At 41.9% G+C, this 70,339-nt stretch overlaps 2 protein-coding genes and 1 pseudogene across 5 annotated transcripts; 1 reads left to right on the forward strand and 2 right to left on the reverse strand.

The window, feature by feature from the left end:
* Positions 1-15,507: 15,507 nt before the first annotated feature.
* Positions 15,508-20,989, reverse strand: LOC118373744 (RNA-binding protein with serine-rich domain 1-like; annotated as a pseudogene).
* Positions 20,939-27,361, forward strand: LOC118373745 (uncharacterized). 4 transcript variants are annotated; one of them, XM_052519580.1, is made up of 5 exons: positions 20,939-21,014; positions 21,743-22,463; positions 23,303-23,323; positions 23,540-23,689; positions 25,414-27,361. In XM_052519580.1, the coding sequence occupies exons 2-5, from the start codon at positions 21,813-21,815 to the stop codon at positions 26,431-26,433; spliced, it is 1,842 nt and encodes a 613-aa protein (XP_052375540.1). In that variant the 5' UTR covers positions 20,939-21,014; positions 21,743-21,812; the 3' UTR covers positions 26,434-27,361. The 4 variants fall into 4 exon arrangements, with proteins under 4 accessions (XP_052375540.1, XP_052375542.1, XP_052375539.1 ...); XM_052519582.1 differs by lacking the exon at positions 20,939-21,014 and adding an exon at positions 21,051-21,132 and having other exon boundaries at positions 21,747-22,463; XM_052519579.1 differs by lacking the exon at positions 20,939-21,014 and adding an exon at positions 21,058-21,132.
* An 11,119-nt stretch (positions 27,362-38,480) lies between these two features.
* LOC127930148 (cytochrome P450 2K4-like) lies at positions 38,481-51,894 on the reverse strand. The gene is given in 11 exon segments (XM_052519592.1): positions 38,481-38,919; positions 38,922-39,012; positions 39,014-39,048; positions 39,161-39,306; positions 40,341-40,521; positions 41,900-42,041; positions 44,237-44,416; positions 45,592-45,752; positions 45,951-46,100; positions 49,823-49,985; positions 51,569-51,894. Coding segments are annotated over 11 exon segments (1,512 nt in total). The 5' UTR covers positions 51,773-51,894; the 3' UTR covers positions 38,481-38,860.
* Positions 51,895-70,339: the final 18,445 nt, after the last annotated feature.

Below are 70,339 nucleotides of genomic sequence, written 5' to 3' on the forward strand. Positions count from 1 at the left end.
GACGCCATGTTGAAAAATGCTACTCAAATGTCCGGAGAAATGATGATAGCTCCACCAGATAATGTCAGATAACAAGCAATACACATCATAAACTTTGACTAAATATACATGTTCTACATATAGATAGAAAGATACACTTCTTCTTAATGCAACCGCTGTGTTACATTTATTTTTAACGTTACAGAATTCGTTCACTAGGCTATAATATGAGACGGCGCTCACACATTAGCATTATGTCTCCTCTATGTTGGAGTCCACCTTTGATGTTCTTCGATCAGAAGCCGTGGAAGGAGTCATACTTACCAAAAACTGCGTTTTGTTTTCAAGTCTGTGTCTTTGGGCTATCAAACGCGACAAAATCCGTCTGAAATGCAGCCAAAATTCTAGTGGATGCGCATTAAAACTTCAAAATTACATATTATATGTCGACTAAACTGGTCAAACTAAGTGCAGAATCAAGCTTTAGCATGTTCTAAACGTGCTAAACAATTCTTAGCTCGAACAGACAAACCGACATCGTTTGGTCAATCCTGAAAGAAAGAGAGCTCCGGACCCGACGCGCGCATGAAAGTACATGTATTTTTCGCGTAACCCAAAGGTTTCAGCCCGCCAAAAGTCGAGGGAGCGCGCGATTCTCACAATGAAACGCCCCATTGAAAGGAGACATCGCGCTGAAGAGATAGAGTTTGGGAGAATGGCTGCCCTGAGAGTTCTGCTTTACATACAGACATAATTTGAACGGTTTTAGAAGCTTTAGAGTGTTTTCTATTCAATAATAATTATTATATGCATGTATATATCTGTTTACTATGGGCACGCAATTCCTCCAAAGGGGCAGTAGTCTGCCCTATCTCTTAACCTCTTGCTCCTACCTGACACGCAGGCGTCCCATCTAGACATCTGGAAATGCAAATGCGCTACGCTAAATGCTAATAGCACTCGTTAAAACTCAAACGCTCATTAAAATACACATGCAGGGTATTGAATTAAAGCTACACTCGTTGTGAATCCAGGCAACAAGTCAGATTTTTAAATGCTTTTCGGGCGAAAGCATGAGAAGTTATTATCTGATAGCATGTAACACCCCAAAAGACCCGCAGGGGACGTAAACAAAATAATTAGCATAGTCGGCACTACACAAAACGCACAAATAAAATATAAAACATTCATTACCTTTGACCATCTTCTTTGTTGGAACTCCTAGATGTCCCATAAACATCAATATTGGGTCTTTTTTTTGATTAAATCGGTCCATATATAGCCTAGATATCGATCTATGAAGACTGTGTGATCAACGAAAAAAATAGCGTTTTATAACGTAACGTAATTTTTAAAAATTAAAAAGACTACGATAAACTTCCACAAAACACTTTGAAATACTTTTGTAATGCAACTTTAGGTATTAGTAAACGTTAATAAGCGATCAAATTGATCACGAGGCGATGTATATTCTATAGCTGTACGTCTGGAAATAATGTCCGGGTAAATCTCAACCAAAATATCTGGTCGGAGACCTGAAGAAATGGGCTGTCTCTTCTTCGTTTGACCAAGAAACAAAGCCTAGGCAAATGACAAGACTGTTGACATCGTGTGGAAGCTGTAGGTATTGCAACCTCAGCCCCATTTAATCTGGTTCACCTTTATCAATCGGTTGAAGTGGCGCATGGATATATTTTTCCATTTTCAGTGATCAGATTTTCCTGCACTTTTCGATGAAACGCATGTTCTGTTATAGTCACAGCCGTGATTTAACCAGTTTTATAAACGTCTTGAGTATCCACACATACATCATATGCATATACTATATTCCTGGCATGGTATAGGGCGCTGAAATGTTGCACGATTTTTACAGAACGTTCGAAGCAGAGGGTCGACTTAACCTGTTTAAGTCGACCCTCTACTTTTTCGAACATTCTGTTAAAAATCGCCCAACATTTCAGCGCCCTGCTACTCATGCCAGGAATATAGTATATGCATATGATTAGTGTGTGTGGATAGAAAACACTCTGACGTTTCTAAAACTGGTTAAATCACGGCTGTGACTTTAACAGAGCGTGAGTTACATCGAATAGCGCAGGAAAACCTGATCACTGAAAATGGAAATAAATATCCTTGCGCTTACTTCCAGGAATTGTTCAAAGTGAACCGAATTACATGAGACCGAGGTTTCAGCGCCTACAGCTACCACACGTTGTCTAGAATCTTGTCATTTGATTCGCAATTGATTCTTGGTCTAACCGGTTCAAGGGAATCCTTCCTCCGTTCTCCGACCGGATGTTTTGGTCGAGCTCTCTCGGCCATGTTTTTTTCCAGACGACACCTATAGAAGTTAAATAGCCTCCTGATGAATTTTATCGCTATTAACGTGTACTAATACCTATAGTTGCATTACAAAAGTATTTTGAAGTGTTTTGTGAAAGTTTATTGTCGACTTTTTGAATTTAAAAAAATGACGTTACGTTATGAAACGCTCTTTTTTCCGTTTATCATACAGTCTACATAGAACGATATCTAGGCTATATATGGACCGATTTAATAAAAAAAAAAGACCCAATAGTGATTATGGGACATCTAGGAGTGCCAACAAAGAAGATGGTCAAAGGTAATGAATGTTTTATATTTTATTGTGCGGTTTGTGTAGCGCCGAATATGCTAATTATTTTGTTTACGTCCCTGCGGGTCTTTTGTGGTGTTACATGCTATCAGATAATAGCTTCTCATGCTTTCGCCGAAAAGCATTTTAAAATCTGACTTGTTGCCTGGATTCACAACGAGTGTAGCTTTAATTCAATACCCTGCATGTGTATTTTAATGAACGTTTGAGTTTTAACTAATACTATTAGCATTTAGCGTAGCGCATTTGCATTTCCAGAGCTCTAGATGGGACGCCTGCGTGCCAGGTAGGAGCAAGTTTAAGAGGTTAACAGGTTTTAATGAAGAAAAATACAATTCCCTTTTGATTTGAACTAAATCAGAGGACCACCCTGAGCCCAGTTAGGGTCAGACATCCTGGGACAGCCCTTGTCTGCCATTCTGAATAAAACCCCACTTTGAGAAATTATCAGTAGACCATGTTTTACTCCATTAGGAGGGGGACTAAAGGTTGTAGACCATTTCTGAATCGCTTAACCATACCACGTGGTTAAAACTCTTGGACTATCGATACCGACAGAATAAGAACAAGTCTTTGATACTAATTACTAGTCTGCAGCTAGGAATTCGGCATCAGTGAACGTGAAGAACGACACACCGAAAACCACTATTCTATAACGAATGTCACTTTGAACTATCCCCTAACCAAGACAGAGAGAGGGAGAGAGAGACGGACAATCCTACAAAGTAAATGAACTTTTCACCAGTGATCAAGACGACACACTGAGCGTAAATATATATATTGATTGCAATTGTTCCCGAATGAGTGAGCGTTCATGTGTAAGGGATTTGATTTGAAACCATCAAGAAATCTCACATGTCAAATGCCAATGGTGGGTCTCGACCATCTCTTGTGATGAACACAGATCACAAACTGCACTTTTGTTTTGTTGTTTGACCACCTGTACAGTATTATCTCTGCACAGGTTTATGGATTTCATGGCAAAATTAGTCTGGACTTCAGTATAAACATGTTTTATGTTTTTGTAGTTTGAGTATAATGCCCAGAAAGAGGCAAAGTTTGAGGTTACTTAGTGCAATTGTGATCAATTATGATACAGACAAATTGTTATATACCATGCATTGAGAAAGTATTCAAACCCCTTCACTTTCTCCACAATGTGTTACGTTACAGCCTGATTCTAAAATGAATTACATTAAACATTTTCTCATCATTCTACACACAATACCCCATAATGACAAAGTAAAAATGTTTTGGAAATTCTTGCAAATTTATTCAAAATAAAAAGCAGACACCTTATTTACATAAGTATTCAGACCCTTGCTATGAGACACAAGGCATCCTGTTTCCATTGATCATCCTTTATGTTTCTACAACTTGATTGGAGTCCATCTGTGATATTCAATTGATTTGAGATGATTTGGAAAGGCACACACCTTTCTATATAAGGTTCCACAGTTGACAGTGCATGTCAGAGTAAAATTGTGTCGGATTGTATCGAGGCAAAGATCTGGGGAAGGGTATCTAACAATTTCTGCAGCAATGATGGTCCCCAATAACTTCCATCATTCTTAAATGGTAGAAGTTTGGAACCACCAAGACTCTTCCTAGAGCTGGCTACCCAGCCAAACTGAGCAATCGGGGGAGAAGGGCCTTGGTCAGGGAGGTGACCAAGAACCCGATGGTCACTCTGACAGAGCTCCAGAGTTCCTCTGTTGAGATGGGAGTACCTTCCAGAAGGACAATCATCTCTGCAGCACTGTACCAATCAGGCCTTTATATGGTAGAGTGGCTAGACGCAAGCCACTCCCCAGTAAACAGTACATGACAGTCCACTTGGAATTTGCCAAAAGGCACATAAAGGACTCTCCGACCATGAGAAACAAGATTCTCTGGTCTGATGAAACCAAGATTGGACTCTTTGGCCTGACTGCCAAGCGTCACTTCTGGAGGAAACCTGGCACCATCCCTACGGTGAAGCATGGTGGTGGTAGCATCATGCTGTGGGGATGTCTTTCAGTGGCAGGAACTCTGAGACTAGTCCAGATCGAGGGAAAGATTAATGGAGCAATGTATAGAGTGATCCTTGATGAAAACCTTCTCCAGAGCGCTCAGGACCTCAGACTGGGGCGATGGGTTCACCTTCCAACAGAACAACGACCCTAAGAACACAGCCAAGACAACGTAGGAGTGGCTTCTGGACAAGTCTCTGAATGTCCTTGAGTGGCCCAGCCAGAGCCAGGACTTGAACCCAATCAAACATCTTTGGAGAGATATGAAAATAGCTGTGCAGTGACGGTCCCCATCCAATCTGACAGAGCTTAAAAGGATCTGCAGAGAAGAATGGGAGAAACTCCCCAAATACAGGTGTGCCAAGCTTGTAGCACCATACACAAGAAGACTTGAGGCTGTAATCACTGCCAAAGTTGCTTCAACAAAGTACTGAGTAAAGGGTCTGAATACTTATGTAAATGTGATATTGTAAATGTAAATGTGATATTGTAAATACTTATGTAAATGTGATATTTCATTTTTTTTGCAAACCTTTCTAAAAACCTGTTTTTGGTTTGTCATTATGGGGTATTGTATGTTGATTGATTAGGGGGGGAAATTATTTCATCCATTTTAGAATAAAGCTGTAACGTAACAAAATATGGAAAAAGTCAAGGGGTCTGAATACTTTCCAATTGCACTGTATATTTGCTAAGGTTTTCAAAATGAGTGCATTTTGAGATATTTGTAGATATTATTAAAATAGTTACTTCAGCAAATTACATATTTAGATATTTGTTTCCTCATTTTAAAAGAAATCTATGGACAAGGGGTGACTGCAATCCACACTCATTGTGATTAAAACTAGCCAATTCCAATAAATGCTTATAAGCATTTTGGGACCAAAAACCAATAAAAGTCCATTTAGAATTCAGTTTAAAATTCCATGTCCAAATAATCTCCTAAATTGATTTTAACTCAATGACTTGTTTTTAAATTATTTTGCAGCGATTTTGGCATGACATTTTGTAAACATGAGAGGCTGACTTGAAAGTAGTGCTAACTGCTATTTGTTTGCATTGGTTAGTTGAATGAAACCAAATTGTGGATTGCAGTCAGACTTCAAACCCAAATATTGCTTTCAGGGCAAGGAAACAAATATCAAAAAATGTATTTCACTAAACTATCCCTTTAGGCTTCTGGAACTTGTTGATGGAATTTATAGGTTTAAATGAATGACTATAATATTCCACCCTGAAGCCATATCATTGTATAAAATTGTTAGTCAGTAAAATTATAAGACAAGAGATTTGGGAAAGGACAGGGAGTACGTCTCAAGGTCCCAAGGTCTCCCTAATCTTTGTCGGCTGGGTAGTGGGACAGTATGTGCGTAGGATACCTACTGTTGTGTGTGTATGTATGTGCGTAGGAGACCTAATGTTTGTGTGTGAAAGTATGTGCGTAAGAAGCCAGTATAAAATGAATGTTTTTTTCCAACTAACCAGCGCTCTCGTAAATAAACATTGTTTACTATTTTATCTGGGCCTCCGTCTGTTTCTTTCGACCAGTATCTTACAAATTCTAGGTCGTAGACTGAGTAGTATAATTTAATTGGGTTATGAACCTTGAAAACATAATTCTCATAACAGAACTGTAGTAGTTGACATGCAGATTTATTTCCAGAGTTAAAATCACACTTTGCTGTACAAACTTAATAAGACAATAACTTGTCAAATGGCCAAATGTGATTGTGCAGTAGAATTTACACTGTGTCCTCCCGACTGATGAAGTGGTGTAAGGCACTGTATTACAGTGCTTGAGGCGTCACTGCAGTCTGATCACTACAGTTTGATCCCAGGCTGTGTTGCAGCCGGCCGCAACTGGCAGACCCATGAGGAGGCTCACACTTGGTCCAGCGTTATCTGGGTTAGGGAGGGTTTGGCTGGCCGGATGTCCTTCGCACTCTAGCTACTTCTTGTGGCGGGCCGGGCGCATGCACGCTGACTTCGGTCGCCAGTTGTACAGTGATTCCTCCAACACATTGGTGCAGCTGGCTTCCGGGTTAAGCAAGCAGTGTGTCAAGAAGCAGTGTGTCTTGGCAGGGTCGAGTTTCGGAGGACGCATGGCTGTTGACTCGCGTCTCCCGTGACCGTATGGGAGTTGCAACGATGGGACAAGACTGTAACTACCAATTGATATCACGAAAAAGGGGTAAAATGTAATAAAATAAATATATAAATATATATATATATATATATATATATATATATATATATATATATATATATATATACAGTGCCTTAAAGTATTCAGCCCCTTGAACTTTGCGACCTTTTGCCACATTTCAGGCTTCAAACATAAAGATATAAAACTGTATTTTTGTGAAGAATCAACAACAAGTGGGACACAATCATGAAGTGGAACGACATTTATTGGATATTTCAAACTGAAAAATTGGGCGTGCAAAATTATTCAGCCCCTTTACTTTCAGTGCAGCAAACTCTCTCCAGAAGTTCAGTGAGGATCTCTGAATGATCCAATGTTGACCTAAATGACTAATGATGATAAATACAATCCACCTGTGTGTAATCAAGTCTCTGTATAAATGCACCTGCACTGTGATAGTCTCAGAGTTCCGTTAAAAGCGCAGAGAGCATCATGAAGAACAAGGAACACACCAGGCAGGTCCGAAATACTGTTGTGAAGAAGTTTAAAGCCGGGTTTGGATACAAAAGATTTCCCAAGCTTTCAACATCCCAAAGGAGCACTGTGCAAGCGATAATATTGAAATGGAAGGAGTATCAGACCACTGCAAATCTACCAAGACCTGGCCGTCCCTCTAAACTTTCAGCTCATACAAGGAGAAGACTGATCAGAGATGCAGCCAAGAGGCCCATGATTACTCTGGATGAACTGCAGAGATCTACAGCTGAGGTGGGGAGACTCTGTCCATAGGACAACAATCAGTCGTATATTGCACACATCTGGCCTTTATGGAAGAGTGGCAAGAAGAAAGCCATTTCTTAAAGATATCCATAAAAAGTGTTGTTTAAAGTTTGCCACAAGCCACCTGGGAGACACACCAAACATGTGGAAGAAGGTGCTCTGGTCAGATGAAACCAAAATGTAACTTTTTGGCAACAATGCAAAACGTTATGTTTGGCGTAAAGCAACACAGCTCATCACCCTGAACACACCATACCCACTGTCAAACATGGTAGTGGCAGCATCATGGTTTGGGCCTACTTTTCTTCAGCAGGGACAGGGAAGATGGTTCAAATTGATGGGAAGATGGATGGAGCCAAATACAGGACCATTCTGGAAGAAAACCTGATGGAGTCTGCAAAAGACATGAGACTGGGACGGAGATTTGTCTTCCAACAAGACAATGATCCAAAACATAAAGTAAAATCTACAATGGAATGGTTCAAAAATAAACATATCCAGGTGTTAGAATGGCCAAGTCAAAGTCCAGACCTGAATCCAATCGAGAATCTGTGGAAAGAACTGAAAACTGCTGTTCACAAATGCTCTCCATCCAACCTCACTGAGCTCGAGCTGTTTTGCAAGGAGGAATGGGAAAAAATGCCAGTCTCTCGATGTGCAAACTGATAGAGACATACCCCAAGTGACTTACAGCTGTAATCGCAGCAAAAGTTGGCGCTACAAAGTATTAACTTAAGGGGGCTGAATAATTTTGCACGCCCAATTTTTCAGTTTTTGATTTGTTAAAAAAAGTTTGAAATATCCAATAAATGTCGTTCCACTTCATGATTGTGTCCCACACTTGTTGTTGATTCTTCACAAAAATACAGTTTTATATCTTTATGTTTGAAGCCTGAAATGTGGCAAAAGGACGCAAAGTTCAAGGGGCCGAATACTTTCGCAAGACACTGTATATATATATATATATATATATATACTGTGGGGAGAACAAGTATTTGATACACTGCCGTCCTGTTCCCTTTGCAGAAAAGCATTCCCAACTAATGCTTCACAGTTGGGATGGTATTCTTGGGGTTGTACTCATCCTTCTTCTTCCTCCAAACACAGCGAGTGGAGTTTAGACCAAAAGCTATATTTTTGTCTCATCAGACCACATGACCTTCTCCCATTCCTCCTCTGGATCATTCAGATGGTCATTGGCAAACTTCAGACGGGCCTGGACATACGCTGGCTTGAGCAGGGGGACCTTGCGTGCGCTGCAGATTAGTTAATCCATGACGGCATAGTGTGTTACTAATGGTTTTCTTTGAGACTGTGGTCCCAGCTCGTCAGGTCATTGACCAGGTCCTGCCGTAGTTTTGGGCTGATCCCTCACCTTCTCATGATCATTGATGCCCCACGAGGTGAGATCTTGCATGGAGCCCCAGACCGAGGGTGATTGACCGTCATCTTGAACTTCTTCCATTTTCTAATAATTGCGCCAACAGTTGTTGCCTTCTCACCAAGCTGCTTGCCTATTGTCCTGTAGCCCATCCCAGCCTTGTGCAGGTCTACAATTTTATCCCAGATGTCCTTACATAGCTATCTGGTCTTGGCTATTGTGGAGAGGTTGAGTCTGGACAGGACACCTGATTGAGTGTGTGGACAGGTGTCTTTTATACAGGTAACGAGTTCAAACAGGTGCAGTTAATACAGGTAATGAGTAGAGAACAGGAGGGCTTCTTAAAACCTTTAAGTCTACCCCCTACTTTTTCGAACATTCTGTTAAAAATTGCGCAACATTTCAGCGTCCTGCTACTCATGCCAGGAATATAGTATATGCATATGATTAGTATGTGTGGATAGAAAACACTCTGGCGTTTCTAAACTGGTTAAATCACGGCTGTGACTATAACAGAGCCTGCGTTTCATCGAAAAGCGCAAGAAAAACTGATCACTGAAAACTGGAAAAAGTATCAATGCGCCACTTGCATGTATTGTTTATGGGAAACCAAATGACATGGGGCTGAGATTGCAAGTCCTACAGCTTCCACACGATGCCGCCAGTCTTGTCAATTGCCTGGCCTTTGTTTCTTGGTCAAACGAGTGAGAGAGCCCATTCCTTCCGTCTCCGACAGGATGTTTTGGATGAGAAATTTCCGAACATGATTTCAAGACGTGGAGCTATTGAATACACATCGCCCGTGATCAATTTGATAGATTATTAACGTTTACTAATACCTAAAGTTGGATTACAAAAGCATTTCGAAGTGTTTTTGAAAGTTTATCGTCAACTTTTTCATTTAAAAAAATGACGCTATGCGTTTTAAAACGGTCTTTTTTCCTGTATCACACACTTTATTTTTATTTGATTTATTTCACCTTTATTTAACCAGGTAGGCTAGTTGAGAACAAGTTCTCATTTGCAACTGCGACCTGGCCAAGATAAAGCACAGCAGTGTGAACAGACAACACAGAGTTACACATGGAGTAAACAATTAACAAGTCAATAACACAGGGGAGTCTTGCACTTTTCATAGATCGATATTTAGGGTATATATGGACCGATTTAATCGAAAAAAGACCCAATAGTGATGTTTATGGGACATCTAGGAGTGCCAACAAAGAAGATCACAAAGGTAATGGTAATGAATGTTTTATATTTTATTTCTGCGTTTTGTGTAGCGCCGGCTATGCTAATTATTTTGTTTACGTCCCCTTCAGGTATTTCGGGGTGTTGCATGCTATCAGATAATAGCTTCTCATGCTTTCACCGAAAAGCATTTTAAGAATCTGGCTGGATTCACAACGAGTGTAGCTTTAATTCAGTACCCTCCATGTGTGTTTTAATGAACGTTTGAGTTTTAACGAGTGCTATTAGCATTTAGCGTAGCGCATTTGCATTTCCAAATGGCTAGATGGGACGCATGCGTGTCGGGTCGACTTAAGAGGTTAAAGAAAAACGAACAGGTCTGTGAGAGCCGGAATTCTTACTGGTGAGTAGGTGATCAAATACTTATGTCATGCAATAAAATGCAAATTAATTACTTAAAAATCATACAATGTGATTTTCTGGATTTTTGTTTTAGATTCCGCCTCTCACAGTTGAAGTGTACTTATGATAAAAATTACAGACCTCTACATGCTTTGTAAGTAGGAAAACCTGCAAAACCTGTATTCTGTATACTTCTGGCCCTTCTTTGGACACTGTGTTAACCACCCTCCAGGCAAGCTTCAATGCCATACAACTCTCCTTCCGTGGCCTCCAATTGCTCTTAAATACAAGTAAAACTAAATGCATGCTCTTCAACCGATCGCTACCCGCACCTGCCCGCCTGTCCAACATCACTACTCTGGACGGCTCTGATTTAGAATACGTGGACAACTACAAATACTTAGGTGTCTGGTTAGACTGTAAACTCTCCTTCCAGACCCATATCAAATATCTCCAATCCAAAGTTAAATCTAGAATTGGCTTCCTATTTCGCAACAAAGCATCCTTCACTCATGCTGCCAAACATACCCTTGTAAAACTGACCATCCTACCAATCCTCGACTTTGGCGATGTCATTTACAAAATAGCCTCCAATACCCTACTCAACAAATTGGATGCAGTCTATCACAGTGCAATCCGTTTGTCACCAAAGCCCCATATACTACCCACCATTGCGACCTGTACGCTCTCGTTGGCTGGCCCTCGCTTCATACTCGTCACCAAACCCACTGGCTCCATGTCATCTACAAGACCCTGCTAGGTAAAGTCTCCCCTTATCTCAGCTCGCTGGTCACCATAGCATCTCCCACTTGTAGCACACGCTCCAGCAGGTATATCTCTCTAGTCACCCCCAAAACCAATTCTTTCTTTGGCCGCCTCTCCTTCCAGTTCTCTGCTGCCAATGACTGGAATGAACTACAAAAAGCACTGAAACTGGAAACACTTATCTCCCTCACTAGCTTTAAGCACCAACTGTCAGAGCAGCACCTGTACATAGCCCACCTATATTTTAGCCCAAACAACTACCTCTTTCCCTACTGTATTTAATTAATGTAGTTATTTTGCTCCTTTGCACCCCATTATTTTTATTTCTACGTTGCACATTCTTCCATTGCAAATCTACCATTCCAGTGTTTTACTCGCTATATTGTATTTACTTTGCCACCATGGCCTTTTTTGCCTTATCTCACCTCATTTGCTCACATCGTATATAGACTTGTTTATACTGTATTATTGACTGTATGTTTGTTTTACTCCATGTGTAACTCTGTGTCGTTGTATCTGTCGAACTGCTTTGCTTTATCTTGGCCAGGTCGCAATTGTAAATGAGAACTTGTTCTCAACTTGCCTACCTGGTTAAATAAAGGTGAAATAAATAAAAGTATCAAATACTTGTTCTCCCACTGTGTGTGTGTATATATATATATAAAGACTTTAATTTGTGTTAAACTGTTTTTCAAAATATTGTATTAAAGTTTAGTTGTTAACTTAACTTGCTTAATTTTTAACTTAGCTTAAATTTTCCCGGCATGCAGGGAAATGGGTAGGGCTGCTTGAAAACATATCATTATTTACTGTACATGAACTTTATTCCACTTTATAATACCACTTTTGACATGGGAACAGGTTGACACGGGAACAGCATTCATTAGACACGTTGTGAGGCTATGGAGTAGAGGTTGACACGGGAACAGCATTCATTAGACACGTTGTGAGGCTATGGAGTAGAGGTTGACACGGGAACAGCATTCATTAGACACGTTGTGAGGCTATGGAGTAGAGGTTGACACGGGAACAGCATTCATTAGACACGTTGTGAGGCTATGGAGTAGAGGTTGACACGGGAACAGCATTCATTAGACACGTTGTGAGGCTATGGAGTAGAGGTTGACACGGGAACAGCATTCATTAGACAGGTTGTGAGGCTATGGAGTAGAGGTTGACACGGGAACAGCATTCATTAGACAGGTTGTGAGGCTATGGAGTAGAGGTTGACACGGGAACAGCATTCATTAGACACGTTGTGAGGCTATGAGTAGAGGTTGACACGGGAACAGCATTCATTAGACACGTTGTGAGGCTATGGAGTAGGAGGTTGACACGGGGAACAGCATTCATTACGGGAACAGGTTGTGAGGCTATGGAGTAGAGGTTGACACGGGAACAGCATTCATTAGACAGGTTGTGAGGCTATGGAGTAGAGGTTGACACGGGATCAGGACTCCCGCGGATCTTGTGGGTACCGTGGGATTCTGGCAGGAATGGAGTGAGTTTCTAGAGTCAAGTTTTGGACGGGACAGGAACAACAGTCCACAGGAAAAAGTTGAAATAAAATAAAATAAGAATTTGTTCTTAACTGACTTGCCTAGTAAAATAAAGGTTAAAAAATACCTAATAGTTATTGAGCAATGTGGAACAAAAAAGAGACATTATTAACATCAGGTTGATATGGTTATAAGAGGATATATTATATTAACACAAACAAGTGAGAAGATTGAAACAGTTAAGCCACAACATTGATGTTGTAAATGTTATATTGTTGCATCCAATATGCCATCAGTTAATGTAATATAGTTAGTCTTGACAGGATAATTGTTGGTGTTATACCTTGATTTTCTGAGATGCCTCAACCATAAGGTGGTTACAAATCCTTGGTGTTTCATGTCTTCTGTGGTCAGCACTCTGCAGCACAACAATAATGATTGGCAACACCATCATGTTCTGTCCAGTCTGTTGCAGAAAGGAAACCTCAGAGCAGCTTCACATCCTGTTGCTAAACCCTGTAATAGCAGCCTTGTCCGTAACAGAAACTGTCAGCACAATAAACAACATGACAAAATCTAAGTTTTTTAAAAATAAAGTCAAAATCAAACATAACAAAAATATGTTTGAATGACACTGAGGGGCAGTGGTTACAGATAATACAGGCATGCCTGAGGCTGATGCTATGCAGGTGTTTGTACACATGCAGTATACACACTCTCATTCAAATGCACACATACACGGACACACACACATGTAAATATTGCCATACAAAACTCAAACATATTCAGTTTGCCTTGCTGTTATGATGTTTGTTGTCCTTTGATGTTTTCTGTTTTCCTTCGTCTTTGTCTTTTTTCTCTTTTGTCCATATTGTTGGTTGTTGGTGCATTGAGGAAAGGTCTTGAGGGTGGGGAATGGAATTATTATTATTATTTTTTAAATTCTCGGTGGTGGGATTGTCGGGGGGGCGGGGTATTGGATGGTTACGGGGTAGTTCTTGGAGAATTGTGGGGGTGGGGGTCTTGGAAGGCTGGTGGGAGATCTGTCGACGTGTCATAGGCTACCTGTGCACCACCAAGTCAGAACAGTAGGCTAAGTTCTGAGGGTGAAAGGTTTCGCTGATGGCCAGGTGTAGTGGTGGTAAGGATTCACTCCATGGTGCTGAAAAAGAAAGCTCTGCTGTTGGAACAGCTTTATGTAGGCCCTAACAGTTTGGGACAGCTTAATCTAGGCCCTAACAATTTGGGACAGCTTAATGTAGGCCTTAACAGTTTGGGACAGCTTAATGTAGGCCCTAACAGTTTGGGACAGCTTAATGTCTAACAGTTTGGGACAGCTTAATTAGGCCCTAACAGTTTGGGACAGCTTAATGTAGGCCTAACAGTTTGGGACAGCTTAATGTAGGCTCTAACAGTTTGGGACAGCCCTAACAGTTTGGGACAGCTTAATGTAGGCCCTAACAGTTTGGGACAGCTTAATGTAGGCCCTAACAGTTTGGGGATAAACGTTTGTCACCTTGTAGTGATATGCATCTAAAAAAAAGTTGAGTTTGCCCAACTAAGATTTATCTGCTAAAATCGCCATTGAACACAGCGATAATGATTGGCAACACCCTCATGTTCTCTAGTCTCTTGCAGAAACTAAACCTCAGAGCAACAAGCCTCACGTCCTACAGTTAAACACTAGCAGTAAAACAGTGGTAAAATAATAAAAATCACAGAGATGAGTGATAAAAGGCTGTGTTTGTGATGTAAGTCTGGCCTAGAGGTCCATCTTTATCATATCAATGTATCAATAGCCTGAAATGTACTGTGCCATGTGCACCATACATTTAGATGTGTTCATGTCAGAATAAATACATGTTTTCAAAATAACCTGTTTTATGTTGTTGCAGAGCATAAGAAGGCTTTTCCCAAATAACAATAACGGACGGTTCTGAACGATCAGTTGAAGAACGATGTGATTATATAGCCCAGAGGGCGATTTAGTATGACATGCTGCATACGTTTTGAGATTCCAATGGTCACACCCATATCGAACAGGTCACATCCGGTCACACCCACTGAACAAGAGCAAACATACCAGTAAGACTGTTGAATGGTACAAACCGTTCTGCGCTCGACTGAATACCCAGCTGGCATAAAATAAACCACTTGTATATTTATTTACATTTTATTTAACTAGGCAAGTCAGTTAAGAACAAATGATTTTCAATGACGGCCTAGGAACTGCCTTGTTCAGGGGGAGAACGACAGATTTCTACCATGTCAGCTCAGGGATTCGATCTTGAAACCTGTTACTCGTCCAACTGCTCTAACCACTAGGCTACCTGCCACCCGTATGTGAAGATAGTGCCCTCTGCTGGAGAAGTTTAAACTTTACTACACTAACGATTCGGAAAATCTCAATGAGATATTCTCCCTTCCTCATGTCCTCTCTAGGATCGGAGGCAAGGAACTGTAGAAACAAGTGCGCTTGTATGAAATGACACTGCTCCTACACTAGTGTCATCCAAAAATGTGTAAAGTGTTCAAAAGAAACACAGCTACTTGTGCTATACTTTTTTATTCATAAAAGGACAAGTAGTGTACTGTTTTTAAATGTGTGTATGTTTTTCTTATATGGCGAAATATAGAAATGTGCCTCTAGCTAGTCAATAAACTTAGGCTGGCATATAGATTTAAAGAAGCCACAGAAATTGACAAACATTTTGAGGTTGAAGTTTCTTCCTTTTTATTTTCAAAGCATGTACAAAATCAGTACACGGTGGTAAAAAGACAGGCTACACATCTTGAGCAAATCATTAGTACTAAAACAAAGCCTGAGCTCTGATTGGATAACAAAGGACATGACGATCAACAAGTAATCTGAACGACTGTTTGGGAACCTTAAAATGAAAACTGGAAAAGCGTAATGAGACAAACAAAACAACTAGACTGTTCACTTCAGAAAAATTATTTTTAGGTACAAGCTCAATTGTATTTCCTTGATTCCTTTCATCCTCTCTTCTCGCCACCTCAAAGCACATTGGATGAGAAGGAACATTCCGATTTTGTCCTCCAATGCATTTTAAGGTAGAGAAAGGATGCAAGAAATCATGGAAAATACATTCACCTGGGTTGTTGGGGTGGGCGGGCAGGGGGATAGCGTTGTTCCTCTACCGTGAGGAGTTGGAACTGGAGCGGAACGATGACGTCTGCGCCCCGGGGACCTGGAGCGTCGGCGCACCGGGGACCGTCTCCTTGGTGACCGAGACCTGCAGGTAAACAAAGCATCACTTCAAATCAAATTTTATTTGTCACATACACATGGTTAGCAGATGTTAATGCGAGTGTAGCGGGTAAAGTACCTATATATTGCGTCATTTTGCGTCATTTGAAGAAACTATCAACAGGTCAACATATTACACCACAAGGAGCTAGAGAGGCACTAGGAGTAGAGAATTAAACACTACAGTAATGTTCTCAGGACAGTAGGTCAGATTGGGGATTCAAATTACTGTTGAAATTGGTGATTGAACCAAGTATTTGTTAGCAGTATTGTACTATAACACCAGACCCAACAGGGCCACCAAGGCTCGGGCCATCAGACCACCAGGGCTCGGGCCATTAGACCCACCAGGGCTCGGGCCATTAGACCCACCAGGGCTCGGGCCATTAGACCCACCAGGGCTCGGGCCATCAGACCCACAAGGGCCATCAGACCCACCAGGGCTCGGGCCATCAGACCCACCAGGGCCACCAGGGCTCGGGCCATCAGACCACCAGGGCTCGGGCCATCAGACCCACCAGGGCCATCAGACCCACCAGGGCCATCAGACCCACCAGGGCCATCAGACCCACCAGGGCTCGGGCCATCAGACCCACCAGGGCCATCAGACCCACCAGGTCTCGGGCCATCAGACCAGGGCCAACACTGACCTTCTCCTCATGCGAGGTGGGGTGCGGCGCCACATGGGGGGAGGTGGGGGCATTCTGCGTGGGGGTGACTGTCTACGAGGGGGAGGGCGTATCCTTGGAGCCAACACGGCAGAGGTGGTGATCTCCTGACCATCAATCTGACCTGGGAACAACAGAAAGATGCACAAACCTCAGTCATACTAGAAACATCTGTTAAAATGTATATAAACTCCAGGACATTGAGATTTCAGACTGACACAAAGCAGTACAAGGGGTTAGCCAGCAGTACAAGGGGTTAGCCAGCAGTACAAGGGGTTAGCCAGCAGTACAAGGGGTTAGCCAGCAGTACAAGGGGTTAGCCAGCAGTACAAGGGGTTAGCCAGCAGTACAAGGGGTTAGCCAGCAGTACAAGGGGTTAGCCAGCAGTACAAGGGGTTAGCCAGCAGTACAAGGGGTTAGGCTCTGCACTGAGATGATACATTGGGGACGTAGCGTTCGCATGAAACAACGCCGTCATTGTAGGTTTTTAGCTGCTCCACCGGAAGATGGCATCACAGACTAGCACAAACAACTTTCAGCGTTTACCCTTCGTGAGTCATGCATCGACTGGGAGAAAATGAAAAAGCCTCTCACAGCTAATCTCCAGTCATGTGCTGTTTGTGCAACAGCCAGGTTTAATTGGCTACAATCGGAATGTATTACTTGTAGCTCAAAAACTATGTACCAGGTCTGTTATTGTTACAGTCTACAAGATTGTGTTCAGTAGGCACAAAACGACCGGAAACCAAGAGGAACCATCTGAACATGTCCAATAAGAATTGCTCATTTTCATTTGCAAAACATTCTACTACGCTGTGGCCTAATGAACATGCCCAAGATGCCCTCGTACCACCATCCATGTGTTTCAGGGCCTTCTGGGCCTCCTCTGGAGTCTCGAACTCCACATAGGCGTAGCCCCGGGACAGGTTTGGGTGGAGCCTCTCCACTGGCATGTCAATCATCTTGATCTTGCCGTAGGTGGCAAAGATCTCCTGGATGTGGTCCTGTTGAACAGAAGATAAAAATGGACTTCCAACATGTATCTCTGATGGCATGGTCTCGACATACAACTCATTCAAAGAGAATAAGTACACTTTTACTTTAAGGCTCAATATGTAGAAATCACTCTGCTATACATAGTTGCTAAAATACTAAAATGATCAACTAATTTCAGTTTGTGACAAAACAAGCAATGTAGGCTATAATGTAGAGAATCAGTGTACCATCTAAACCGCTGTGAAATATATTTTACATATCCCAAAATATCAATATATAAAGTTTTCGAACACCTACTCATTCATGGCTTCTTATTTATTTTTACTATTTGTCATTGTAGAATAATAGTGAAGACATCAAAACTATGAAATAACATATGGAATCATGTAGTAACCAAAAAAAAAAGTAATCAAAAAAAGTACAAAAATAAATATATAGATATATATTTGAGATTCTTCAAATAGCCACCCTCGATGACAGCTTTGCACACCCATGGCATTCTCTCAACCAGCTTCATGAAGTAGTCAACTGGAATGCACTTCAAATAACAGGTGTGCCTTGTTAAAAGTTAATTTGCAGAATTTCTTTCCTTCTTAATGTGTTTGAGCCAATCAGCTGTGTTGTGACAAGGTAGGGGGATATACAGAAGATATATATTTGGTAAAAGACCAAGTCCATATTATGTCAAGAACAGCTCATAAAAGCAAAGAGAAACAACAGTCCATCATTATGTTAAGACATGAGGGTCAGTCAATACAGAACATTTCAAGAACTTTGAACGTTTCTTCAAGCGCAGTCGTAAAAACCATCATGCACTGTGATGAAACTGGCTCTCATGAGAACCGCCACAGGAAAGGAAGACCCAGAGTTACCTCTGCTGCAGAGGATAAGTTCATTAGAGTTAACTGCACTTCAGGTTGCAGCCCAAATAACTGCTTCAGAGTTCAAGTAACAGACATCTCGACATCAACTGTTCAGAGGAGACTGTGTGAATCAGGCATTCATGGTCGAAATTGCTGCAAAGAAACCACTACTAAAGGACACCAATAAGAAGATACTTGCTTGGGCCAAGAAACACAAACAATGGACATTAAACCGATGGAAATTTGTCTTTTGGTCTGGAGTCCAAATTTGAGAATTTTGGTTCCAACCGCCTTGTCTTTGTGAGATGCGGTGTGGGTGAACTGATGATCTCTGCATGTGTATTTCCCACCGTGAAGCATGGAGGAGGTGGTGTGATGGTGCTTTGCTGGTGACACTGTCAGTGATTTATTTATAATTCAAGGCACACTTAACCAGCATGGCTACCTACCACAGCATTCTGCAGCGATATGCCATGCCATCTGGTTTGGACTAAGTGATAGTATCATTCATTTTTCAACAGGATAATGACCCAACACACCTCCAGGTTGTGTAAGGGCTATTTTACCAAGGAGAGTGGAGTGCTGCATCAGATGACCTGGCCTCCACAATCACACGACCTCAAAAAGTTGAAATGGTTTAGGATGAGCCCGGCCGCAGAGTGAAGGAAAAGCAGCCAACAAGTGCTCAGCATATGTGGGAACTCCTTCAAGACTGTTGGAAAAGCATTCCAGGTGAAGCTGGTTGAGAGAACGCCAAGCGTATGCAAAACTGTCATCAAGGTTAAGAACAAATTCTTATTTTCAATGACGGCCTAGGAACAGTGGGTTAACTGCCTGTTCAGGGGTAGAACGACAGGTCAGCTCGGGGACTTGAACTTGCAACCTTTCAGTTACTAGTCCAACGCTCTAACCACTAGGCTACCCTGCCGCCCCCCGCCCCATGTCAACAGCCGTGTCGTGTAGTCCCTCACCTTGGTCACATTTCTGGTCAGTCTTCCTAAGTGAACTTTGGTGGGCTTGGGGCTCGGGCTCCTTCTCCTTCGCTCCTTGTCATCTCCCTTCTTCTGTGTTTTGGACCTGTAGCACAATGGACAGTCATTACAAAACCATGAGAGTTTACAAAGTGAAGAGACACTATTTAAAGCGGGACAAACTTGTAGTTTTTCCCACAACTGAACCATTTTGATCATGATAAACGGCATGCTCAACCAGACCTAGGGTTCAAATAGTATTTGACATATTTCAACTACGTTCAGTGTGTGCCACTGGTTCCATTGTCCTAGATGAAGATAAAACATTTGGACCATTTCAAATACTATGTGAACCCAGGGAATTTCCCAATGAATAGACACTGTTTAGGACCACAATCACAATGTATCAGCTGGTACTTACGCGGAGCGGGAGCGGCGACGGTTGTCGTGGCGGCGGCGGCCGGGTCGGGTGACCCAGAGGAACTAGATGAGCTGGAGGAGCTGGACCGGGAAGACCCAGAGCGGCTGGTGCCAGAGGAACTAGAGCCGCTGGAGGAACCAGAGCTGGAGCCAGAGCTGCTGCTGGAGCTGGGTAGTAAGATATACATACACAAACAGGCCAGCAACAAGGGTTGTGTTCATTAGGCACACAATCGAAGGAAACTGAGTAAAACAGGGAAGTACCATCTGAAATTCATGTCCAATTAACCTCTTGGCCCACTTTGGAACATAGGGCATTCCAGCTTGGTTTAGCGTGAAAAGACCTAGCTAGTGTGTCCTAAAGCACTGTTTGCGGATGTTGTTGAGGTAGTTAAAGACTGTACAGAGTCTGAAAGAGCAATTGGGGGCATCTCACCTGCTGCTGCTCCCAGTGGATGCACTGCGTCGTTTGTGGCCCTTCTCCCTGCCTCTCTCCTTGTCCCCCCCTTCCTTTGTGGCAGTCTTCTCTTTTCCCCTGTCCTTTGACTTTTCCTCCTCCTTACGCTTTGTGGGTGACGGTGCCCTAAGTAAGTGAAAAAAATATGTAAATTAAGAACAGCATTATTATTAAGTTCCTCATCTTCAAACTCTAACTGTTTATATGTTGCGTTTATGCTACCGCCATTGCCTTCCTCCATTCATAGAACAAGCGAGGCCAGAAACGATAGCTAATTAGCAACGTTGTGCCCTGCTCTGTTTATGTAGCTCAAGCATTAAAATGTATCTAATGTAATGCCAAAATTGTCAACATTGAGAAGATCATAACATGGAATAGAAATAGTTATATAAACCCATAATACGTACATTTCGTTCGAGTCGGATGCAGGCTCAACCACTCGTTCCGCTGTGCTAAATCTGACGCGTAATGATGACGTGGTCGCATAAATGACGTTTTACACTGTTTCTCTTTGGTCAACATTCATACGAAAATCTTTAGCTAGCTATCAACCCTCGGCCACTGGTTCTACCAGTAAGGTTAGTTAATAGTTACTTGTTAAAAATGTATGTTTTCCCTAGCGATTTAGCTTGCACACTAAAGGAAACAATATGGGTCATTTTCAAATGAGCTGAAAACGTGCAGAATCGTATTGAGGTGAGTTGGCACCGCGATCAAATATTCTTAGCTAGAACTAGCTCACGTTAGTTATCTATTTAGATCAAATCATTTCCTTTTTTCAACGTTAAGGTAGGACCGTTAGGCTATGTGTTCACATTGTGGGACAGGTTTGATGCTATCTAGCTAAAATATTTACTTGCTAGACAATGGACAGTACACTGTCCCAACGTTGAGGCTAAACTGTTGGTACCGGTGGAGTAATGAAGATAGACTACGCTACGGCATCCAAGCTTAGTTCAGGTGGAAGTCTGTGGCAGAGGTTAGGATACACTGCCAGCCATGTTCTATTGGCTTATGTATTATGTTTATTTAGCTTACTAAATCTAGCTAATAATTTATGTATTTTGCCAAAAATAATCAGTCAATTTTGCCTGGAGTCCTGTCCTTCACAAGTTAAATTGCTTTTAATGTCAGTCTAGCTATCAATGTGAGGTTTCATGTGAATAAAATTATGTGATAGAATTGGTGCCATCTGTGTGATTTCTGATCAATTTAACTACACTAGCTTAATGTATTTATGTTTGAAAGTCTAATTCCAAATGCCCTATTTACTACAGTTAGAAGTGAATTCTCTGTCTCTCAACAGTTAGACTACTTCTAAGACCCGATTGGAGAAGGGCTCTTCCAGTGGAGCAGCCTGGAGTGAGTGACCAACCATGGGCCGTCTGGACGATGCTGCCAAGCGCAAGGTGGTGGAGCTGCGGCAGGCGGGTCTGAGCTTCCGGAAGATCAAGGCGGTGCTGGAGCTGGAGAACATCCGGGTGTCTGCCCAGGCCATTTACCTGTACCTCAAGGAGTTCCAGAGGAAGAAGGTTCAGAGGGGTGGTGAAAGTGCTGCAGCCACAGACCCACAGATCACACCTGGGGTTGGAGCAGGGAGGGGAGATGGTGGAAGCCGGGAGGGCTGGAACGACCAGCAAATACGGAATCTACTGAGGGAGGCGTCACGCCACGCAGGCTATGTTGCAGCGTCAGAGTTCGCCAAGCAGTGTCCTGGCTCCAATCCTCCTGAGGTCAGGGGTCAGGGGCCGTCTGGGACAGGAAGCGAAGGCGCCAGCAGAGGACAGAGCAACAGGACAGAGAAACCGGAGGAAGGGAACAAGAAGGAGGATGAGGATATCCAGATTGTCAGTGTCACATCATTGGCTCAGAACTCTCAACAGAGGGGTCTTCCAACCGCAGGGGCAGCGGCTGTGACTGTGACAGGCGCCTACATGCGTAAGAGAGCCACGCCCTCGCCAGCTACTAACCCCATACTGGCAGCACGCAAAAGGCTTCTGGATAAGGCTTTGTCTCATAGAGCAAAGGTAGGCACATCTCATAGTTGTGTGATCACTAAGACAAAAAGGGTGCAGAGACATCAAGTTTGAGTAGATATATACAGAAAGGGTTGGTAACAGGTGATTGGTGGGCCAAATTGAGGCCGCAAGCAATTGTATTTGGCCTACAGTTTTTCTATATTAAAAAATATATACATTTCAGAAAAATTTAAGAAAATTTGCTCCCAAATATTCAGACCAATAAATAGAGATGTGATAGTGTCTCAATGTAATGGAGGTATGTCATTATTCTGATATTGTCAAATACAATATCGGTTTGGGATTACTTCAGGTCATTTTGCAGTGTACAAATGGATATTATTAGGCCTATGTTCCTGTACTAAGTACAGCACATTGAGTTCATCAACGAGCCTCGGCATTTATGCGCTCTGCACAATTAGCCCGGGGATAGCTTCGGAAGCCCTAATACTCCAAAGTGTGATCAATGAGTTAGCCAGCTAGCTTTGATAAACCAGAACTGACTTTCTGGTTCATTAAGAAATCTAAATGTAGATGTTTTTGTCTGTCAATTAGATCATGCCCATTTCAAGCGTATCTGTCTAAAAAAATACAACGTTATTTCAAGTTGCTGACTAAGTCATTAATCCTGCTTTGTAGTATACCGCTCAGGCTTCTCACGCTCTGTTTGAAAGCCTGGGGATGATCTCGTAGCTAAGACGATAAAGGGCTGTAGTATGGTGGAGTCTACATGCTTGTGTAAATCTTTCAGAACAGTGTCATTTACATAAACATCCAGAACCTGTTTTTCTAACATTCCACTCCTTGTACACTTCTTATTTTGCATGTCAATGATTGGCAAGGAGTAGAAGTGTAGCAGAAACAGACTGGTAACCAGGCTCTAATTTTACAATCCTTTTCAAATGTTTCAGTAAAAGAAATGGCATTTTTGTTGTACATGTTCAGGTAGTAACCCACACGGTACACTCCGTTTCAAAATGTTTCCACTTTCTGAACCCTGGGTTGAAACAAATGATCACATGAGAGGTGTTATTACTGTGGTCATGTAATGTCTAGGCTTTGATTGGATCTTTATTTTTCCCCAGATAAGAGACTCTTCTTATCAGTCCTACCAGCAAGTAGCAGCTCTGCTGAGAAGAGAACAGTCTAATGCTTCTGGTTCTGATGTTCAGAGACCTGTGGCAGCAGATCAACCACAGTCCTATGACCCAGTCACTCAGAGGCTTACTCAAGTGGTGAGTACAAGGCGAAGGAAACTCACCATAATATACACAATTATTATAAATAGTGCCGATTCAATGTCACAAACCGGCTCAGAAGTTCCTAACAAAAGGAGACAACATGGAGATAAGGAATAACAAAATATATTTATTAATTTAACTAAATACAATTAACAATGGTGTGTGTAGTCGGTAGTGTGAGTGGTTGCGTGCATAAATGTGATGAGGTGTGTTGAAAGGTGCCAAAGCAAACAAACCGCCACAACCAAAGTCTAACTGTCTGCATGGAGAGAGTCTCAATGAATGGGGAAGAGGCGTATTTATCCCGGGACACACCCGAGCCCAGGTGTGTCCCATTTCGCTGACGACCCTCCCGGGCTCCCACCGACATCCTATTAAGGAAAACAAGAGCAAAGAATTTGGCAGACAGAGTGGGAGGGTGGTCGTCACCCCCCATAAAACCGGGACCAACAAGGACGGTTAGAATCAGGCCAACTCCTAGCATCAGCAACACGTTCAAACAATGAAAATAACTAAGTTTCCAACAATATCAAATGTGTCCGGGGCACGACCAAAAGAGGAACAACCCCTAGGTAAATCTGGGTCAACTTCCCAGAGCAAACTCTCTCCTGAGATCTTTCCTTCCCTAACCAACTCAAGCCGCTCTTGTTGCAGCTTTATTTTTGCACGCTCCAAATCCTGTTTAAATTGCAACTCCTTTTCATACTTTAGCTGTAACAGAAGCAGTTCTTTCTGCTGTTCAAAAGAATACTAGGGCTAACAGATGGTGCCGCCATCGTAATGAAATGGGGAGATGGCGAGTCCTCGGCAGAAGCTGCCCCAGTGATAACTTCAAGAATACCACTCCAGAGTGGCCTTCAATATCAACCTAAGAATTTGACATTTATCACCAATTTCAACCTTGTAGTGTTAAGCAATCTTCAACAGCTGTTCCTTAGGACATAACTCTAACAGTTCCTCTGATGGAAAGCGAATGAACGTGTCTACGTAAGATGCCATAGTCACAAGTAAATACAACAAAAAAAATCTCGCTCTTCCCCTCTGCTGAGAACACCAGACCACAAGAGAAATTAATCACACTGGGCACCACAGAAGAGAGATGATATATGGAGCTTCCCCAAAACCTACAATAACTCAACCCTAGTCTTAGTGAAACCAGAAACTGAATAGCTGACTATATATAAAACTAAATTTAGCATTAGCGTTCAAATAAAATATATATTGTTTTTTTCATTTTTTTCAAAGGTTTTATCATAGTTGCATTGCCAAAAGTTGTTGTAAAGAAGTGACATTTGATATAAATATGTGAATGTGTTTAAAAGCTATATAATTTTAGGTAAAGGGGTAAGTTGTAACAATGAGTTACAACAACTAACCCCAGTCACGGGAGCCTTGTGAAAAATATGATTATTGTCATCAACTATACCAATCAAAAGGCCTGATCTTACTGATAAAATATGTGTCGATACATAGATATTGTTCCAAAGGTCAATAATGAAAATAGAGAGGCAGCAAAATATATTTTAAAACATGGCCTCAAAACAAATCTGTCAATGAAACCAAAGATTGATGGATACATTTGTTTTTAAATTAAACTTCATAGTTATGTAAAGACTAACCAATCATTGGCACATGGAACATCTTTCTAAGTAGGTTTTAATTTTATATATTTAGCCTGTTACAACTGACCCATGTTACAATGGACTTGTACTCTGCAGAGGAATTTGGATGGCCAGCAAGGAGGCAGTGTTCCCAGACAGATGTTCCAGCAGAGAGTCGGTGGCCAAGCTGTCCGCTCCCCACACCCTACTCCTCCCCGTGTGGGCATCCGGCTCCCCAACCCCCCACCACCACCCACCTCCCAGGGTAGTAGCCCTGTCATCCGCCTCCAAAGCCCTGGGAGCATGAACCAGGGCCTTCTCAGGAGAGACAGGAACCCCAGCCCCCAGCAGGCAGCTCACCAGGAGGCTGGAGGGAGATGCGGGGGAGGGGGTGGTGGAGGTGGGGGTCTCCAGGAGCAGGTCCAGACCCTGGGCTCTGAGATCCACAGCCTGAGCCTGGCGGTGCGCATGCTGGTGGAGCAGCAGTACCGGCTGGAGAGGGAGCAGGTCCAGCAGACCCAGGTCCAGAAGCAGATTCTCAGCACCCTGCAGACCCTGGCCTCCAGACTGGAGGCACCCTGTACCAGCCTCCACCAGCAGCGACAGCATCCCAAAACTCCCCCACCCCCAGTCTTACCTGCCTCAGGCTCTGCCTCCTACTGCCAGGACACATTCCCCTTCAGCCAAGGAGGGTATGCTCAGTGCAGCCAGGCCCAGCCCAGCTACAACGGGATGGACAGCTCCAGTCTGGAGACCATAGAGACCTTCAAACTGTCCGGACAGAGCCCCCATGGCATCAACGGCTTCCAGACGGGCAGCAGCAGTAGTACCACCGATAGCCTCCTGCTCACACACACCCCTACATACACGCTGGCGCACACACAGCCTTACTCGTCAGCCTACACACAGCAGCCACACACTCAAACACACATGCCCTCATGCACACAGTCTTACGCCACCACATACACGCAGTCACACACACAGTCCTATAGAGGTACAGACAGTCCCAGCACCAGCACAGAGGGAGCTCTCCAAGACTGCATGGCCCCCACCCAGGCCTCTGTTGACCTGGACTCAGACATCACAGTCTCCCCACAAGAAACCCAGCTCAACATCATTAAAGTGGAGGCTCTCTAACATGCTGACCAGACCGTGCGTGCGCCATCGTGGGCATGTTGATTTTGTCCACCCACACCAGACGCAATCAGGGCACGCAGGTTGAAATATCAAAACGAACTCTGAACCAACTATATTCATTTGGGGATGGGTCGAAAAGCAAGGTGAATGCACCAATTTGTAAGTCGCTCTGGATAAGAGCGTCTGCTAAATGACTTAAATGTTAAATGTAATTAAACATTTATGTCAATTTAGTTAGCTAGCTTGCTATTGCTAGCTAATTTGTCCTGGGATATAAACGCAAGCGGTGTGGTCAGCATGTAAGGCTTTAGTTCACTCGTATCCAGACTTATAGGGACAGTTTTCTAGACACAGATTAAGCCTAGTCCGAGACTTAAAAGCATGTTCAATGTATAATGGAAATTCTGGAAAAGGTGCTTTAGTCCAGAACTATGCTTAAATTGGTGTCTAGGAAACCAACCCCATATAGAGTTCAGTTCCATAGTTTCAATCCAAAGTTGCTTCTGCTCTGTTCACATTTGTACATTTAATTATCCACTACCTCTCCTTTAGCCAAATGTTTCAGTACATGTTATGTCTTGGGTTTTTAAGGGATTTCTTATGTTTTTGAAGTATGTGTCATTATTTTTAGAACTGTGAATATCCCCATCGAAATGAATACCACTTCATTGTCCATTCTGAAAGGAACATTTGTCCTCGAGACTATCTACACTTATTATCAAATCACAAAGAGCAATACAGAAGAAGCATGTCTTATCGTTTTAATAATGCATTTGGATTATGTTGCCATCAGTCTTTACAGAGCATAAAACTCTTTACCAATGCAAGGTCTCTGCTGCCTTCTGCTAGATCAGCCTTAAAGTGCAGAATGTCCTGTCTGTACATAACTAAATGTACTTGAATAAAGTGCTACATAATATCCAACAAATTAGGAAGTAATTCATATTTATGGCAGTGTTACAGTGGAACTGATAGCCTTTTAACTACTTTGCAAATATGAGACAAACGGACAATCATATCAGTCAAAAATATCAAATTCCCAGTCATGCTTCATAACCAACTTTACAAGACCTTTTAAAAATAGGTTATATTTTACTAAAAAATGCATGACCTCTAAATTGTTTGCATTGTTTGCATAATTAATATAATTCACCAATACAGAATATAAATGAATGCAGTTTCAATGCAGTTCAATGAATAATTAATATAATTCACCAATACATTTTTTGGTAGTCCAAAACATATTGCTATCAGGTTGTAAATGACAGCTGGTCTGGTACATTGTTTGTGAATTTCAATGCATAATTAATATAATTCACCAATACTCCAAAACATTTGGGATGCAGCTGGTCAGGTACATTGTTTCATGAATTTTCAATTACAGGTTGTAAATCAGCTGGTCTGGTACATTGTTTGCAGTATCAGTTCAATGAATAATTAATTTTTTGGTAAAACAGGTTGTAAATGACAGCTGTCATTTGCAAATTATATATTTTAGCTGGTCTGGTACATTGTTTGCAGAATATATGAATGCAGTTCAATGAATAATTAATATAACAAAAATGGACGACTCACTAAGGCTGGGAATGTCAATACAAGAGCAATGATCCCAATTCAGTCATAATGTGGCTAATAGCCTATCGTACATGTGGCAAACACAAGGCCCGCGGGCCGAATAGAACACACAAGCGAGTAAATGAGTCGAGCTGTCATTTACTTTCTGAAATTATAGCCCGATGTGCTCACTTTGGTGTGTCCGGTTTACAGTGCGCAGTGTGGGGGGAAGTGACAGACATGCCACAGTCCAGGCTAGGCTTCTCAAATGTTGCAGTCTGGCTTCGGGTTTTTAAAGCTTGACAATGATTAACTAAAAAACTAAACCTTCAACAAAACACAACACGAAAGAGTTACATGTATGCCTATTACAGCAACATTTGAGCAGTAACCTGGCTACTCAACTACAATATACAGTATTTTGAGTGCTGCAGTGCAAAAAAAGGAATAACATGTTTTAAGTTTAAATGTTACAACAATCCAAAGCTAAGTTGTCATTTGGAGTTAATACTTTTTGATATTGGTTGCAGCATATTGTGCACATCTCTGCAATCATAGTACCACGGCTAGAATAATATTATTTATCTCTGATTTTAATATGCTAAATTGCGACAGCATCCTATGTACATAAGTGGACATTATAAAAGGCCATATTTCAGTTTGGGTTGCAGATGCACGAAGAAAACAAAAAACAAATAGTCAATGTCTGGTCCGTGATTTCATTGGAGGAGTGGGCGAGTGACCGAATCCCCCCTCATGTTGTTTTTCGCTAGAGATGCTGCAGCTGTTATTTGGTTAGCTAGCTATGCTGAACTTCAACGACTGTTATCCACAGTTAGCATATCTCTTAGTTGTCAAATATATTTGGCATCGATCAAAAGGGTGGGCAGGCCAGTTCCCATTCCGTTGTCAAAACGTGGGTAGGGACATGCTTGGATTGACAGGTAAGCTGCAGAAGGACAAGCAGGCTACTATTCCCCAACTTTTATCAGGGCAATTTTGACGGACAACTAGCTGAAAAAGTTTGAGAGCGTTTATCTAATGTTCCCTCATTAGATTTTAGCTCATCTCACTATGTCTAGCATTAGTTGTTGATGTGCATAGGTAATTGAGGGAGAGCGAAAATACAGTTTCATGGCTGTTTGATCAAAATTATTGTTTAGTTCCTTAATGTAAGAGGACTCCTGTGCTATTTAAATTTTTGCAGAAATCCATTCAGTGGCTTTTGGCGAATGTGTTCAAATGATCTAAAGTCGTGCTGTTGCTCCTGCCTGTAAACACATAGTTAAGTTCAAAGTGAATGAATGCAGGCCCTTGCAGTGTTGCCAACTCCTCAGTAAGGAAAGTAGCTATTGGCTGTCCTAAAAGTCGCTAAATTACGTCATCACATAATTTGCATAATTGGCCATGTGCATGTAATTGTGATGGACGCTGTGGGAGAGATAAAAAGTGAGTAAAAAACAACCTTAAATATGTTTAGAACTACAAATGAACTTTCTTCTGTCTATTCATTTTTTTTTTGTTACGTCACAATTCCAACCCTCCTCCTTTATCCCGGCTTGTGACCGGCAAGTGACCAAAAAAAAGACACCGGAAAGTGACCAAAAAAAAGACACTGGCAGAGTTACTTATTTAATTTTTTTAAATCTTAATTTAATTTGGTTTGGTTTTGAACCTTATGGTCCACTTAGGAGCCTACAACAAGTCACAGTAAAACATCAACATTTTTAACCATAATTTTTTTACCATTTTTTTGTATACAATCTGGACCAAAAAGAGACAATAGAATAAAATGTCAATGGCAATGTGAGAAAATGATGGTAACTAGTCTGGCCCTAATTCAGGTTAATTGTCCGCACGTGCGCGATTCATTTGCAGTCTGGATGCAGAGGGGTGAGCATCTCCTGCTCTGACTGCAGCGCGAGGACTGGACTGCCTGTGAGTGCTTTGGGACAGCACCCGCATTCATGTCAGTCTCCAATAACACCATAAAAAGTCACTAGATTTGTCGCTAGAGGGTTATGAATACTCGCTAAATATAGCGACAAAGTCGCTAAGTTGGAAACACGGGCCTTGTGGCAACTGGCTTATTTGCATATAGGCCTACTGTAGCTCTGATTGGCTATGGAGCACCAGTCTGTGTAGAATCCGATCCTGGACAGGACAGACGTTTTTATTCGGTTTTATTTAATGCAGTGTCTGTCTATTCATTGTCCAAACGCACGCCGCTTTCCGACTATTGCTATATTATTTTCACAAATGCCTTACTATACGTCATTCTCAAACATTGTATACATTTATGATAATGTAAAAATGACCATATCTAAGTACTAGCTTGTCAGAATATTTAAAAAAGGTGTTACAAATATTTCATGTTGCTAAATGCTGTCAATTCCACTTTAAGCTTATAACAGTTTTGATGAAATCTTCTAGTTGAATGTTCTACATAGTGATTGCTTCCCACTGAGCGCAGACAGCAATTGAACATCTATTGCACATTTGTTCAATGTAATTTATCAATGGACAAGGAGAAGATTAAATTAGCCACCAGCCAGCTTGAGAACAGTTAGTAAACAACTTTACTTCTAAGCAATACTTTTGCTCAGTTTACACAGGCCGCCCATTCTGATCTTTTGCCAAATTGTTGGCAAAATAGCTGATCTGATTGGTCAAAAGACCAAATAGTGGAAAAAGATCAGAATTGGGCTGCCTGTGTAAATGCAGTCTTTGTTTCAAGTGTCCTTTCATAACTGGTACCGCTCACGGAGAGAAAGTAGCTAGTTCTAGCTAGTTAGTGTTAACCATATTTGCTACCTAGAACTAAGAAGTACGCTTGCTAGTCACACATATATATATATATATATATATATATATATATATATATATATATATATATATACTGCTCAAAAAAATAAAGGGAACACTAAAATAACACATCCTAGATCGGAATGAATGAAATATTGTTATTAAATACTTTTTTCTTTACATAGTTGAATGTGCTGACAACAAAATCACACAACAATTATCAATGGAAATCAAATTTATCAACCCATGGAGGTCTGGATTTGAGTCACACTCAAAAATTAAAGTGGAAAACCACACTACAGGCTGATCCAACTTTGATGTAATGTCCTTAAAACAAGTCAAGATGAGGCTCAGTAGTGTGTGTGGCCTCCACGTGCCTGTATGACCTCCCTACAACGCCTGGGCTTGCTCCTGATGAGGTGGCGGATGGTCTCCTGAGGGATCTCCTCCCAGACCTGGACTAAAGCATCCGCCAACTCCTGGACAGTCTGTGGTGCAACGTGGCGTTGGTGGATGGCGCGAGACATGATGTCCCAGATGTGCTCAAATGGATTCAGGTCTGGGGAACGGGCGGGCCAGTCCATAGCATCAATGCCTTCCTCTTGCAGGAACTGCTGACACACTCCAGCCACATGAGGTCTAGCATTGTCTTTGTAATTTGTAAGTCGCTCTGGATAAGAGCGTCTGCTAAATGACTTAAATGTAAATGTAAATGTCTTGCATTAGGAGGAACCCAGGGCCAACCGCACCAGCATATGGTCTCACAAGGGGTCTGAGGATCTCATCTCGGTACTTAATGGCAGTCAGGCTACCTCTGGCGAGCACATGGAGGGCTGTGCGGCTCCCGGTCATGCTGGAGGATGTTGCAGGCAGCAGAACGTTCTCCACGGCGTCTCCAGACTCTGTCACGTCTGTCACATGTGCTCAGTGTGAACCTGCTTTCATCTGTGAAGAGCACAGGGCGCCAGTGGCGAATTTGCCAATCTTGGTGTTCTCTGGCAAATGCCAAACGTCCTGCACGGTGTTGGGCTGTAAGCACAACCCCGACCTCTGAACGTCGGGCGCTCATACCACCCCCATGGAGTCTCTTTCTGACCGTTTGAGCAGACACATGCACATTTGTGGCCTGCTGGAGGTCATTGTGCAGGGCTCTGGCAGTGCTCCTCCTGCTCCTTCTTGCACAAAGGCGGAGGTAGCGGTCCTGCTGCTGGGTTGTTGCCCTCCTACGGCCTCCACCACGTCTCCTGATGTACTGGCCTGTCTCCTGGTAGCGCCTCCATGCTCTGGACACTATGCTGACAGACACAGCAAACCTTCTTGCCACAGCTCACATTGATATGCCATCCTGGATGAGCTGCACTACCTGAGCCACTTGTGTGGGTTGTAGACTCCGTCTCATGCTACCACTAGAGTGAAAGCACCGCCAGCATTCAAAAGTGACCAAAACATCAGCCAGGAAGCATAGGAACTGAGAAGTTGTCTGTGGTCACCACCTGCAGAACCACTCCTTTATTGGGGGTGTCTTGCTAATTGCCTATAATTTCCACCTGTTATCTATTCCATTTGCACAACAGCATGTGAAATTTATTGTCAATCAGTGTTGCTTCCTAAGTGGACAGTTTGATTTCACAGAAGTGTGATTGACTTAGTTACATTGTGTTGTTTAAGTGTTCCCTTTATTTTTTTGAGCAATATATATATACATACATACATACATTGGGGAGAGCAAGTATTTGATACACTGCCTATTTTGCAGGTTTTTCTACTTACAAAGCATGTAGAGGTCTGTCATTTTTATCATAGGTACACTTCAACCCTGAGAGAACAAAAATCCAGAAAATCACATTGTATGATTTTTAAGTAATTAATTTGCATTTTATTGCATGACATAAGTATTTGATCACCTACCAACCAGTAAGAATTCCATCTCTCACAGACCTGTTATTTTTCTTTAACTTCTTGCGTCGAGCCATCCCGGATCCGGGATCGTGACTACAGCCTCAAGCCCATTACCATAACGCAATGTTAACTATTCATGAAAATCGCAAATGAAATTAAATCAATATGCTAGCTCTCAAGCTTAGCCTTTTGTTAACAACACTGTCATCTCAGATTTTCAAAATATGCTTCTCAACCATAGCAAAACAAGCATTTGTGTAACAGTATTGATAGCCTAGCATAGGATTATGCCTGGCATTCAGCATGCAACATTTTCACAAAAACCAGAAAATCATTCAAATAAAATAATTTACCTTTGAAGAACTTCAGATGTTTTCAATGAGGAGACTCTCAGTTAGATAGCAAATGTTCAGTTTTTACAAAAATATTATTTGTGTTGACAAATCGCTCCGTTTTCTTCATCACGTTTGGGTAAGAAAAAACGAAAATTAAGTCATTAAAACGCGAACTTTTTTCCAAATTAACTCCATAATATCGACAGAAACATGGCAAACGATGTTTAGAATCAATTCTCAAGGTGTTTTTCACATATCTATCGATGATAAATCCTTCGTGGCAGTTGCCTTTCTCTTCTGAAGAAATGGAACGCGCATGGACCTAGAGATTACGCAATAATTTCGACACAGGACACCAGGCGGACACCTGGTAAATGTAGTCTCTTATGTTCAATCTTCCAATGATATGCCTACTGTTAGTGTTTCATACTGGAGAGGGAATGCAGATCAACGACGCTGGACAGAGTGGAATCAGGTGTATCAAAAAGGCCGTTTATTGGTCAAAGATATCTTGTTCTACATCGTGCACGGATCTAGTTCATATAACCCGATGAGGGGTCAGGTGAAAAAGAGAACTTATACAGAGGTTACATTCATTTTTATACATAGAATAAAGTAGGTATAGCCTTGTGACGTCTTCTGAATGGTCCCATAGGGTTGGAGGCGGACCCGCTCTAGCCAGAGTAGAAGCCCCCATTGGTGCACAGCAGTCTTCTGTTCTGGGCACCCGACCATTAGCAGGGGAGAAGAGTTGTTTATTCTAGGAGATGTTTTTGTCAGGGATTCGTGAGGTAGAGGGCAGTTTACTATGGCTGGGTGTATGTGTTCATGCGATGGAATGTCTTTGTTTCCTGGAGTCGTAAGACAGCAAAGCTGAGGAGAGGTGTTAGGGGGTAGTTTTATTGCTGGCTGTGTGAGCTAGTTCCTGTTTTAGCAGGGGTACATAGTCAGGCGGTTTGGCTTGGCGCTGTATAATATATGAACTATGTATATGAATGTTTACATATATTTATATAACACTACAAATACGTCACAATGCTGCAGACACCTTGGAGAAACGACAGAAAGGGCAGGCTCATTCCTGGCGCATTCACAGCCATATAAGGAGACATTGGAACACAGCGCCTTCAGAATCTGGGGCATTTCCTGTATGAAACTTCATCTTGGTTTCGCCTGTAGCATTAGTTCTGGGGCACTCACAGATAATATCTTTGCAGTTTTGGAAACGTCAGAGTTTTTTCTTTCCAAAGTTACATTACATAGTCGATTACACGCATAGTCGAGCATCTTTTCGTGACAAAATATCTTGTTTAAAATGGGAACGTTTTTTATCCAAAAATCAAAAGAGCGCCCCCTATCTCGAAGAAGTTAAGGATCCCTCCTTTTCTCCACTCATTACCTGTATTAACTGCACCTGTTTGAACTCTTTACCTGTATAAAAGACACCTGTCCACACACTCAATCAAGCAGACTTCAACCTCTCCACAAAGGCCAAGACCAGAGAGCTGTGTAAGGACATCAGGGATACAATTGTAGACCTGCACAAGGATGGGATGGGCTACAGGACAATAGGCAAGCAGCTTGGTAAGAAGGCAAAAACTGTTGGCGCAATTGTTAGAAAATGGAAGAAGTTCAAGATGACGGTCAATCACCCTCGGTCTGGGGCTCCATGCAAGATCTCACCTCGTGGTGCATCAATGATCATGAGGAAGGTGAGGGATCAGCCCAGAACTACACGGCAGGACCGTCATGTATTAAAATCCTGCAGCGCACGCAAGGTCCACCTGCTCAAGCAAGCGCATGTCCAGGCCCGTCTGAAGTTTGCATATGACCATCTGCATGATCCAGAGGAGGAATGGAAGAAGGTCATGTGCTCTGATGAGACAAAAATAGAGCTTTTTGGTCTAAACTCCACTCGCCGTGTTTGGGGGAAGAAGAAGGATGAGTACAACCCCAAGAACACCATCCCAACCATGAAGCATGGAGGTGGAAACATAAATCTTTGGGGATGCTTTTCTGCAAAGGGGACAGGACAACTGCACCGTATTGTGGGGAGGATGGATGGGGCCATGTATCGTGAGATCTTGGCCAACAACCTCCTTCCCTCAGTAAGAGCATTGAAGATAGGTCGTGGCTGGGTCTTCCAGCATGACCACGGACCGAAACACACAGCCAGGGCAACTAAGTGGCCTAGCCAGTCTCCAGACCTGAACCCAATAGATCATCTTTGGAGGGAGATGAACTTCCGTTTCGCCCAGTGACAGCCCCGAAACCTGAAGGATCTGGAGAAGGTCTGTATGGACGAGTGCTGACCCCTGACCTCCTGACCCCTCCTGTCTCAGCCTCCAGTATTTATGCTGCAGTAGTTTATGTATTGGGGGACTAGGGTCAGTTTGTTATATCTGGAGTACTTCTCCTGTCCTATTCGGTGTCCTGTGTGAATTTAAGTGTGCTCTCTCAAATTCTCACTTTCTCCCTTTCTCTCTCGCGGAGGACCTGAGCCCTAGGACCATGCCCCAGGACTACCTGACATGATAACTCCTTGCTGTCCCCAGTCCACCTGGCCGTGCTGCTGCTCCAGCTTCAACTGTTCTGCCTTATTATTATTGGACCATACTGGTCATTTATGAACATTTGAACATCTTGGCCATGTTCTGTTATAATCTCCACCCGGCACAGCCAGAAGAGGACTGGCCACCCCACCCCACATAGCCTGGTTCCTCTCTAGGTTTCTTCCTAGGTTTTGGCCTTTCTAGGGAGTTTTCCTAGCCACCGTGCTTCTACACCTGCATTGCTTGCTGTTTGGGGTTTTAGGCTGGGTTTCTGTACAGCACTTTGAGATATCAGCTGATGTACGAAGGGCTATATAAATACATTTGATTGATTGATTGAGTGGGCCAAAATCCCTGCTGCAGTGTGTGCAAACCTGGTCAAGAACTACAGGAAACGTATGATCTCTGTAATTGCAAACAGGTTTCTGTACCAAATATTCAGTTCTGCTTTTCTGATGTATCAAATACTTATGTCATGCAATAAAATGCAAATGAATTACTTAAAAATCATACAATGTAATTTTCTGGATTTTGTTTTAGATTCCGACTCTCACAGTTGGAAGTGTACCTATGATAAAAATCCTGTTTTAGGTCAGTTAGGATCACTTTATTTTAAGAACGTGAAATGTCAGGATAAAAGTAGAGAGAATTATTTATTTCAGCTTTTATTTCTTTCATCACATTCCCAGTGGGTCAGAAGTTTACATACACTCAATTAGTATTTGGTAACATTGCCTTTAAATTGTTTACCTTGGGTCAAACGTTTCGGGTAGCCTTCCACAAGTTTCCCACAATAAGTTGGTTGAATTTTGGCCCATTCCTCCTGACAGAGCAGGTGTAACTGAGTCAGGTTTGTAGGCCTCCTTGCTTGCACACGCCTTTTCAGTTCTGCCCACAAATTTTCTATAGGATTGAGGTCAGGGCTTTGTGATGGCCACTCCAATACCTTGACTTTGTTGTCCTTAAGCCATTTCGCCCCAACTCGGAAGTATGCTTGGGGTCATTGTCCATTTGGAAGACCCATTTGCGACCAAGCTTTAACTTCCTGACTGATGTCTTAATTTTCCGGCCTCATGATGCCATCTATTTTGTGAAGTGCACCAGAACCTCCTGCAGAATTGCACCCCCACAACATGATGCTGCCACCCCCGTGCTTCACGGTTGGGATGTTGTTCTTCAGCTTGCAAGCCTCTCCCTTTTTCCTCCAAACATAACAATGGTCATTATGGCCAAACAGTTAAATGTTTCTTTAATCAGACCAATGGACATTTCTCCAATAAGTACAATCTTTGTCCCCATTTGCAGTTGCAAACCGTATTATGGCTTTTTTATGACTGTTTTGGAGCAGTAGCTTCTTCCTTGCTGAGCAGCCTTTCAGGTTATGTCGATATAGGAATCGTTTTACTGTGGATTGAGATACTTTTGTACCTGTTTCTTCCAGCATCTTCACAAGGTCCTTTGCTGTTGTTCTGTGATTGATTTGCACTTTTCGCTCTAAAGTACATTCATCTCTAGGAGACAGAACGCGTCTCCTACCTGAGCGGTATGATGGCTGCGTGATCCCATGGTGTTTATACTTGCGTACTATTATTTGTACAGATGAACGTGGTACCTTCAGGCGTTTGGAAATTGCTCCCAAGGATGAACCAAACTTGTGGAGGTCTATTATTCTTTCTGAGGTCTTGGCTGATTTCTCCCATTTTTCCCATGATGTTAAGCAAAGAGGCACTGCGTTTGAAGGTAGGCCTTGAAATACGTCCACAAGTACACCTCCAAATGGCTAGAATATTGTCAATTAGCCTATCAGAATATTCTAAAGCCATGACATCATTTTCTGGAATTTTCCCAGCTGTGCACACTTAAAGGCACAGTCAACTTAGTGTATGTAAACCTCTGACCCAGTGAGTTATAAGTGAAATAATCTGTCTGTAAACTATTTTTGGAGAAATTACTTTTCATGCACAAAGTATATGTCTAAACCGAATTGCCAACACTATAGTTTGTTAACAAGAAATGTGTGGAGTGATTTAAAAACTAGTTTTAATGACTCCAACCTAAGTGTATGTAAACTTCCGACTTCAACTCTATCCTTTACTCTGAATATTTTGAAAATGGCGTGTTTATCTGCCAGAGGAATTAATATGGAGGAGACATTTTCTGGAGCCAACTCAGGGTCAGGAATACAGGAGACAGTGACTAAATCAAACTAGAACATGTTTTGTAAAAACTTTAAAAAATGTCTCTTTTAAATTTAACAAGAATTAGTATATTGCTGTTTCGTATTCCCAATACAAACTATGGGACAATGATCACTGAGAACGTTATGCAAATACTCCACGACACATTATTTGGGGTTATTAGTAAGAATTAAATTAATCAAAGAAGAGTTCAGTTTTTTTCATATTTAGCAGTGTGGGTTTTGAGATCAATTGAGTCAGAGTAAAATCAATACATATCTTAAATGGATCTGAGGCTGTGGATGGCCAATCCAGATTCTAATCCCCTAAAATGACCCAGTCCGAGGACAGAACAGGTGTTAAACATTCAAAATATTGCACCAATAGCATCCGTCATGGCAGCAGGGGGGCAGTACATACCAGCAACAAATACATTTGTATTTTGGTTTATCGACAACCAGGTCGTCAAATTTGTTGGGAATAAAAATATTTATTTAATAAGTCACTTTCTGAGCACTTTTACAATGGGCAAATATGTATGGAAGGTTTCGTTCAAATCAAAAGGGGTGTTGTCAAAAAAGCATTTGAATTCTAGTGATTTATCCTGTTTTATTAGGCACTGTTAGAACAGGATAAGACCCTGTTTTAATAGGCACTGTTTGAACAGGATAAGACCCTGTTTTAATAACCCATGGAATTTACGATGCAATGATTGAAACGAAGGAGAAGCTTTATAAATTTAGTTGCTTTATTATTAACAGGAATATCTTATTAACAGACAGGCGGATGCAACTACCCTCAGAACGTGTTGGACTGCGTCCCAATACTCTTAGCAATACTGCAGACCGATGATGAAAAGGAAGTAAAATAGACTTCACTCTATAAAAATATGTTCCATAACCGTAGTCTTCAGTGTAATTAAATGTAAAAGATATTGGAAGTAGCCTATGAACCGATCATAAACTAAATATAATAATGTTTGTGTGTCCCTCAAGCTCATTTCTGGGATAATTTTTTATAATTGTACATTTAATGTGTAGTGATTTTGCTGCATTTGAGCTTTTTGATTGAGTTTTTGCCCCACCAATATTTTCATGTTCAAATCTCAGACCCGGCTCACAGCACACAGCTGGTGAGGTGAAGGGTGGAGGGTGAACCCGGTAATGGTGTGAGATCCAGATCATCCTCTGTTACTCCAGGAGGAGGAGAGAAACGAAAGCGCTGCAGGAGGGAGGTGAAGAAGAGGAAGAGCTCAATCCCTGGCCAGACCCTCCCCCAGACACACCCTACGACCTGCGAGAGAGACCAAAGATACAGAAAATAGCATGAAGTCTGTCCAAAAGGCAACATGAATTGATCTACTTCTTGCAATGAAACAATTAGTTATATAATGAAGTTAATCTACCTGCAGAAAAGGCCATGAAGGCGTCCCTCTTGACAAATCCTCCCTGCTCATCCAGAAAGTGTGAGGGGTTAAAGGTGTTGGGGCTTTCCCATTCGCTATCATCCTGAAGGACCGACGTCAGTAGAGGAATCACAGACGTCCCCTGCAGTAAGGGTGAAGCACAGGACCCCTTATTTTCAGAGTAAAAGTGATGAAACTTTGTTTAATAGGAATGGATTGCAACTTCAGGCAGAAATACACTTATGGCATGCCCATACTCCAATATTTCACAATAATGTGTTGTGATCTGGATGCCGTCTTTTTGCATCCCCCAAATGTGGAATCCTTACCGATATCATGGACAGTTATGGTTTGAGAACATTCCAAGATTTGAAAGATTCATACAACTCCTTTTTTCTATATTTACTACTAAAGTCAGCTATGCTGGTCTACAGAGTCCCTTGGGAAACCCAACTACCAAACCTTACAGTGATAGATTTATAAATACACTATCTGGGCTCCCAAATGGACTGATCTCTATAATATATAAACAACTTTTGGAAAGCTCATATTCTGAGCTAGCCATTTAAACAGTATGGTCCACAGATCTAATTCAATCTGAACAATCATTTAACTGGAACAGAATATAGATGTCACGTATACTCCCTCTCCGGCGCACTAGGTCACCAGGCTGCTCATTATTATATACACACACCTGTCACCATCATTACGCGCACCAGCACCTCAGACTCACCTGGACGCCATCACCTGCCTGATTACCTTCCATATATTACTCCCTTTGGTTCCTTCCCAGGCGTTGTTTCTGTTTCCCAGGCGTTGTTTCTGTTTCCCAGGCATTGTTTCTGTTTCATGTCTGTTTATTGCTATGTTTAGTTTATTGATTAACTCCCTGAACTTGCTTCACGACTCCCAGCTCACATGTTACAATAGAAAAATATGACCTTGGCATCCTGTAATCCCAACCATACATGTATACAGGTGGATGGGAGGCATGTTTTCCAGGTGGGGAAGGAGGATGCGGGGTTGGATAGGGACTGAAGGGGGAATGGATTGGGCTTCTATTTATATGCATTTCTTTTATTGTTTTTGAATCTGTAACTACCCTTAAGAAAAAAATAAGACAATATGAAGCTGGTCACAAAATAAACAAAGAGATTTGGATATCCAGGTATCTGACCTTTTGATGAAATATCCCTGGAAGGTGACATCTCGGCTGGTGGTGTGAGGGACGGCCATGGGTGCAATGCTGGCCAGTCTCTGGGTCTCATGGATCACTGCATCAGTGTAGGGCAGGTTCTTCTTGTCCTCTACCAAGGTTTGACGACTTCCTATAACCCTGCTGATCTCCTCCTGGACCTGATCTGAGACAGAAAGGAGGGAGGGTTGGAGTTAATACAGTGAAATGTACACTGAGTATACAAACATTAAAAACACCTGCTCTTCTTTCCATGACAGACTGACCAGGTGAAAGCTATGATCTCTTACTGTCTTGTTAAATCCACTTCAATCAGTGTAAATGAAGGGGAGGAGACAGGTTAACAATGGAGTTTTAAGCCTGAATACAATTTAGACTTTATTTAACCAGTTAAGAAAAAATTCTTATTTACAATGACGGCCTACCAAAAGGCCTCCTGAAGGGACAGGGACTGGGATTAAAAATAAGTTAAATATAAATATAGGACAACACACACCACGACGAGAGAACACAACACTACATAAAGAGAGACCTAAGACAACACAGCATGGTAGCAGCACATAACATGGTACTAACATTATTGGGCAGACAACAGCACAAAGAGCAAGGTAGAGACAACAACACATCACGCAGAGCAGCCACTGTCAGTAAGACTGTCCATGATTGAGTCTTTGAATGAAGAGATTGAGATAAAACTGTCCAGTTTGAGTGTTTGTTGCAGCTCGTTCCAGTCGCAGCTCGTTCCAGTCGCAGCTAGCTGCAGCGAAATGAAAAGATGATCGACCCAGGAATGTATGCGCTTTGGGGACCTTTAACAGAATGTGACTGGCAGAATGGGTGTTGTATGTGGAGGATGACAGCTGCAGTAGTTATCTCAGATAGGGGGGAGTGAGGCTTAAGAGGGTTTTATAAATAAGCGTCAACCAGTGGGTCTTGCGACATGGATTGTGTATGTGTGCCATTCAGAGGGTGAATGGACAAGACAAAAGATTTAAGTGCCTTTGAACGGGGTATGGTGAAGGTGCCAAGCGCATCGGTATGTGTCAAGAACTGCAACGCAGCTGGGTTTTTCACACTCAACAGTTTCCAGTGTGTATCAAGAATAGTCCACCGCCCAAAGGACATCCAGCCAACTTGACAACTGTCAAAAGCATTGGATTCAACATGGGCCAGCATCTCTGGAATGCTTTCGAAACCTTCTAGAGTCCATGCACCAACAATTTGAGACTGTTCTGAGGAAGATGTTCCTCAGTTAACGTTTAACCTTCATTAACCAAGCCATCCTTGTCTAGTTTCATAATATATTCTTCAATCTGGCTCTTTGCCAATGTTTATAACACCATGAGTGCTTTACTGTTTAATGTCTGTGTGTCACAGGTGGCACCTTAATTCGGGAGGACGGGCTCATAATAATGGCTGGAATGGAATCGAACACATGGTTTCCATATTTATTCCATTCCAGCCATTATTATGAGCCGTCCTCCCCTCAGCAGCCTCCTGTGGTGTGTGTGCGTTCATGTGTTTGTGTTTATATCAATCCTTACCCTGTATATGGGGGTACTTGGCCATTAGCAGCAGACCCCAGCGCAGGGTTGTCCCGGTGGTGTCGGTACCAGCACCAAACAGGTTACCAACACTAAATACCAGGTTGTCGTCATGGTAGAAAGAATCCATATTGCCAGATTCCTAACAGAAACAAACCCTCAGATGACATGAGTTATGTACAGTCAGTCTTTCGTCAACTCTGAGCCAAGAGAAACTCACATGCATAGTATTGATATTAGCCCTCTGATTACAAAGACCAACAAATGTTTTTAACATCATCCACATGAGTCACAGCAAAATGTTTTTTTATTAAAACTGCATTATTGATTAAGGGCTTGAAAGTACGCATTTCACTCTAAGGTCTACACCGGTTGTATTCGGCATGTGACAAATACAATTTAATTTGAATTGAAAATCGTTTCTATGATCTCATACACTATTTTAGTCCCATCTTTGATTATTATTAACCATGACCGCGCACCCGGCCAAACCCTAACAATGCTGGCCCAATTGTGTGTCGCCCTATGGGACTCCAATCATGGCCGGTTGTGAGCCAGCCTGGAATCAAACCAGGGTCTGTAGTGATGCCTCTAGCACTGAGATGCAGTGCCTTAGACCTCTGCGCCACTCAGGAGCCCCCATCAAGCATTTCACACACATTATCTGGATACTGACAGTTAGAACTTGGTGGCCTATAAGAGCTACACTAAAATAGGCTTTAGAGGAGGCAGGTGAACCTGCAATAAGACGAGATCCTCTCTAAGCATTACAGGGATATGGCTCTGAATATGTACAGCAACAACTCCCCCATATGCATTCCTGTGTCTTATGTAGATGTTATATCATTGTATTGCTGATGATGTATCAAATTAATTATCTATGTGAGTCTCATAAATGGCTAATATATGAATACATATCTGATGTTAGCAAGTTATTAATTGTATTAACCTTATTTCTAAGGCTACATATATTAAAACGTCTTATGGGCAGGTGGGACGGTAGTTACATCACAAATGGTCCTTTTGTTCGATAATATCCTTTATATCAATAAAAACTCAGTTTAGCTGGCACGCTTCAGTCAATAATCCACACAGTTTCCCTCCATAAAAATGCATACAAAATGAATCCCAAACATTACTAATAAACTTTTCCAAACAAGTCAAACAACGTTTATAATCAAACCTTAGGTTCCCTGATACGTAAATAAACAATAACATTTAAGACGGAGAATCGTTATTGTCTTTACCAGAGAAAAATACCAAAGAACGCGCTCTCTTTCACACGCTTGGAAACACTATAGCGAAATGGGAGCCACCTAGAAAAAATACAATTTCTGGCTCATTTTTCCAAAAACCCAGCATGAAACTCTTTCTAAAGACTGTTGACATCTAGTGGAAGCCCTAGGAACTGCAATCTGGGAGGATTTATAATAAAAGTGATAGCCATTGAAAATAGTGGTAGGCTGAATTTCTTTTTTTGGGATGGTTTGTCCTCGGTGTGTCGCCTGCCATATCAGTTCTGTTAAACACAGACATCATTTGAACAGTTTTAGAAACTTTAGAGTGTTTTCTATCCTAATGTACCATTAAAATTATATGGTTAATATAATATGGGCTATTTGTTTGCCATTTCCTGTGTAGCTTATCAGAGATAGAAACAATATGGAAAATAACAAAAGCAAACAAAACAGATAATCAACACATTCTTTTAAATCAGCTTGAGGAACTGTTTTAGTGTTTGAGTCTGAGTTTACATGTGATTCTACTGATACAGATAAATAGTTAGATCCTCCCTCAGCTGGCATTCAGTCAAACTGGTTGAATCAACATTTTCCACATCATTTTAATTAAATTATGTTGAATCGACGTCGAATAGATGTTGAATTGACGTCTGTGCCCAGTGGGATGTTAGTGTTGGACAACTGAAGTTAGTTGTGTTTTTCAGCAGTAAAGTGAACCACAAGGTGGTGTAATAAGTACTATAAACCCGGCAGTTTTGTTCCTGGATACTGATTATCCGAATGTCTTGGTAACTTAGACAATATACCACTAGTGTGGCGCAAAATTACTTATTTACTGTTCTAATTATGTTGGTATCAAGTTTATAACACCAGCAAGGCACCTCTGGGTTTTGTGGAATATGGCCAATAAACAAGGACTGTATACAGGCACTGCACTTCGCATCATGCAGTGCCTTTGCTGTGGTAAATTGACTAGATACCACCCCCCCTCTGACCTTATTGATTAATTATATTCTGTATAGTCATACTGAGCAATATTAATGCAACACTTTGTTATGAATGAGTGAGATGCAGATTCTGCATGAAGTCTTCATACCTCCAGGGTCTGCTTTCGGACGAGGAACGAGTCCACAAAGCCTCTACACATATGAGGGTTCAGAGTCTCCTTCAGGCCCCTCGCCAGCTCTGTCACCTCCATCTTCAAATCAGCAACATTCTTTTTCAGATGTGTGAGGTTGTTTATCCACGGACCCAACCAGGGAAACATGTTGTACATCTACACAGAGATTCAGGTAGAATACACATAAAACAATATTATATTAATTATAACACACCACAACTATGATTAGATCATTAAATACAAATGTGATGCACATAAATATGTAATTATTAGTTGTGAGCACCAATAGTGATATTCAATATTATTTGATATCGATATGAGCAAGGCATATTGTAATGTCAGTTTATTATTTGTACTATTCTGTAAAAAGAACACATTACTTTTCCTGCATACACAAAACCCTCAAACAGACCTCAACGGCTCTAAATTTAGCATATTTCATTAATTGCCTGTTGATGGTCCTATAATATAGGCCTCCCTAACTAACCAGTATGAATACAATATTATAATAACAGAATATTCACACCTGGCCCAACCGACAATCTTGCTAACAGTTGTCTGAACTTCAAAGAGCCATGGAAGTGAACAGAAAAGTGAACATACACAGGTGCAATATATTTTATGCAAACCGATACGATATGGAATCACAAAAATGGTACTGATAGTGATATAATTTTGTATATCGGTGCCCATCACTAGTGATTATTTAACCATATTATATATAATAATTAAAATGATATAATTAATTGTACAAAATATTTTATCAATTTAGCAGACGCTCTTATCCAGAACGATTCACAGTTAGTGCATTCATCTTAAGATAGCTTGGTGGGACAATCACATGTCACAGGCATAGTAAGTGCAATTTTCTCAATAAAGTAAGCAAAATCAGAGCTAGAAACCTGTTGTTCAGGAACTTTTTTGGGGGGGTGGGGGCGAGGGGTTTATTTAAGATACTTTTTGAGGAGGTAGAGTTTCAGGTGTTTTCAGAAGATGGGCAGGGACTCTGCTGTCCTAGCTTCAGGGGGAAGCTGGATCCACCATTGGTGTGCCAGGACAAAGAGCTTGGACTGGGCTATGAGGATTTTATTTGTTATGAATATTGTATATAATGATGTATAAGCAGCTTGGTAATGGGTTATAAACTGTACAATAATGGTTTATAATAAGTTTACTGGCCCATCAAGTAAAGTATAACTGAGTATGTACATTTTAATTTGCAAGAATTCATAACAGGTGTTCTGTGTCCTTGTTTTATTGATTGCACTGAGACAGACATTATTTACTCAGAAAATACAGTAAAAACATAATGGTCTGAATAAGCAGACTACCTGAATTGATGCAGAACCTATAAGGTGAACATTCTCATTGACCCTGTCCACCATGCCTGTGAATAGGGGGTCAGTGTATTCAAACCGGCTGCCGTAGACAATGGCCGAGATTATGTTGGAGACGGCATAAAGCACAGGCTGTGCTGTGTCAAATGCCTTACCTGTAATAGACAAAACATCTAATTAATTACAAAATAAGCTTTCCAGAACCCACACGATCACTTAGCAAGCCAATTAGCCATTTACTAATAATGTGGTTTAAAATAGCCTGATTTGTAACCAGGCAATTAAGCCTAGGCATCCCCTATACATACATCATACTACTTCTACTACTAGCGTAGAGATACTGATTCTCTTACCCTCATGTTTTTCCAACACTTCAATCAGGTAGGGGATTTCCTCTAAGATTTTCTCCTCACTCCCTTTCTTGCCCATCCCAAAGTCTCTAAGGTTTGTCAGGGCAAAGCGCCTCATCTCTTTCCATGAGTCTCCATTGGTAAACAGAATCCCTGTAGAGAACGTAGTTTGTTTCCATGACAATTCAAAGTGTAATATTAATAAATGATATTTACTATAATATGCCATTTAATAATGATCATGTACACACATACACACACATATATATATATATATATATATATATATATATATATATATATATATATATATACAGTGCCTTGCGAAAGTATTCGGCCCCCTTGAACTTTGCGACCTTTTGCCACATTTCAGGCTTCAAACATAAAGATATAAAACTGTATTTTTTTGTGAAGATTCAACAACAAGTGGGATACAATCATGAAGTGGAACGATATTTATTGGATATTTCAAACTTTTTTAACAAATCAAAAACTGAAAAATTGGGCGTGCAAAATTATTCAGCCCCCTTAAGTTAATACATTGTAGCGCCAACTTTTGCTGCGATTACAGCTGTAAGTCGCTTGGGGTATGTCTCTATCAGTTTTGCACATCGAGAGACTGACATTTTTTCCCATTCCTCCTTGCAAAACAGCTCGAGCTCAGTGAGGTTGGATGGAGAGCATTTGTGAACAGCAGTTTTCAGTTCTTTCCACAGATTCTCGATTGGATTCAGGTCTGGACTTTGACTTGGCCATTCTAACACCTGGATATGTTTATTTTTGAACCATTCCATTGTAGATTTTGCTTTATGGTTTGGATCATTGTCTTGTTGGAAGACAAATCTCCGTCCCAGTCTCAGGTCTTTTGCAGACTCCATCAGGTTTTCTTCCAGAATGGTCCTGTATTTGGCTCCATCCATCTTCCCATCAATTTTAACCATCTTCCCTGTCCCTGCTGAAGAAAAGCAGGCCCAAACCATGATGCTGCCACCACCATGTTTGACAGTGGGGATGGTGTGTTCAGGGTGATGAGCTGTGTTGCTTTTACGCCAAACATAACGTTTTGCATTGTTGCCAAAAAGTTCAATTTTGGTTTCATCTGACCAGAGCACCTTCTTCCACATGTTTGGTGTGTCTCCCAGGTGGCTTGTGGCAAACTTTAAACAACACTTTTTATGGATATCTTTAAGAAATGGCTTTCTTCTTGCCACTCTTCCATAAAGGCCAGATTTGTGCAATATACGACTGATTGTTGTCCTATGGACAGAGTCTCCCACCTCAGCTGTAGATCTCTGCAGTTCATCCAGAGTGATCATGGGCCTCTTGGCTGCATCTCTGATCAGTCTTCTCGTTGTATGAGCTGAAAGTTTAATATAATAATAAATATAATAATAATATATGCCATTTAGCAGACGCTTTAATCCAAAGCGACTTACAGTCATGTGTGCATACATTCTAATATCTGAGGGAATGCAATAACAAATCATTTGAGTTTTCAGTCAAAAATAGTGACTACTTCTATAGTGTAAATAATCTATAGCCTACATCTTAGTAGTTTTGCATTTGTTGCTATTCAGATCACAGTGTTTAAGAAACAAATGTTCAGTGCAGGTTATTATTGTTGTTTACAGAATAGGTCTAAATGCCTGAATCCCTGGTTGTTATCTATGTCCACTTGCTTGTTTAGAGGGACGGCCAGGTCTTAGTAGATTTGCAGTGGTCTGATACTCATTCCATTTCAATATTATCGCTTGCACAGTGCTCCTTGGGATGTTTAAAGCTTGGGAAATCTTTTTGTATCCAGATCCGGCTTTAAACTTCTTCACAACAGTATCTCGGACCTGCCTGGTGTGTTCCTTGTTCTTCATGATGCTCTCTGCGCTTTTAACGGACCTCTGAGACTATCACAGTGCAGGTGCATTTATACTGAGACTTGATTACACACAGGTGGATTGTATTTATAATCATTAGTCATTTAGGTCAACATTGGATCATTCAGAGATCCTCACTGAACTTCTGGAGAGAGTTTGCTGCACTGAAAGTAAAGGGGCTGAATAATTTTGCACGGCCAAATTTTCAGTTTTTGATTTGTTAAAAAGTTGTTCGTTCCACTTCATGATTGTGTTCCACTTGTTGTTGATTCTTCACAAAAAAATACAGTTTTATATATTTATGTTTGAAGCCTGAAATGTGGCAAAAGGTCGCAAAGTTCAAGGGGGCCGAATACTTTCGCAAGGCACTGTATATATATATATATATATATATATCTGCCAAAGTATCTCTGCATCCTTTCTGGTCATGATCATCTGTAACTATTTTAGATGACAGCCTGATCTCTGTATTCACCATTCTAGTCTGATATCTGCATTCACCATTCTAGCCTGATCTCTGCATTCAACATTCTAGCCTGATTTCTGCATTCACCATTCTAGCCTGATTTCTGCATTCACCATTCTAGTCTGATCTCTGCATTCACCATTCTAGCCTGATCTCTGCATTCACCATTCTAGCCTGATCTCTGCATTCACCATTCTAGCCTGATCTCTGCATTCACCATTCTAGCCTGATCTCTGCATTCAACATTCTAGCCTGATCTCTGCATTCACCATTCTAGCCTGATTTCTGCATTCACCATTCTAGCCTGATCTCTGCATTCACCATTCTAGTCTGATCTCTGCATTCACCATTCTCGCCTGATCTCTGCATTCACCATTCTAGCCTGATCTCTGCATTCACCATTCTAGTCTGATCTCTGCATACACCATTCTAGCCTGATCTCTGCATTCACCATTCTAGCCTGATCTCTGCATTCACCATTCTAGCCTGATCTCTGCATTCACCATTCTAGCCTGATCTCTGCATTCACCATTCTAGTCTGATCTCTGCATACACCATTCTAGCCTGATCTCTGCATTCACCATTCTAGCCTGATCTCTGCATTCACCATTCTAGTCTGATCTCTGCATACACCATTCTAGCCTGATCTCTGCATTCACCATTCTAGCCTGATCTCTGCATTCACCATTCTAGTCTGATCTCTGCATACACCATTCTAGCCTGATCTCTGCATTCACCATTCTAGCCTGATCTCTGCATTCACCATTCTAGTCTGATCTCTGCATACACCATTCTAGCCTGATCTCTGCATTCACCATTCTAGTCTGATCTCTGCATTCACCATTCTAGCCTGATCTCTGCATTCACCATTCTAGCCTGATCTCTGCATTCACCATTCTAGCCTGATCTTTACATTCACCATTCTAGTCTCAAATGTCAGAAAGGAGTGGTATTATTAAAAATTAACTTGTCAGCTGTTGGATCACTTTCAACCAATCAGAGGACAGCCTAATTCAAACACAGTATTTTGCAACATTGTTTGTTAAACCCAACCACTGTTTCTGCGAGGGCACTGATTGGACCAGACATTTTCTGGCTTATTCCAAACGCCAATCTACTGGATAAAGGGCAGGCTGATATACATGCAGCAAAACAGAATGGTGAATGCAGCAATCAGACTTGTTCCATTAGGCTATAATAAGACTTTCATCAGATTGTAATGCATTTATGTTCCAACTCATCTCAAAGTGTCTGAAATTGATTGTGTATCTCAATAAAGTTTATTTAAAGTAACTGTTAGTTGGAAATCTCACTTTTAAAAGTTCCTAATTTGTTAACTCATACCCACAATGTTGTTGACTCATCCTATGCTCATATTTGTGGCCAACACATACATTGGAGAACAAACGCATGGATTACTGTTTAAGCTTGTTCATAGACTGCTTCAGAATAAGGAAATCAATAAGACAGGTTGTCATTAGGGTGAACTATCCCTTTAAGAATAGGACATAGCCAGCATAAGAGTAAAATATCATTACCATGTCCTTGGTTGAAATCATAGAACACAGGAGTGATGTCCCTGTCCCCAAAGTCCTCTGCCTGGTTGACCAGCGCCTGCTTAACCGTCTTGTATCCTGCCAGAACAACAACTTTCTTGGGTCCAAAGTGAACCGTGAAGATGGAACCATATTTCTTGGAGAGCTGGACAGATAAAGTATACATAAAGTACACCAGAGACTCAGTTATGTCTCATAATATTATATGACTAACCACATAACTGGACATCACATACAGCTTGTTTAACATGTTTCAGTCAAGAAATAGCATGAAGACAGTGGTTTACAGTTTATGTCAGACCTACGTTCAAATACCAGTCAATGTAATTGAATTACTTACAACAATTAGTATTTAGACAAAGTTTTTTATTGGAAATACATTTGGAAAGTATTGGTGTCAAGCTCCCACTCCCAATGTCACTGGTCTACTAACCACTGGTCCTGGCAACCCATCATTATGCACACCTGGCAACCATCATTATGCACACCTGGCAACCCATCTTTATGCACACCTGGCAACCCATCTTTATGCACACCTGGCAACCATCATTATGCACACATGGCAACCCATCATTATGCACACCTGGCAACCATCATTATGCACACCTGGCAACCCATCTTTATGCACACCTGGCAACCATCATTATGCACACATGGCAACCCATCATTATGCACACCTGGCAACCATCATTATGCACACATGGCAACCATCATTATGTACACCTGGCAACCATCTTTATGCACACCTGGCAACCATCATAGTGCACACCTGGCAACCATCATTATACACACCTGGCAACCCATCATTATGCACACCTGGCAACCATCATTATGCACACATGGCAATCCATCTTTATGCACACCTGGCAACCATCATTACGCACACATGGCAACCCATCTTTATGCACACATGGCAACCATCATTACGCACACCTGCGACTCATCATCAGTCACACCTGGACTTCATTACTCCCTTGATTACTTACCCTTTAAAAAGCACTATTTTATAATCCGTCATCAGATAGTATTGTTTGTCTGGTCATGTCATTAACTGCACCGGTCATTAACTGATCCTATGTTACAAGTGGCATGTATTTACAACTACTTGTTGTTTTTATTTGATGCAGTTGTTTTTGGCTGTGTATTACTAAATACTCAAACACAAAATGTCAAATACTTAAGTACACTATGTATTTGAACCCAGGCCTGTTATAACAAGATCCCTGAAGGGATATTTCTAGGGTGCATCTCGGACGCCGAAGACGTGGATGTCGATTATGTCAGCCCCCCGCACCTCTCTGATTCAGAGGGGTTGTGTGAAATGCGGAAGACACATTTCAGTTGAATGAGTTCAGTTGTACAAATGACCAGGTATCCCCTTTACATTCAATATTCTAAAGTGACCTCATCTCTTTCCTTGCAACACATTGGTCACTGTCACAAAGTATTTTGTCCATAGCCTGGTTCCCAACAAAAAAACATCTGGGACCAGGCTACTTGGGCAGGACATATATATCTATTGAAATACACTACAGAATAGAACATTAAACAACATTAACCAGCTAATAGCATATACAATGTGCCAGAGTTCATTCATCAGTTTGCTTACTGAACTTTTCAAACCTGGTGAAATAGCAAAAAACAGATCAAATCTAACAGATCAAATCTCACAGATCAAGTCAACCTCAACATGTTTTGTTCTGAAAGCAAAGGATGACTTCATCTTACCTCGCAGAGAGTGCAGTAGGGCTTCTTGAGGTCCAGCTGGAGCATGTTACCAAGCAGGGGCAGCGGCCTCGGTCCTGGAGGCTCCTTCCCCTGTTCCTCAGAGCTGGAACCAGAGGAGCGGAGGTAGAGGACCAGTAGAAGCAGCACAGTACCCAGCAGGGTCACTGTGCTTGATGTCTGTAGAAGACCTTCTATAAGAGACATCTTCAGACTGAGCTCATACACCTTATACTGGGCTAAAAATACAACACACCAATGCTCAGTTATGGAACAAGTGTGTGTGCTCAGAGAACTTCCACGACAACAGAACTCCAATGAATGCTATTTGTATAACCTCCCCACCCCACCTTAGTGGAGCAAGATGGGAAGAGGGAGGGTACAACCTCAGAGGAGGAGCTAAATAATGCAACTCCAGCAGGTCTGTCTACATATAATTGTGAAACTCACATGATCTCACCTGCAGGTCATTGACAAACTCTCCATATGCTTTGTGTCCTGGTCTTTCCAGAAAAGGTAATACATCGAAAGGCATTTATACGCCCGGTGAAATGGAATTAGGCTGATAGACCAGATTAACGCATGTAAACTTTAATCATATTTGGGATTTGATTGTGTTACTAAAGATCTTCAGAAATCCCCCTCCGTTGTCTATCTACTTTGAAAACTCTATAAATATCATATAAATAGATAATACATTTCTGATTTACATATATTTACATCTCCAATCATATATAATAACTTTTTAGACACTTGAAGGTGATCCACATTTGATGTTTTATTTGTGGAAATACACATTGGGCCCAAACTCTCTCCTCTGCAATATTGCCTCATAAATTGCAGCTGTATCATGGGCTTCCGATGTGCTGTCATTGTGGTTGGGTGATTACATCCAAACTCTGCAAACTCACAAAAGTGCACAACACACAAGAGTTGAAACAAAGGTTACTTTCTGTCAAAAAGGTGTGATTGCTGAGGGTTATGAATCAGGGTAATTTAACATATGGTGTAAAGTCTGGTAGAACCTGACCCAGGGATCATTGACCGTTCTTAATCCTACATAGCTCCCTGTTAACCAGCAAGTGAATAGCCAACTTGTCCCAAAAGAGCCGAGGGGGAAGTTGGAGAAGAATTGGCATAGTGTGTTACTTTTTGGAACAGTATTTTTGCTCACGGCTTTGTGCTTACAGGAGCAGTCATGTTATATATAGTGTAGGTTAACAGCAAGGATAATCCTCTATCATATGTCTTGATCATACAGATATCAAAAGATAGAATTAACCCTTGCAAAGGCTTCTGGGGTTGATCTCAAAGGCTCTCAGTTGACTTATTGTCTGCTGTGGGTTGATATTCAAACTGGCTAGGTAGGTTTAGACTCTCAGAGCATTCACATCTGAGTAAAGCCAGCGTGTCTATGTATGCTTGTGACTCAACACTATACACATCAGCTACTAAAAGGAGTGAAATTACTGCAGCATTTAACCCATAGGAGTCTAAGCCCTGCCTAAGCCGGGGGGTCTAAGCCATATGGAATTATATTAAGAATGTCATACCAAGGATCATTTAGCTATTTGATTTAGAATTTTAAGACCCCTTTTTTAGTGGACTTTACTGCTATAAGCCCATAGAAATGCATTGAGTAACAGATTCACAACATGGAACAACAGATAGTCCCCCCAAAAATCAAAAGGAAGTTTGTTCTGAAGTGTCTGTCCTATATCTGAGAGATACAAGAAAGATCAGGAAACATATACACTAACGGTCAAAAGTTTGGACACACCTACTCATTCAAGGGTTTCTCTTTATTTTGTACAATTTTCTACTTTGTAAAATAATAGTGAAGACATTTAAACTATGAAATAATGCATATGGAACCATGTAGTAACCAAAAAAGTGTTAAACAAATCAAAATATAAATTATATTTGAGATTCCTCAAAGTAGCCACCCTTTGCCTTGATGACAGCTTTGCACCTTCCTGGACTGCTTTTCAAATAACAGGTGTGCCTTCTTTAAAGTACATTTGTGGATTTTCGTTCCCTCTTAATGTGTATTCTACAATGTAGAATTATTAACATAACGGAATTATTAACATTATTACACTCAACGGAACGACTTGATTAGTGTAGTGTCAACAACGCAGCTACTGCCAGCTAGCCTACTTTAGCAGTACTGTATCATTTTAATCATTTTAGTCAATAAGATTCTTGCTATGTAAGCTTAACTTTCTGAACATTCGAGACGTGTAGTCCGCTTGTCATTCCAATTTCCTTGCATTAGCGTAGCCTTTTCTGTAGCCTGTCAACTATGTGTCTGTCTATCCCTGTTCTCTCCTCTCTGCACAGACCATACAAACGCTCCACACCGCGTGGCCGCGACCACCCTAATCTGGTGGTCCCAGCGCGTACGACCCACGTGGAGTTCCAGGTCTCTGGTAGCCTCTGGAACTGCCAATCTGCGGCCAACAAGGCAGAGTTCATCTCAGCCTATGCCTCCCTCCAGTCCCTTGACTTCTTGGCACTGACGGAAACATGGATCACCACAGATAACACTGCTACTCCTACTGCTCTCTCCTCGTCCGCCCACGTGTTCTCGCACACCCCGAGAGCTTCTGGTCAGCGGGGTGGTGGCACCGGGATCCTCATCTCTCCCAAGTGGTCTTTCTCTCTTTCTCCCCTTACCCATCTGTCTATTGCCTCCTTTGAATTCCATGCTGTCACAGTTACCAGCCCTTTCAAGCTTAACATCCTTATCATTTATCGCCCTCCAGGTTCCTCGGAGAGTTCATCAATGAGCTTGATGCCTTGATAAGCTCCTTTCCTGAGGACGGCTCACCTCTCACAGTTCTGGGCGACTTTAACCTCCCCACGTCTACCTTTGACTCATTCCTCTCTGCCTCCTTCTTTCCACTCCTCTCCTCTTTTGACCTCACCCTCTCACCTTCCCCCTACTCACAAGGCAGGCAATACGCTTGACCTCATCTTTACTAGATGCTGTTCTTCCACTAACCTCATTGCAACTCCCCTCCAAGTCTCCGACCACTACCTTGTATCCTTCTCCCTCTCGCTCTCATCCAACACTTCCCACACTGCCCCTACTCGGATGGTATCGCGCCGTCCCAACCTTCGCTCTCTCTCCCCCGCTACTCTCTCCTCTTCCATCCTATCTTCTCTTCCCTCTGCTCAAACTTTCTCCAACCTATCTCCTGATTCTGCCTCCTCAACCCTCCTCTCCTCCCTTACTGCATCCTTTGACTCCCTATGTCCCCTATCCTCCAGGCCGGCTCGGTCCTCCCCTCCCGCTCCGTGGCTCGACGACTCATTGCGAGCTCACAGAACAGGGCTCCGGGCAGCCGAGCGGAAATGGAGGAAAACTCGCCTCCCTGCGGACCTGGCATCCTTTCACTCCCTCCTCTCTACATTTTCCTCCTCTGTCTCTGCTGCTAAAGCCACTTTCTACCATTCTAAATTCCAAGCATCTGCCTCTAACCCTAGGAAGCTCTTTGCCACCTTCTCCTCCCTCCTGAATCCTCCCCCCTCCCTCCTCCCTCTCTGCAGATGACTTCGTCAACCATTTTGAAAAGAAGGTCGATGACATCCGATCCTCGTTTGCTAAGTCAAACGACACCGCTGGTTCTGCTCACACTGCCCTACCCTATGCTCTGACCTCTTTCTCCCCTCTCTCTCCAGATGAAATCTCGCGTCTTGTGACGGCCGGCCGCCCAACAACCTGCTCGCTTGACCCTATCCCCTCCTCTCTTCTCCAGACCATTTCCGGAGACCTTCTCCCTTACCTCACCTCGCTCATCAACTCATCCCTGACCGCTGGCTACGTCCCTCCCGTCTTCAAGAGAGCGAGAGTTGCACCCCTTCTGAAAAAACCTACACTCGATCCCTCCGATGTCAACAACTACAGACCAGTATCCCTTCTCTCTTTTCTCTCCAAAACTCTTGAGCGTGCCGTCCTTGGCCAGCTCTACCGCTATCTCTCTCAGAATGACCTTCTTGATCCAAATCAGTCTGGTTTCAAGACTAGTCATTCAACTGAGACTGCTCTTCTCTGTATCACGGAGGCGCTCCGCACTGCTAAAGCTAACTCTCTCTCCTCTGCTCTCATCCTTCTAGACCTATCGGCTGCCTTCGATACTGTGAACCATCAGATCCTCCTCTCCACCCTCTCCGAGTTGGGCATCTCTGGGGCGGCCCACGCTTGGATTGCGTCCTACCTGACAGGTCGCTCCTACCAGGTGGCGTGGCGAGAATCTGTCTCCTCACCACGCGCTCTCACCACTGGTGTCCCCCAGGGCTCTGTTCTAGGCCCTCTCTTATTCTCGCTATACACCAAGTCACTTGGCTCTGTCATAACCTCACATGGTCTCTCCTATCATTGCTATGCAGACGACACACAATTAATCTTCTCCTTTCCCCCTTCTGATGACCAGGTGGCGAATCGCATCTCTGCATGTCTGGCAGACATATCAGTGTGGATGACGGATCACCACCTCAAGCTGAACCTCAGCAAGACGGAGCTCCTCTTCCTCCCGGGGAAGGACTGCCCGTTCCATGATCTCGCCATCACGGTTGACAACTCCATTGTGTCCTCCTCCCAGAGCGCTAAGAACCTTGGCGTGATCCTGGACAACACCCTGACGTTCTCAACTAACATCAAGGCGGTGTCCCGTTCCTGTAGGTTCATGCTCTACAACATCCGCAGAGTACGACCCTGCCTCACACAGGAAGCGGCGCAGGTCCTAATCCAGGCACTTGTCATCTCCCGTCTTGATTACTGCAACTCGCTGTTGGCTGGGCTCCCTGCCTGTGCCATTAAACCCCTACAACTCATCCAGAACGCCGCAGCCCGTCTGGTGTTCAACCTTCCCAAGTTCTCTCACGTCACCCCGCTCCTCCGCTCTCTCCACTGGCTTCCAGTTGAAGCTCGCATCCGCTACAAGACCATGGTGCTCGCCTACGGAGCTGTGAGGGAACGGCACCTCAGTACCTCCAGGCTCTGATCAGGCCCTACACCCAAACAAGGGCACTGCGTTCATCCACCTCTGGCCTGCTCGCCTCCCTACCACTGAGGAAGTACAGTTCCCGCTCAGCCCAGTCAAAACTGTTCGCTGCTCTGGCCCCCAATGGTGGAACAAACTCCCTCACGACGCCAGGACAGCGGAGTCAATCACCACCTTCCGGAGACACCTGAAACCCCACCTCTTCAAGGAATACCTAGGATAGGGTAAGTAAGGGTAAGTAATCCTTCTCACCCCCCTTCTCCCCCAACAAGATTTAGATGCAAGTGGCTGTTCCACTGGTGGTCATAAGGTGTATGCACCAATTTGTAAGTCGCTCTGGATAAGAGCGTCTGCTAAATGACTTAAATGTAAATGTAAATGTAGAAAATAGTCAAAATAAAGAAAAACCCTTGAATGAGTAGGAATGAGTAGGTTCTAAAACCGGTAGAGTATATATATTTATATATATTTTAGAGGTATTTAACCTTATTTTTGGCACTAAACAATCTAAACCCTGTCTAAGCTGGATCTGTCCTATATCTGAGAGATATAATAAAGATCAGAACATTTAGTTTGATTTATTTGTACATATATACAGTGCCTTCAGAAAGTATTCATACCCTTGACTTATTCCACATTTTGTTGTGCCTGAATTCAACATTTATTCAATTTTTTTCTGATCCATCAACACACAATACCTCACAATTGTCACGCCTTGGTCTTAGTATTTTGTGTTTTCTTTAATTATTTGTTCAGGCCAGGGTGTGACATGGGGTTATTGTATTTTCGTATTGGGGTTTGTAGTATTTGGGATCGCGGCTGAGTAGGGGTGTTGTATATGCTTGGCTGCCTGAGGCGGTTCTCAATCAGAGTCAGGTGATTCTCGTTGTCTCTGATTGGGAACCGTATTTAGGTATCCGGGGTTTCACTGTGTATTTCGTGGGTGATTGTTCCTGTCTCTGTGTAGTGTTCACCAGATAGGCTGTAATAGGTTTCACGTTCCGTTTGTTGTTTTTGTATTTATTAGTTATTTCATGTATCGTTCCTTTTTTCTTCATTAAAGACGTGAGTAACAACCACGCTGCATTTCGGTCCGACTCTCTTTCTACAAACGAAGAACGCCGTTACAACAATGATTTCAGAAATGTTTCAAATTGATTGAAAATTAATATAGAAATATCGAATTTACATACATTCAACCACTCCACAAATGTCTTGTTAACAAACTATAGTTTTCGCAAATCGGTTAGGACATCTACTTTGTGCATGACACAAGTCATTTTTCCAACAATTGTTTACAGACAGATTATTTCACAATTCCAGAAAATGATGTCATGGCTTTAGAAGCTTCTGATAGGCTAATGGACATAATTTGAGTCAATTGGAGGTGTGCCTGTGGATGTATTTCAAGGCCTACCTTCAAACTCAATGCCTCTTTGCTTGATATCATGGACAATTTCAAAGAAATCAGCCAAGACCTTAGTAAAACAATTGTAGACCTCCACAAGTCTGGTTCATCATTGGGAGCAATTTCCAAATGCCTGAAATTACCACATTCATCTGTACAAACAATAGTACGCAAATATAAACACCATGGGACCACGCAGCCATCATACCGCTCAGGAAGGAGACGCATTCTGTCTCCTAGAGATGAATGTACTTTGGTGCGAAAAGTTCAAGTCAATCCCAGAACAACAGCAGAGAACCTTGTAAAGATGCTGGAGGAAACAGGTACAAAAGTATCTATATCCACAGTAAAACAAGTCCTATATTGGCATAAACTGAAAGGCCACTCAGCAAGGAAGAAGCCACTGCTCCAAAACCACCATAAAAAAAAGCACGACTACGGTTTGCAACTGCACACGTGGACAAAGATTGCACTTTTGGAGAAATGTCCTCTGGTCTGATGAAACAAAAACAGAACTGTTTGGCCATAATGAACATCGTCATGTTTGGAGGTAAAAGAGGGAGGCTTGCAAGCCGAAGAACACCATCCCAACCGTGAAGAACGGGGGTGGCAGCATCATGTTGTGGGGGTGCATTGCTGCAGGAGGAACTGGTGGACTTCACAAAATAGATGGCATCATGAGGAAAGGAAATTATGTGGATATATTGAAGCAACATCTCAAGACATCAGTCAAGAAGTTAAAGCTTGGTCGCAAATGGGTCTTCCAAATGGAAAATGACCCCAAGCATACTTCCAAAGTTGTGGCAAAATGGCTAAGGACAAAGTCAAGGTATTGGAGTGGCCATCACAAAGCCCTGACCTCATTCCTATAGAACATTTGTGGGCAGAACTGAAAAAGCATGTGCTAGCAAGGAGGCCTACAACCTTGACTCAGTTACACCATCTCTGTCAGGAGGAATGGGCCAAAATTCACCCAACTTATTGTGGGAAGCTTGTGGAAGACTACCCAAAACGTTTGACCCAAGTTAAACAATTTAAAGGCAATGCTACCAAAAACTAATTGAGTGTATGTACACTTTAGCTGTAACTATTCACACCCCTGAGTCAATACTTTGTAGAACCACCTTTGGCAGCGATTACAGCTGTCAGTCTTTCTGGGTAAGTATCTAAGGGCTTTCCACACCTGGATTGTGCATCATTAACACATTACTCTTAAGAAAAATTCTTCAACTATGTCAAATTGGTTGTTGATCATTGCGAGACAATCATTTTCAGGTCTTGCCATAGATTTTCAAGTAGATATAAGTCAAAAATGTAATTCGTCCACATGAACATTCACTATCTTCTTGGTAAGGAACTCCAGTTTAGATTTGGCCTTGTGTTTTAGGTTAATTCATCTCCCAGTGTCAAGTGGAAAGCAGATTGAACCAGTTTTTCCTTTAGGATTTCTCCTTTGCTTAGTTGTATTCCATTTATTTTTTATCCTGAATTACTCCCCAGTCCTTAAGGATTAAAAGCATACCCATAATATGATACAGCCACCACTATGCTTGAAAATATGGAAAGGGGAAAGGGGGATACCTAGTCAGTTATACAACTTAATGGCCCGTGGAAAAGTGAGAGTGGTACTCAGTAATGTGTTGTATTGGATTTGCCGCAAACATGCAGTATTACTTTAGTGCCTTGTTGCAAACAGGATGTATGTTTTGGAATATTTTTTATTCTGAACAGGTTCTTCTTTTCACTCTGTCAATTAGGTTAGTATTGTGGAGTAACTACTATATTATTGATCCATCCTTAGTTTTCTCATAGTCAGTCATTAAACTCTGTAACTGTTTTAAAGTCACCATTGGCCTCATGGTGAAATCTCTGAGTGGTTTCCTTCCTCTCCGGCAACTGAGTTAGGAAAGAAGCGTGTATCTTTACTGGGTGTATTGATACACATCCAAAGTGTAATTCCTAACATCATGGTGGTTTTTACCCATCTACCAATAGGTGCCCTTCTCTGTGAGGCATTGGAAAACCTCCCTGGTCTTTGTGGTTGAATCTGTGTTGAAAATTCACTGCTCGATTGAGGGACCTTACAGATTATTGTATGTGTTGATGATAAACTACGAGAGAGAGAGACCAAATAATGGACGCTGGACAGAGTGGATTTCAGTTGTAACAAAAGGCAGTTTATTGAGTCAAAAGATATCTTGTCCTGCAGATTTAACGTGCACGGACCTAGTCATTTGACTCAGTAAGGAGTCAGGTGAAAAGGGACCTATACAGAGGTTACAATAGTTTTTATACATTGAATAATGTTGATTGTAAAGGAGGATAAGGTGGCATGGTTTCTTTCTGTAGGGTACGTTCTCCGTAGAACTTCCCATAATCTGGTACGGAAGTGGTCTATGGGCAGTGTTGGGGCCCGCCATTCAAGGTCAGCTGCTGTCATGAGGGCCTCCATGGTTCCGTGGTCGGTGGCTCTTGCTAGAAGTGCTTTCATGTCTCCTAGGCAGAGTTGCAGGCCTAATGTAAGAGTCTGCAGTTGGAGTAGCCACGCTGAAGCTCCCCCATGTAAGCTAGGCATCTCTTCCATCAAGGTTGTTAAATCAGTCATTTTCCAGGGCTGGTACTCCAAAGTGTGTGCATCACCTGGTGTTGGTCTCAGGGGGTACTGTCCTGCCATCTTCAGTTTTCGCTCTCTTCTATCAGCGATTCTGGAGGACCGACGGAGTGTTTCGGACCCCATTGATTCGGTCACTTCGGTTACTGTTCCTCTCATTATGCCTTCCACACGGTAGGCTCCCTCTCTGTTGTTATCGTGGTTAGCCATAAGCTCCCTAAGCTCCTGGGCTTGAGCTATTGATGATTGCAGCAGCTCCTGCATCCTAGTCACGTTTGGACCTCCCCTTGGAGCTGGGGTGAGCACCATGTCAATTTCTTCTTCGTTTTCGGTATCCATGCTCTGATGACTGTCCTCCCTATCCGTCTGATAGAAGTGGTTTGAATCTAATCCTGTGAGTAGGTGTCCTCTGGTTTCAGAGGTGAGAGAGTTCACAGAGGAGCATTGCGGTCTCCGTTCCTGGGGGAGGCCTCCTGCGCCTGGAGTCCCAGTTTCGAGCTGTTCCCATACAATATGGCCACCCGTTATCCCCAGTGTTATTCCCCTTTTAGCTCCCCTTGCTGTACTCTCAGAACTGGAGCCTGTATTGCGGGAGGTTCCCTGGGCAGGAATGGGTTGTTACCGTGGAATGGGTTGTGTGACGGGCTCCGGTGATTTTGTCCCTTTGAGTATGGCGGGGCTGAACTGCCTCCATTGACAATTTTGGATATAGTGAGGGAGAAGCGGCCTCAGGGGGAGCCGTGGGCAAGTTCTCAGGCGGGGCTTTAACATCCCCCGACGCCACAGTAGCCACGCACATCATGTCTGGTTTGTTTTTGGGCTGCACCCTCCCACACTCCTCTATAGCCCATGTCCCTACCTTCAACTCTGCTTCTGCCCCCTCTCTCTCTGTTGTCCCTTCCTTCTTGAACAAATTAGCTTTGTTCCTCTCTGTCTCACTTGCCGTTGCTTTCCCTACGTCTTCCTGTAGCTCTCTCTGCATTGCTTTGAGCCGCTCCTCAACAGGAGTGCTTCCTCTAAGGTAACCTGCCTGGGTCCATTTCAGCTTTACCCCCTCCCACACTTTCTTAATCTTTTTATACTGATCTTTCCCTCCAGCTCTATCCATCATGCTCTGATCGAAAAAGTAATTGAATTTAAGTTTGGGCGTGGTTGTTGCAGCCATTTTATCACAAAATAATTACGTAAACTAAAAAGGTAATTATTAGCGCGGCTTTAGGCAAGATAACTAAGCTGCAATTTTCTGAAAAAGGTCTTCTGACTCCTATTCCAGGATATAACTAAGGCAGTGATTATCTGAAAAAGGTCTTCTGACTCCTATTCCCTGTTCTAGCTCATCTGGTAACGTCTGTAATGTCCTCTAGGTTTCAGTGTATATGTGTTTATTTCTATCTTTGTATACTTAGCCCGTCCTTGGTCGAGACCAGGGATATATTCGCGGTGTACCGGCACAGACTTATCTCTTGCGCCTCACCCTCGCACACAAAGATTTTATCAGTAATGTAGTGGCAGTTTCGTGTGCGTTTCTCCGGTATTTTATTTGAATTTGTTCAGCGATTTATTTAGGTATTTTCTAGAAATGATTCGGCAATTTCGTTTTGGAACAATATATTAGTGAATTTGAGCGGTTCTATAACAATTGTCAGAATAATTCTATCTCTTTAGGAAATATCGATAGAAATTGGAAAACCGAAAGTTGTTCAGCGAATTATTTAGACACTTTCTAAAAACAATTCAGCAATCACCTTTTGGAACAATATATGAGCAAATTCATGTGGTTCTATAACAATTGTCAGAATAATTTTATCTCCTGGGGAATACCAACAGCGGAAAGAGGGAAAAAAGAAACAGTCAATGTTTCAGCGGCCGTCAATATTACCCCGTTTATCCATTCACAGTATGGCAATCATTCCCCCACAAATGTTTTCTCCGAATTGGGCACAACAAAATCGCAGAACGTCAAAACTAGTTATATTATGTTATAGTTTGATGTGCAATGGTCACATCATTCCCGATCTCTGTCTTGTGGAACGCCAAACTTACATATACTACTTCTATTTGACCACACCTCTAACAAGACCTATTCGATAGTACACAACGTATCAATAGGACATTTTACATGCAGATTCGGTTCATCTATCATTTAACTATAATCACACCTCCATAAGACCTATTCAATAGTACACAACGTATCAATAGGACATTTTACATGCAGATTCGGTTCATCTATCATTTAACTATAACCACACCTCCACAAGACCTATTCGATAGTACACAACTTATCAATAGGACATTTTACATGCAGATTCGGTTAACAAGTTTCCTTTGAGACATCAATTTATACATACATCAATATATTTTCCATGCAAGATATCTTTTAACCTGTTAAGTCGACCCTCTACTTTTTCGAACATTCTGTTAAAAATCGCGCAACATTTCAGCGCCCTGCTACTCAGGCCAGGAATATAGTATATGCATATGATTAGTATGTGTGGATAGAAAACACTCAGACGTTTATAAAACTGGTTAAATCACGGCTGTGACTATAACAGAACGTGCGTTTCATCGAAAAGTGCAGGAATATCTGATCACTGAAAATGGAAAAAAATATCCATCCGCGACTTCAAGGAATTGTTCAAAGTGAATCGAATTAAATGAGGCCGAGGTTGCAGTGCCTACAGCTTCCACACGTTGTCTAGAGTCTTGTCATTTGATTCGCAATTGATTCTTGGTCTAACTGAATCAAGGGAATCGATTCCCTCCGGTCTCCGACCGGATGTTTTGGTCGAGCTCTCTCCAGACATTTTTTCGAAACAGACACCTATAGAATTGACATCACCTCCTGATGAATTTTATCGCTTATTAACGTGTACTAATACCTAAAGTTGCATTACAAAAGTATTTTGAAGTGTTTTGTGAAAGTTCATTGTCGACTTTTTGAATTTTAAAAAATGACGTTACGTTATGAAACACTCTTTTTTTCAGTTTATCACACAGTCTTCATAGATCGATATCTAGGCTATATATGGACCGATTTAATCGAAAAAAAGACCCAATAATGATTATGGGACATCTAGGAGTGCCAACAAAGAAGATGGTCAAAGGTAATGAATGTTTTATATTTTATTTGTGCGGTTGGTGTAGCGACGACTATGCTAATTATTTTGTTTACGTCCCCTGTGGGTCTTTTGGGGTGTTACATGCTATCAGATAATAGCTTCTCATGCTTTCGCCGAAAAGCCTTTTATAAATCTGACTTGTTGCCTGGATTCACAACGAGTGTAGCTTTAATTCAATACCCTGCATGTGTATTTTAATGAACGTTTGAGTTTTAACTAATACTATTAGCATTTAGCGTAGCGCATTTGCATTTCCAGAGCTTTGGATGGGACGCCTGCGTGCCAGGTAGGACCAAGAGGTTAACCATGCCTTAATTTCTTTAAAGGAATTTAACAGCTTAACAGCAATTCATACTCACGCTCAGTACTACTGATCAAAATTTGGCAATTGACTAAAATATAATATGCAGATTTTTGATTTAACAGGCTCTGCTCACCTTTTATGTCGAGCGCTCTGATCAGTTTCCTGAGGCAAGTTGAATGGCCGATGTCTCCTGGCGACAGGTCACTCTTCCGTCTGGTTTGCACCCAATGATTTGTCTCCCCTCACATCAACTTGTCATAGATCGAATTCAGATGTTTAAACCATCTTCTGCTACCAAGTTTTGTTGATGATAAACTACGAGAGAGAGAGACCAAATCACGGACGATGGACAGAGTGGATTTCAGTTGTAACAAAAGGCAGTTTATTGAGTCAAAAGATATCTTGTCCTGCAGATTTAACGTGCACGGACCTAGTCATTTGACTCAGTAAGGAGTCAGGTGAAAAGGGACCTATACAGAGGTTACAATAGTTTTTATACATTGAATAATGTAGGTAGAGTCTTGTCGTGTCGCCTTCTGAATGGTCCCGAAGGGTTGGAGGCGGACCTGCTCTAGCCAGAGCAGGAGCCCCATTGGTGCACAGCAGAGTCTTCTGCTCTGGGCACCCGACCAGTAGAGGGGGGGATGAAGTGTGTGTGTTTATGCAAGAAGATATTTGTGTGTCAGGGGATCGTGAGGTAGTAGAACTGAGGGGGGGCAGTTTTATGGCTGGGTGTGTGTGTTCGTGCGATGGGATGTCTGTGTGTCCTGGGGTCGTGAGATAAGAGAACTGAGGGGCAGTTTATGGTTGGGTATGTGTGTTCGTTCCTGTTTGGGCAGGGATACGTGCAATGTCTTGAGTCAGGCGGATTAGTTTGGTGCTGTATAATATATGAGCTATGTGTATGAATATTTAAATAACATATGTCTGGGGTACAAAGATGAGGTAGTGATTGAAAACTCATGTTAAACACAGAGGGAGTCCATGCAACTTATTAGGTGACTTGTTAAACAACTTCTTAGGGCTGAAATCCCGTTAACGGGATCGATATGACAACAACCAGTGAAAATGCAGGGTGACAAATTCAAAACAACAAAAATCTCAATTAAAATTCCTCAAGCATACAAGTATCTTATACCGTTTTAAAGATTAAATTCTCGTTATTCCAGCCACAGTGTCCAATATCAAAAATGCTTTACAGCGAAAGCACCACAAACGATTATGTTAGGTCACCACCAAACCACAGAAAAACACAGCCATTTTTCCAGCCAAAGAGGATTCACAAAAAGCACAAAGAGATAAAATTAATCACTAACCTTTGATGATCTTCATCAGATGACACTCATAGGACTTCATGTAACACAATACAAGTAATTGTTGTTTGATAAAGTTCATATTTATATTAAAAAATCTGAGTTTACATTGACGCGTTATGTTCAGTAGTTACAAAAACATCCAGTGATTTTGCATAGCCACATCAATTTTATAGAAATACTCTTCATAAATGTTGATGAAAATACAAGTGTTACACATGGAATTATAGCTATACTTCTCCTTATTAATACAACCGCTGTGTCAGATTTCAAAAAAGCTTTACAGAAAAAGCAAACCATGCAATAATCTGAGAACGGCGCTCAGAAAACAAATACATTTATCCGCCATGTTGGAGTCAACAGAAATCAGAAGGAACATTATAAATATTCACTTACCTTTGATGCTCTTCATCATAATGCACTCACAGGAATCCTAGTTCCACAATAAATGTTTGATTTGTTCGATAATGTCCAACATTTAGGTCCAAATAGCTACTTTTCTTAGGGCGCTTAGTACACAAATCCAAACGCTCGTACAGGTCCAGCCGAACGTCGGACGAAAGGTTCAAAAAGTCATATTACAGTTCGTAGAAACATTTCAAACTAAGTATAGAATCAATATTTTGGATATTTTTATCATAAATCTTCAATAACGTTCCAACCGGAGAATTCCATTGTCTGTAGAAAAGCAATGGAACGGAGCTACCTCTCATGTGAAATGCGCATTACCAGCCCATGGCTCTCTGCCAGACACCTGATTCATTCAGCCCCACATCACAGTAGAAGACTCATTCAAGTTTCTAAAGACGGTTGACATCTAGTGGAAGCCTTAGGAAGTGCAACTTGACCCATATTCCACTGTGTATTTGATAGGGACTGAGTTGAAAATCGACCAACCTCAGTTTTCCCACTTCCTGTTTGGATTTTCTCTCAGGTTTATGCCTGCCATATGAGTTCTGTTATACCCACAGACATCATTCAATCAGTTTTTAGAAACTTCAGAGTGTTTTCTATCCAAATGTACTAATAATATGAATATATTAGCAACTGGGACTGAGGAGCAGGCCATAAACCTGAGAAAAAATCCACTACTTGGATGAATAAGGTGCCCAGAGGTGCCCAGAGTGAACGGCCTGCTCCTTAGTCCCAGTTGCTAATATATTGATATTACTGCCCCCAGCCATAATAAGTTTTACACATGAACTTATTTAATTTAAATTTAAGCTCTTCAAAGCAAAGGGGTTGAATACTTACTAACTCAAGACATTTCAGCTCTCCATTTTTAATTAATTTGTAAAAAAGAAAATGACAAAAAATAGAAAACATAATTCCATGTTGACATTATGGGGTGTGCAGGCCAGTGACAAAAACTCTCATTTGAATCTATTTTAAATTCAGGCTGTAACACAACAATGTGGAAAAAGTCAAGGGGTGTGAATACTTTCTGAAAGCACTCTACTTCCATTCATGTTTTAAATTTGTATTATTTCACCTTTATTTAAAACCAGGTAGGCTAGTTGAGAACAAGTTCTCATTTACAACTGCGACCTTGCCAAGATAAAGCAAAACAGTGTGACACAGACAACAACACAGAGTTACCCATGGAGTAAACAATAAACAAGCCAATAGCACAATAAACAAGTCAATAACACAGTAGAAAAAAATAAAGTCTATATACAGTGTATGCAAATGGCATGAGGAGGTAGGCAATAAATAGGCCACAGGAGCGAATAATTACAATTTAGCAGATTAACACTGGAGTGATAAATGAGCAGATGATGATGTGCAAGTAGAGATACTGGTGTGCAAAAGAGCAGAAAAGTAAATAAAAACAATATGGGGATGAGGTAGGTAGATTGGGTGGGCTATTTACAGATGGACTATGTACCACTGCAGCAATTGTTTAGCTGCTCAGATAGCTGATGTTTAAAGTTGGTGAGGGAAATAAAAGTCTCTTTGGGTTTGGGGATGATCAGTGAGATATACCTCCTGGAACGTGTGCTACGGATGGGTGTTGTTATCGTGACCAGTGAACTGAGATAAGGCGGAGCTTTACCTAGCATAGACTTATAGATGATCTGGAGCCAGTGGGCCTGGAGACGAATATGGAGTTAGGGCCAGCCGACCAGAGCATACAGGTTGCAGTGGTGTGTGGTATAAAGTGATTTGGTAACTAAATGGATGGCACTGTGATAGACTGCATCCAGTTTGCTGAGTAGAGTATTGGAAGCTATTTTGTAGATGACATTGCCGAAGTCGAGGATCAGTAGGATAGTCAGTTTTACAAGGGTGAGTTTGGCGGTGTGAGTGAAGGAGGCTTTTTTTTCAGCTAGTACCGGGGGATCGTTAGATGAGTCTTGTGAGGCCTGTGAGCGTCCTGAAGCAAAACAACCGACATGCAGTACCAGTCAAAATGTAGTTTTTTTTGTTTTTTCTTTATTTTTACTATTTTCTACATTGTAGAATAATAGTGAAGACATCAAAAAGATTAAATAACACATATGGAATAATGTAGTAACCAAAAAAGTGTTAAACAAATCAAAATATATATTATATTTCAGATTCTTCAAAGTAGCCATGACAAGAGTGTGCAAAGCTGCCTTAACGACAGCTTGCACACACTTGTCATTCTCCCAACCAGCTTCACCTGGAATGCTTTTCCAACAGTCTTGAATGAGTTCCCATATATGCTGAGCACTTGTTGGCTACTTTTCATTCACACTGCGGTCATCCCAAACAATCTCAATTGAGTTAAGGTCAGGTGAGCACTCCATCACTCTCCTTCCTGGTCAAATAGCCCTTACAAAGCCTGGAGATGTGTTTTGGGTCATGGTCCTGTTGAAAAACAAATGATAGTCCCACTAAGAGCAAATCAGATGGGATGGCGTATCGCAGCAGAATACTGTGGTAGCCATGCTGGGCAAGTGTTCCTTGAACTATAAAGAAATCACAGACATTGTCCTCAGCAAAGCACCCCCACACCATCACACCTCCTCCTCCATGCTTCAAGGTGGGAACCACACATGCAGAGATCATCCATTCACCTACTCTGTGTCTCACAAAGACACGGCAGTTGGAACCAAAAATCTCAAATTTGGTCTCATCAGACCAAAAGACAGATTTCCACTGGTCTAATGTCCATTGCTTGTGTTTCTTGGCCCAAGCAATTCTCTTCTTCTAATTGGTGTCCTTTACTAGTGGTTTCTTTGGAGCAATGAAGGCCTGATTCACGCAGTCTCCTCTGAACAGTTGATGTTGATGTGTCTGTTACTTGAACTCTGTGAAGCATTTATTTGGGCTGCAATCTGAAGTGCAGTTAACTCTAATTAACTTATCCTCTGCAGCACAGGTAACTCGGGGTCTTACTTTCCTGTGCTGGTCCTCATGAGGGCCAGTTTCATCATAGCGCTTGAGGGTTTTTGCGACTGCACTTGAAGAGACTTTCAAAGTTCTTGACATTTTCCCGGAATGACTGAGCTTCATGTCTTAAAGTAATGATGGACTTTCATGTCTCTTTGCTTATATGAGCTGTCTTGCCATAATATGGACTTGGTCTTTTACCAGGTTTATCTTCTGTATACCACCCTACCACTCCTACCCCTACCATGTGACAACACAATTGATTAGCTCAAACTCATTAAGAAGGAAATAAATTCCACAAATAAACTTTAAACAAGGCACACCTGTTAATTGAAAGGCATTCCAGGTGACTAGCTCATGAAGCTGGTTGAGAGAATTTCCAAGAGTGTGCAAAACTGTCATCAAGGCAAAGGATGGCTACTTTGAAGAATCTCAAATATAACATATTTTGATTTGTTTAACCCTTTTGATTACTAAATTATTCCATATGCATTATTTCATAATGTTGATATCTTCACTATTATTCTACAATGTAGAAAATAGTACAAAAAAAAATAGTACAAATAAAGAAGAAACCTTGAATGAGTAGGTGGGTCCAAACTTTTGACTGGTACATATATTGTAAGGGTGCGTGCTGGTGGCAGGGAAGTCAGGCGCAGGAGATCGAACTTGGTATAAATGAAGCAGTTAAATAAGTGCCCAAAAACTCAGAAAACCAAAATATGGGGGTACAAAATGGGGTACAAAATCCGTCACACACCAGAACATATCTTGAACAGTGCTTACAAACAAACAATCACCGACAAGGAAAATGAGGGGGAACAGAGGGTTAAATACACAACATGTAATGAATAGGATTGGAACCAGGTGTGATTCCAAGAACACAGGATGAGATGTTACTATCCTTTGTGCAAGCACTTCCAAGAGTTCATGAACAGTGAGCCTGCTGAAATTTGGGGAGCGCATCGTCAGTAGTGTACCTTTGGTTCCTAGGGTGTTTCGGCCTTTCACACTATACACCCTCCCCAAAGGTGGCCAGCGACAGGGTGAACAATCCTCCGCTTGCGTCCCATTCCCAATTAGTCATAGGAGTTACCTTGTTGTTGATAGCCAACATCCCATGGGACTATGCATGGGATGTTGTGTGATACAAGACAAGACACAAAGGAAACTGAAAAGAGGATCAGCGATGGCTAGAAGGTCGGTGACTTCACCGAACGCCGCCCAAACAAGGAGAGGGACCAACTTCGGTGGAGGCCGTGACATATTTCACATATATACACAGTGCCTATAGAAAGTATTCAGGCCCCTTTTTTTCCACATTTTGTTAGGTTACAGCCACTAAAATGTATTACATTGTTTTTTTTCCCCCTCATCAATCTACAGACAATACTCCACAAAAGCCCCATTTACTTTCGTTATTTTAGCAATAGTATTACAAATAAAAAATGGAAATATACAATTTACGTAAGTATTCAGACCCTTTACTCAGTACTTTGTTGAAGCACCTTTGGCAGACATTACAGCTTCGAGCTTTTTGGGTATGATGCTACAAGCTTGGCATACCTGTATTGGGGTGTTTCTCCCATTCTTCTCTGGAGATCCTCTCAAGCTCTGTCAGGTTATATGGGGAGCATGGTAGCCTAGTGG

This window comes from Oncorhynchus keta, chromosome 5, assembly GCF_023373465.1.
Source record: "Oncorhynchus keta strain PuntledgeMale-10-30-2019 chromosome 5, Oket_V2, whole genome shotgun sequence".
Taxonomy (NCBI): Eukaryota; Metazoa; Chordata; class Actinopteri; order Salmoniformes; family Salmonidae; genus Oncorhynchus; species Oncorhynchus keta.

Excerpts from the sequence above, each read along its gene's own strand:
- LOC118373745 (XM_052519580.1), top strand. The coding sequence starts at position 21,813 with ATGGGCCGTCTGGACGATGCTGCCAAGCGCAAGGTGGTGGAGCTGCGG. Across the intron at positions 22,464-23,302 it reads CTTTGTCTCATAGAGCAAAG|AAGTGTAGCAGAAACAGACT; the intron begins GTAGGCACATCT and ends GGCAAGGAGTAG. Across the intron at positions 23,690-25,413 it reads CTCAGAGGCTTACTCAAGTG|AGGAATTTGGATGGCCAGCA; the intron begins GTGAGTACAAGG and ends TGTACTCTGCAG.